Source organism: Phocoena phocoena, chromosome 3 (assembly GCF_963924675.1).
Source record: "Phocoena phocoena chromosome 3, mPhoPho1.1, whole genome shotgun sequence".
NCBI classification, from domain to species: Eukaryota; Metazoa; Chordata; class Mammalia; order Artiodactyla; family Phocoenidae; genus Phocoena; species Phocoena phocoena.
In genome coordinates this window covers 111,179,847-111,251,935 of record NC_089221.1, presented here as the reverse complement: position 1 = coordinate 111,251,935, position 72,089 = coordinate 111,179,847, and the positions used below count along the sequence as shown (strand labels likewise).

The window sequence follows — 72,089 nt, the reverse complement described above, 5'->3', positions numbered from 1 at the left end:
AAACTTCTCAAATCTAAAGAAGGAAACAGATATCCAGGTACAGGAAGCACAAAAGGTCCCAAACAAGATAAACCCAAACAGACCTACACTAAGACATGTTATAATAAAAATGGCAAAAGTTAAAGATAAAGAGAGGATTCTAAAGGCAGCAAGAGAAAAACAAAGAGTTAATTATACGGGAACCTCCATAAGGCTATCAGCTGATTTCTCTACAGAAACATTGCAGGCCAGAAGGGAGTGGCAAAATATATTCAAAGTCCTGAAAGGGGAAGATCTGCAACCCAGGATACCCAGAAAGATTATCATTTAGAATAGAAGGAGAAATAAAGAACTTCTCAGACAAGCAAAAACTAAAAGAATACAATATTAAATCTATCGTAAAAGAAATATTGAAAGTTCTTCTCTGAATAGAAAAGAAGAATCTATAGGAAAGAGAAAATCACAATCAGAAAGTAAATCATTAAATAAGCCAGTACACAGATTAAAAGAATAAATCAACAAAATTCTGTGGAAGTGATGATAATGAACAGCTAAAGGATGAACATGAAGATGTAAAAGAGGACATCAAAATCATAAAATGTGGGGGAGGAGAGTAAGAAAATGTAGGGGTTTTTTTCCTAGAATCCATTTGAGCCTATATGACTCCCAGTCTAAGGCAAGTAGAGATAGGAAGGAGTGAGCATACTTGAAAAACAGAGTAACCACAAAACAAAAACATACAACAGATTCACAAAAACCAAAAAGAAGAGAACATAAGTATAATACAAAAGAAAATCAGGACTTCCCTGGTGGCGCAGTGGTTGAGAGTCCGCCTGCTGATGCAGGGGACACAGGTTCGTGCCCCGGTCCGGGAAGATCCCACATGCCGCGGAGTGGCTGGGCCCATGAGCCATAGCCGCTGAACCTGCACATCTGGAGCCTGTGCTCTGCAATGGGAGAGGCCACAACAGTGAGAGGCCCACGTACCGCAAAAAAAAAAAAAAGAAAAAGAAAGGAAAATCATCAAACAACAAAAGGAAAAAGAAAAAGGTACAAAGAAGAAATACAAAATCAATGGGAAAACAAGGTTGAAAACAGTAATAAATACACATCTATCAATAATTATCTTTCGGACTTCCCTGGTGGTCCAGTGGTAAAGAATCTGCCTTTCAATGCAGGGGACACGGGTTCAATCCCTGGTCAGGGAACTAAGATCCCACATGCCGTGCAGTGCAGCCAAAATAAATAAATAACTAAAAAATAATTACCTTAAATGTCAATGGACTAGGGACTTCCCTGGTGGTGCAGTGGTTAAGAATCCGCCTGCCGGAAAAAAAAGCCTGGGAGAGTGGGAAGATGGCAGAAGAGTAAGACACGGAGATCACCTTCCTCCCCAAAGATACATCAGAAATACATCTACACGTGGAACTGCTCCTACAGAACACCCACTGAACGCTGGCAGAAAACCTCAGACCTCCCAAAAGGCAAGAAACTCCCCACGTTCCTGGGTAGGGCAAAAGAAAAAAACAGACAAAAGAATAGGGACGGAACCTGCACCAGTGGGAGGGAGCTGTGAAGGAGGAAAAGTTTCCACACACTACAAGCCCCTTCACGGGCGGAGACTGCGGGTGGCGGAGGGGGGAGCTTCGGGGCCACGGAGGAGAGCGCAGCAACAGGGGTGCGGAGGGCAAAGCGGAGAGATTCCCGCACAGAGGATCGATGCCGACCGGCACTCACCAGCCCCAGAGGCCTGTCAGCTCACCCGCTAGGGCGGGCGGGGCTGGGAGCTGAGGCTCCGGCTTCAGTCGCAGGGAGAGGACTGGGGTTGGCAGCGTGAACACAGCCTGAAGGGGTTAGTGCGCCATGGCTAGCCGGGAGGGGGTCCGGAAAAAAGTCTGGAGCTGCCGAGGAGGCAAGAGACTTTTTCTTCCCTCTTTGCTTCCTGGTGCGCGAGGAGAGGGGATGAAGAGCACCGCTTAAGGGCTTCCCTGGTGGTGCAGTGGTGGAGAGTCCGCCTGCCGATGCAGGGGACACGGGCTCGTGCCCCGGTCTCGGAGGATCCCACATGGCACAGAGCGGCTAGGCCCGTGAGCCATGGCCACTGAGCCTGCGTGTCCGGAGCCTGTGCTCCGAAACGGGAGAGGCCGCAGCAGTGAGACGCCCGTGTACCACAAAAAAAAAAAAAAAAAACAGAGCACTGCTTAAAGGAGCTCCAGAGACGGGCGCAAGCCGCAGCTATCAGCGAGGACCCCAGAGACGTGCATGAGACGCTAAGGCTACTACTGCCGCCACCAAGAAGCCTATGTGCGAGCACAGGTCACTATCCACACCCCCCTTCCGGGGAGCCTGTGCAGACCGCCAATGCCAGGGTCCCGTGATCCAGGGACAACTTCCCCAGGAGAACGCATGGCGCGCCTCAGGCTGATGCAACATCACGCTGGCCTCTGCCACCGCAGGCTCGCCCCGCACTACGTGCCCCTCCCTCCCCCCAGGCCTGAGTGAGCCAGAGGCCCCGAGTCACCTGCTCCTTTAACCCCGTCCTGTCTGAGCGAAGAACAGAAGCCCTCCGGCGACCTACACGCAGAGGCGGGCCAAATCCAAAGCTGAATCCCGGGCGCTGTGCCAACAAAGAAGAGAAAAGGGAAATCTCTCCTAGTAGCCTCAGGAGCAGCGGATTAAATCTCCACAATCAATTTGATGTACCCTGCATCTGTGGAATACATGAATAGACAACGAATCATCCCAACTGAGGAGGTGGACTTTGAGAGCAAGATTTATTATTTTTTCCCCTTTTCCTCTTTTTGCTCTTGGTGCTGCAGCCAGGAGTCAGTGCTGTGCCTCTGAGGTGAGAGAGCCAACTTCAGGACACTGGGCCACAAGAGACCTCCCAGCTCCACATAATATCACACAGCAAAAATCTCCCAGAGATCTCTATCTCAACACCAACACCCAGCTTCACTCAACGACCAGCAAGCTACAGTGCTGGACATCCTATGCCAAACAACTAGCAAGAAAGGAACACAATCCCACCCATTAGCAGAGAGGCTGCCTAAAATCATAATAAGGCCACAGACACCCCAACACACACCACCAGACGTGGACCTGCCCACCAGAAAGACAAGATCCAGCCTCATCCACCAGAACACAGGCACTGGTCCCCTCCACCAGGAAGCCTACACAACCCACTGAACCAACCTTAGACACTGGGGACAGACACCAAAAACAACAGGAACTATGAACCTGCAGCCTGCAAAAAGGAGACCCCAAACACAGTAAGATAAGCAAAATGAGAAGATAGAAAAACACACAGCAGATGAAGGAGCAAGATAAAAACCCACCAGACCTAACAAATGAAGAGGAAATAGGCAGTCTATGTGAAAAAGAATTCAGAATAACAATAGTAAAGATGATCCAAAATCTTGGAAATAGAATAGAGAAAATGCAAGAAACATTTAACAAGGACCTAGAAAAACTAAAGATGAAACAAGCAACAATGAACAAAACAATAAGCGAAATTAAAAATACTATAGAAGGGATCAGTAGCAGAATAACTGAGGCAGAAGAATGGATAAGTGACCTGGAAGATAAAATAGTGGAAATAACTACTGCAGAGCAGAATAAAGAAAAAAGAATGAAAACAACTGAGGACAGTCTCAGAGACCTCTGGGACAACATTAAACACACCAACATTCGAATTACAGGGGTCCCAGAAGAAAAAGAGAAAAAAAAAGGGACTGAGAAAATATTTGAAGAGATTATAGTTGAAAACTTCCCTAGTATGGGAAAAGAAATAGCTAATCAAGTCCAGGAAGCACAGAGAGTTGCATACAGGATAAATCCAAGGAGAAACACGCCAAGACACATATTAATCAAACTGTTCAAAAATTAAATATAAAGAAAATATATTAAAAGCAGCAAGGGAAAAGCAAAAAATAACACACAAGGTAATCCCCATAAGGTTAAAAGGTGATCTTTCAGCAGAAACTCTGCAAGCCAGAAGGGAGTGGCAGGACATATTTAAAGTGATGAAGGAGAAAAACCTACAACCAAGATTACTCTACCCACTAAGGATCTCATTCAGATTTCATGGAGAAATTAAAACCTTTACAGACAAGCAAAAGCTGAGAGAGTTCAGCACCACCAAACCAGCTTTACAACAAATGCTAAAGGGACTTCTCTATGCAAGAAACACAAGAGAAGGAAAAGACCTACAATAATGAACCCAAAACAATTAAGAAAATGGGAATACGAAAGTACATATCAATAATTACCTTAAATGTAAATGGATTAAATGCTCCAACCAAAAGACACAGACTGGCTAAATGGAAACAAAAACAAGACACATATATTTGCTGTCTACAAGAGACCCACTTCAGACCTAGGGACACACACAGACTGAAAGTGAGGGGATGGAAAAAGATATTCCATGCAAATGGAAATCAAAAGAAAGCTGGAGTAGCAATTCTCATATCAGACAAAATAGACTTTAAAATAAATACTATTACAAGGGACAATGAAGGACACCACATAATGATCAAGGGATCAATCCAAGAAGAAGATATAGCAATTGTAAATATTTATGCAGCCAACATAGGAGCACCTCAATACATAAGGCAAATACTAACAGCCATAAAAGGGGAAATCAACAGTAACACATTCATAGTAGGGGACTTTAACACCCCACTTTCACCAATGGACAGATCATCCAAAATGAAAATAAATGAGGAAACACAAGCTTTAAAGGATACATTAAACAAGATGGACTTAATTGATATTTATAGGACATTCCATCCAAAAACAACAGAATATACATTTTTCTCAAATGCTCATGGAACATTGTCCAGGGTAGATCAAATCTTCGGTCACAAATCAAGCCTTGCTAAATTTAAGAAAATTGAAATTGTATCAAGTATCTTTTCCGACCACAACTCTAAGAGACTAGATATCAATTACAGGAAAAGATCTGTAAAACATACAAACACATGGAGGCTAAACAATACACTACTTAATAACGAAGTGATCACTGAAGAAATCAAAGAGGAAATCAAAAAATACCTAGAAACAAATGACAATGGAGACACGATGACCCAAAACCTATGGGATGCAGCAAAAGCAGTTCTAAGAGGGAAGTTTATAGAAATACAATCCTACCTTAAGAAACAGGAAACATCTCGAATAAACAACCTAACCTTGCACCTGAAGTGATTAGAGAAAGAACAAAAAAACCCCAAAGTTAGCAGAAGGAAAGAAATCATGAAGATCAGATCAGAAATATGAAAAAGAAATGAAGGAAATGATAGCAAAGATCAATAAAACTAAAAGCTGGTTCTTTGAGAAGATAAACAAAATGGATAAACCATTAGCCAGACTCATCAAGGAAAAAAGGGAGAAGACTCAAATCAATAGAATTAGAAATGAAAAAGGAGAAGTAACAACTGACACAGCAGAAATACAAAAGATCATGAGAGATTACTACAAGCAACTCTATGCCAATAAAATGGACAACCTGGAAGAAATGGACAAATTCTTAGAAATGCACAACCTGCCAAGACTGAATCAGGAAGAAATAGAAAATATGAACAGACCAATCACAAGCACTGAAATTGAAACTATGATTAAAAATCTTCCAGCAGGGCTTCCCTGGTGGCGCAGTGGTTGAGAGTCCACCTGCTGATGCAGGGGACACGCATTCATGCCCCGATCCAGGAAGATCCCACATGCCGCGGAGCAGCTGGGCCTGTGGACCATGGCCGCTGACCTGCACGTCCAGAGCCTGTGCTCCTCAACGGGAGAGGCCGCAGTACTGAGAGGCCTGCGTACCGCAAAAAAAAAAATCAACAAACAAAAGCCCAGGACCAGATGGCTTCACAGGCCAATTCTATCAAACATTTAGAGAAGCGTTAACACCTATCCTTCTCAAACTCTTCCAAAATACAGCAGAGGGAGCAACACTCCCAAACTCATTCTACGAGGCCACCATCACCCTCATACCAAAACCAAACAAAGACGTCACAAAGAAAGAAAACTACAGGCCGATATCACTGATGAACATAGATGCAAAAATCCTCAACAAAATACTAGAAAACAGAATACAACAGCACATTAAAAGGATCATACACCATGATCAAGTGGGGTTTATTCCAGGAAGGCAAGGATTCTTCAATATACCCAAATCAGTCAACGTCATACACCATATTAACAAATTGAAGGAGAAAAACCATGATCATCTCAATAGATGCAGAGAAAGCTTTTGACAAAATCAGCACCCATTTATGATAAAAACCCTGCAGAAGGTAGTCATAGAGGGAACTTTCTTCAACATAATAAAGGCCATATATGACAACCCCACAGCCAACATCATCCTCAATGGTGAAAAACTGAAAGCATTGCCACTAAGATCAGGAACAAGACAAGGTTGCCCACTCTCACCACTCTTATTCAACATAGTTTTGGCAGTTTTAGCCACAGCAATCAGAGAAGAAAAGGAAATAAAAGGAATCCGAATCGGAAAAGAAGAAGTAAAGCTGTCACTGTTTGCAGATGACATGATACTATACATAGAGAATCCTAAAGATGCTACCAGAAAACTACTAGAGCTAATCAATGAATTTGGTAAAGTAGCAGGATACAAAATTAATGCACAGATATCTCTGGCATTCCAATACACTAATGATGAAAAATCTGAAAGTGAAATTAAGAAAACACTCCCATTTACCATTACAACAAAAAGAATAAAATATCTAGGAATAAACCCACCTAAGGAGACAAAAGACCTGTATGCAGAAAATTATAAGACACTGATGAAAGAAATTAAAGATGATACAAATAGATGGAGAGATATACCATGTTCTTGGATTGGAAGAATCAACATTGTGAAAATGACTCTACTACCCAAAGCAATATACAGATTCAATGCAATCCCTATCAAACTACCACTGGCATTTTTCACAGAACTGGAACAAAAAATTTCACAGTTTCTATGGAAACACAAAAGACCCTGAATAGCCAAAGCAATCTTGAGAACAAAAAATGGAGCTGGAGGAATCAGGCTCCCTGACTTCAGACTATACTACAAAGCTACAGTAATCAAGACAGTATGGTACTGGCACAAAAACACAAAGATAGATCAATGGAACAGGATAGAAAGCCCAGAGATAAACCCACGCACATATGGTCACCTTATCTTTGATAAAGGAGGCAGGAATGTACAGTGGAAAAAGGACAGCCTCTTCAATAAGTGGTGCTGGGAAAACTGGACAGCCACATGTAAAAGAATGAAATTAGAACACTCCTTAACACCATACACAAAAATAAACTCAAAATGGATTAAAGATCTAAATGTAAGGCCAGACACCATCAAACTCTTAGAGGAAAACATAGGCAGAACACTCTATGATATAAATCACAGCAAGATCCTTTTTGACCCACCTCCTAGAGAAATGGAAATAAAAACAAAAATAAACAAATGGGACCTAATGAAACTTCAAAGCTTTTGCACAGCAAAGGAAACCATAAACGAGACCAAAAGACAACCCTCAGAATGGGAGAAAATATTTACAAATGAAGCAACTGACAAAGGATTAATTTCCAAAATTTACAAGCAGCTCATGCAGCTCAACAACAAAAAAAACAAACCACCCAATCCAGAAATGGGCAGAAGACCTAAATAGACATTTCTCCAAAGAAGATATACAGACTGCCAACAAACACATGAAAGAATGCTCAACATCATTAATCATTAGAGAAAAGCAAATCAAAACTACAATGAGATATCATTTCACACCAGTCAGAATGGCCATCATCAAAAAATCTAGAAACAATAAACGCTGGAGAGGGTGTGGAGAAAAGGGAACACTCTTGCACTGCTGGTGGGAATGTGAATTGGTACAGCCACTATGGAGAACAGTATGGAGGTTCCTTATAAAACTACAAATAGAACTACCATATGACCCAGCAATCCCACTACTGGGCATATACCCTGAGAAAACCATAATTCAAAAAGAGTCATGTACCAAAATGTTCATTGCAGCACTATTTACAATAGCCAGGAGATGGAAACAACCTAAGTGCCCATCATCGGATGAATGGATAAAGAAGATGTGGCACATATATACAATGGAATATTACTCAGCCATAAAAAGAAATGAAATTGAGCTATTTGTAATCAGGTGGATAGACCTAGAGTCTGTCATACAGAGTGAAGTAAGTCAGAAAGAGAAAGACAAATACCGTATGCTAACACATATATATGGAATTTAAGGGGGAAAAAATGTCATGAAGAACCTAGGGGTAAGACAGGAATAAAGACACAGACCTACTAGAGAATGGACTTGAGGATATGGGGAGGGGGAAGAGTAAGCTGTGACAAAGCGAGAGAGAGGCATGGACATATATACACTACCAAACGTAAGGTAGATAGCTAGTGGGAAGCAGCCGCATTGCACAGGGAGATCAGCTCGGTGCTTTGTTACCGCCTGGGAGGGTGGGATAGTGGGGTGGGAGGGAGGGAGAAGCAAGAGGGAAGAGATACGGGAACATATGTATATGTATAACTGATTCACTTTGTTATAAAGCAGAAACTAACACACCATTGTAAAGCAATTATACCCCAGTAAAGATGTTAAAAAAAAAAAAGAAAATTATAGGCCAATATCCTTGATGTATATAGATGTGAAAATTCTCAACAAAATATTAGCAAACCGAATCCAACAATACATAAAAAAGATCATACACCATGACCAACTTCACAAGGATGCTTCAACATACACAAATCAATCAATGTGATACACCACATAAACAAAAGACAAAAACCACATGATCATCTCAATAGATGCAGAAAAAGCATTTGACAAAATTCAACATCCATTCAAGGGCTTCCCTGGTGGCACCCATTCAAGACAAAACATTTACTAAAGTTGGTATAAAGGGAACATATCTCAACATCATAAAAGCTATTTATGACGAACCCACAGCCAGTATAATACTCAATGGTGAAAAGCTGAACGCCTTCCTGCTAAGATCTGGAGCAAGTTAGGGATGCTCACTGTCACCTCTTCTATTCAACACAGTACTGGAAATCCTAGTCACAGCAATCAGACAAGAAAAAGAAGTAAAATGTGTCCAAATTGGCAGGGAAGAGGTAAAATTATCATTATATGCAGATGATATGATACTATATATAGAAAACCCTAAAGACTCCACACAAAAACTACTAGAACTGATTTAAAAATTCAGCAAGGTAGAAGGATACAAGATTAACATACAGAAATCAGTCACATTTCTTTATACCAACAATGAAATATCAGAAAGGGAATGTAAAAAACAATACCTTTTAAAATCATACCAAATAAAAAAATAAAATACTTAGGAATAAACCAGACCAAGGAGATGAAAGAATTATATGCTGAGAACTATAAAACATTAATAAAGGAAACTGAAAATGATTCAAAGGAATGGAAAGATATCCCATACTCTTGGATTGGAAGAATTAATATTGTTAAAATGGCCATACTAACCACGCAGTCTACAGATTTAACGCTATCCCTATCAAATTACCATGACATTTTTTACAGAACTAAAACAAATAATCCTAAAATTCATTTGGAGACATAAAAGACCCAGAATTGCCAAAGCAATCCTGAAGAAAAAAAACAAAGCAGGAGGCATAACCCTCCCATATTTCCGACAATACTACAAAGCTACAGTAATCAAAACACTGTGGTATTGGCACAAAAACAGACATATGTATAATGGAACAGAATAGAGAGCCCAGAAATAAACCCACACACCTATAGTCAATTCATCTTCTACAAAGGAGGCAAGAATATACAATGGGGAAAAGTCTCTTCAGCAGGTGGTGTTGAGAAATTTGGAAACCACATGTGAATCAGTGAAGCTAGAACACACCCTTTCACCATACACAAAAATAAACTCAAAATGGCTTAAAGATTCAAACATAAGACATGACACCATAAAACACCTAGAAGAGAACATAGGCAAAACATTCCCTGACATAAATTGTACCAATGTGTTCTTAGGTCGGTCTCCCAAGGCAGTAGAAATAAAAGCAAAAATAAACAAATGAGACCTAATCAAACTTACAAGCTTTTGCACAGCAAAGGAAACCATAAATAAAACAAAAAGACAACCTAAAGAATGGGAGATAAACCCACACACATATGGGCACCTAATTTATGACAAAGAATGCAAGAACATGCAGTGAAGAAAATACAGCCTCTTCAATAAGTGGTGCTGGGTAAACTGGACAGTTACATGGAAAAGAATGAAATTAGAACACTCCCTAACACCATACACAAAAATAGACTCAAAATTGATTAAAGACCTAAATGTAAGGCCAGACACTATTAAACTTTTAGAGGAAAACATAGGCAGAACACTCTATGACATAAATCACAGCAAGATCCTTTTTGACCCACCTCCTAGAGAAATGAAAATAAAAACAAAAATAAACAAATGGTACCTAATGAAACTTCAAAACTTTTGCACAGCAAAAGAAACCATAAACCAGATGAAAAGACAACCCTCAGAATGGGAGAAAAGGTTTGCAAACGAAGCAACCGACAAAGGATTAATCTCCAAAATTTACAAGCAGCTCATGCAGCCCAATATCAAAAAAAAAAAAACAATCCAGTTAAAAAATGGGCAGAAGACCTAAACAGACATTTCACCAAGGAAGACATACAGATGGCCAAGAGGCACATGAAAAGATGCTCAACATCACTAATCATTAGAGAAATGCAAATCAAAACTACAATGAGGTATCACCTCACGCCAGTCAGAATGGCCATTATCAAAAAAGCTAGAAACAATAAATGCTGGAAAGGGTGTCATGAAAAGGGAACCCTCCTACAGTGTTGGTGGGAATGTAAATTGATATAACCATTATGGAAAACAGTATGGAGGTTCCTTAAAAAACTAAAAATAGAATTACCATATGACCCAGCAATCCCACTACTGGGCATATACCCTGAGAAAACCATAATTCAAAAAGAGACATGCACCCCAATGTTCATTGCAGCACTAGTTACAATAGCCAGGTCATGGAAGCAACCTAAATGCCCATCGACAGATGAATGGATAAAGAAGATGTGGCACATATATACAATGGAATATTACTCAGCCATAAAAAGAAACGAAACTGAGTTATTTGTAGTGAGGTGGATGCACCTGTCATACAGAGTGAAGTCAGAAAGAGAAAAACAAATACCGTATGCTAATGCATATATATGGAATCTAAAAAAAAAAAAATGGTACTGATGAACCTAGTTTCAGGGCAAGAATAAAGAGGTAGACATAGAGAATGCACTTGATGACATGGGATGGGAGGGTGAAGCTGGGGCAAAGTGAGAGTAGCATCGATGTATATACACGACCGAATGTAAAATAGTTGGCTGGTGGGAAGCAGCAGCGTAGCACAGGGAGATCGGCTCGGTGTTTTGCAATGACCTAGAGGGGTGGGATAGGGAGGGTGGGAGGGAGGCTCAAGGGGGAGGGTATATGGGGACATGTGTATGCATATGGCTTATTCACTTTGTTGTGCAACAGAAACTAACATGGTATTGTGAAGCAATTATAGTCCAATAAAGATGTATTAAAAAAAGAATGGAAGAAAATATTTGCAAATGATGCAACAGACAGGGGCTTAATTTACAAAATATTAAGCTCATACAACTCAACAACAACAAAAAAAAAACAAACAACCTTATCCAAAAATGGGTAGAAGACCAAAATAGACATTTCTCCAAAGAAGACATACAAGATGGCCACAGGCACATGAAAGATGCTCAGCATCGCAAATTATCAGAGAAATGCAAATCAAAACTATGATGAGTTACCACCTCACACCAGTCAGAACACCATGTGATCTAGCAACACCACTCCTGGGCATATATGTGGACAAAACTATAACTCAAAAAGATACATGCACCCCTATGTTCATAGCAGCACTATTCACAATAGCCAAGACATGGAAACAACCTAAATGTCCATCAATGGACAGATAAAGATGTGGTACATATATCCAATGGAATACTACTCAGCCATAAAAAAGAACAAAATAGTGGCATTTGCAGCAACACAGATGCAACTAGAGATTGTCATACTAAGTGAAGTAAGTCAAAAAGAGAAAGACAAATACCATATGGTATCACTTACATGTGGAATCTAAAATATGACACAAATGTACCTATCTATGAAACAGAATCACAGACATAGAGAACAGACTGGTGGTTACCAAGGTCAGGGGTGGGGGGGTTGGGGGAAGGATGGAGTGGGAGGTTGGGGTTAGCAGATATAAGCTTTTATATATAGAATGGATAACAACAAGTTCCTACTATATTCAATATCCTGTGATTATCCATATGGAAAAGAATATTTTTAGAAAGGAATGTGTGTGTGTATATACATATATATATATATATATATATACATACACACACACAGATATAGTTGTGTATATGTATATGTATAACCGAATCACTTTACTGTACAGCAGTGATTAACACAACACTGTAAATCAACTATACCTCAATTAAAAAAATAAAGTAAAAAATAAATAAAATAAAAACCATCAGCCCTTCCCAAAATTAATTAATTAATTTAAATCTAAAAAGAAGCAGCAATAGGCTTCTCTCTCAGAAATTTAGGGTCCACTAAACTGGAACTACCTACTCCCTCACGGGCAGTTCCATCCGCCCTTGTCTGTCCCCACTCCGCATGCAGCCCTCATCTTGTAGGCCTCTCAACATCCTTCAGAGAAAAACATCATCCCTAAACAATCCCCAGGAAAAACCATGAGTATGGGGAGACACTTCAGGCTAAGCCGGGCTGGGCTCATGACCAGCAAGCTTGACAACAGAGTAAAATGAGCTTCCTGGGTGTCCATCTGCTAAGACATTGAAGCATCTCCCAGGAGAGGACTTGTCCTGAGAGAAAAATGACCAAGTCTGACGAACTTAACCCAGAGACCAAGCCTGATGATGTGACCAGCTCTGTCCCTGATGATTCAACCTGGGTGTAAGAGAGAAGAGGGCTATAAATTAAAACCAACAGCCCCTCTCCTACAAACACTGCAGTGCTGCAGAATGTCAGCAGTCTGGCTACACTACACTCCCTCCAGCTGAAGAAACATGAAAGAGAAAGATGTACCTTCTCTTCACTTCTGCATAAGCTCAGGGCTATATGCACGAACCTGAAATACCCAAGAAACAGGCTCCAGGGAGAGACAGCAGCACCTTCAGAACCAGGAGGACCTAGCCAGAGTCAGGAGGGCCCAAGTGACCTACCAGAGACCAGCTGATGGACCTGGAGCAAATAAGGAGAACACAACCCAGACACACCACCATGAACCCGGACTCAACCTGTTCGAGGACATAAAGGGCAATCACAAAATACATGGGGAGAACATGATGGAAAACGGTTCCCGATGAGCTGAGAGTCAAAGAAATGTGTGTGAAGGTGGGCCAGCCAGGAGAGAGTTTAAATCCCCCAGTTACTTTACAAAATGTATAAAATCAAAATGGTCCCCAGAGACTCAGACCTTCCAAATCTAAGTCCAGGGAGACAGGTTTATGGATCATTATTAAACTGATGAGAACCAGGAGACTATTAGACATAAATCAGACAAATAAGCCTGCAGCCCCATCTGTAATGAGACATGGACACGGGCCAGCAGCACCTAAATCTCAGGGACACTGGTTCAGAGCAGGTGGGGGACAGGGAAGGGTCAAGGCCTGAGCTTCACTCCCCTCACCCCAACCAGACCCGCCTCAATCCTTTGCCCTTGGATTTCAGGCTCGGGGGGCAGAAACAATCTGGTTCCTAGTGGGTGCTGAGTAAAGAGTAAGGTCTGATGCAATAGGCAGTTCTCATAGCTGCCAACTATGATGAAGGCGCCCAGCCAGGCCCGGAGAGAGGGAGGATCAAGCCCCAGAAAGAGTTGTTCCTGGAGCAGGCCGATCTCCTGGGGAAGAGGAGAACATTCTGTCGATGGGATTTTCCCAGGTTGGAGTTTGGATTGAGCCGCAAAGCTCAGGACACCAAGAAGAAAGCCCCACACATTTCAAAGAGAACAGCTCTGCCCACTTACTAAGACATGGCCAAGTAGGCCCTTATGCACCCTGTCACCCCTCCTGCCCAGAAACTGTGGAGGGTCCCCTCCCAGAGGAGGAGCAGAGAGGATGCTCGGCCCCCAAGTCTGTGTGGAAACTTCGGGAGAGGAGGGAGATTCTCCCTCCTCCTCCAGGAGGGAGATTCCAGCTCATCCCCCTAGATGTTTCCTGAACTGTGGAATCACAAGTCCTGGTGGCACTACAGCCCTAGAAGTGTGGCCTAGGGGAGGGGAAGAAGAAGACAGAATTCCTATATCCACTTTACACACTGAGGCTCCCAGAAGTTACGTGAATAATCCAAGATGAGGCATCTGGGTCAGCTCAACCGCCTGTCTCTCCTCCTGCCTAGGTGGCAGATGCCAACATCTCCCCTAACGTCCCTCTACGTGGACCAAGCACACCGTGAGGGCAACTGGACATGGGACCACTCCGCAAAGTCCGCTCCATCCTTGCCCAAGCACCTTCTCCCCACTGTTCTTCCCCTTCCCCACTGCTCTTCCCAGACTCAAGCGCCAGGCTGGGCTGCAGTGGACACCAGAAAAAGGCCAGGCCTTTTACAGACCCCCATGGGAATCCTAGCACCAGAGAGGTGAGGACAAGGCAGACAACACCCCACGCTCCCACCCCAGCATCACTGTGGGTCTTTTGTTGGGACAGATGACCGTTGTGATGAACGAAGGGAAGGGAAGGGAAGGGAAGGCAAGGACAAGCCTGCCCCCTGCTCTCATCTCACCCACACCACTGTGACCGAGCCACTCTCCTGCTACAGCACAGTTCCAGCCGGCAATGAAGGACACCCTTTTATTTTCCTTTACAAATTACTTTCCTGAGGGAAGGCATAAAACTGAACCAAAAGAGTTGAGTTTAAATAATTTAGAATGTTTTTACCTAGGAATGTCAGTGTAGGGTAAACAAAGGGAACAAAGTTCAGGCCCTCTCTCACCTGAGGCCCGTTCCAGGGCCTGAACTCTGCCATCCACTGAGACGGCCTTGGTACTGTTGGTTTATTCAACGAGCATTTATGGATCACCCATGACATCCTGGGTGTGTCATAGGCACTGGAACACAGCAATGAACAGGTGAGACGTGGTTCCTGCCTTCGCCTGAAGACTATGGCTCAGTGGTTCCTCCAGTGACCTTACAGTCTAGTGGCTATGACACCAGCAAACGGGACAAGTACAGACTGTAATCATAATCATAGAAGCCTATACTCCCTAAGCCTGACTCTACTGGCAGGCACTATTTTCAGTATTTTACATGTATTAACTCATCTAATCCTATGGGGAAAGTTCTATTATTATCTCCATTTTACACAGGAGGCACAAAGGGATTAAATAACTCATCCAAGGTCACACAGGCCCAGAAATGGAGGGTCACGAACCACAAACATAGATGTGTCTGGTTCTAAGCCCTCTCTCTCAACCCCCTCACTCTGCGTCTCTTGTGATAAGACCATAAAGGAGACAAACAGGGTAACGGGAAAGAGCAACTCGGGGGAGACATTTTTACTTACAGGAACCCAGGACGGTCTCTCTGAGGAGGGATGGAGACCTGAGGAAGCAAGGAACGGTGGGGGCACCTGGGGAGCAGCCTGCCAAGCAGCAGAAACTGTACCACAAACTCCAGATGCAAAACCAAGTGTGGGCGCGATCAGGGAACGAAAGGAGGGCTGCTGAGGCTGGATGCAGAGCAGGAGGAGGGCAGTGGGTGCCGATGGGGCTACAGAGGAGACCAGACCCAGATCTCCTTGAGAAAGAGGGAGGCTCTGATTCAAAGCACACGAAAAGCCAGTCCATGGCGAGCACACGCTGAACCAGTGGAGTGAGGGCTCTGATTCCCACTGGATGGCGGGGGCGCGGGGCAGGGCCCTGACACTGAGTTCCATTTCCTCATCTGCCAGGGGGCCCTGCACGTTCTGGGGCCTTTGGGGAGATAACATAAGATAAAGTCTTATTGTTGATAGAAAGCAGAGATCTCATGCACTCCCCTGGGGATCCAAACTTCCGGAGGGGAGCATGGAGCCGCCCCAGGGTGAGGGATGGGAAGGGCAGGATCCTGTCCTGGGTGAGGCCAGAGCCCCAGCTGCCCATGAGGGCACCTCAGAATCCAGCTGGCAGACAATGTGGCATGAGTTCCCTGCCAAGCTGGCCTCTCCTGCCACTCATTTCCCATCTGGGGCAAAAACAGTCTTTTTATTCCCTCCCAGATCTGCAAGTACCTGAAAACTAATTACAACCACAGTCGTGTGCCATGAGATCCAAGGTTTTCTTTGATAGTTTAGAGTTCGGGTGAGAAAAATACGGATGCATGCTGAACATGGAGAGAAGCGGGGTGAATTTTTGGGCCCCAGCCCATCCTCACCGTCTGTGCCACATGCTGACAGGGTTTCTCCCCTCTGTCACCACCTCCCTGTACATCAGAGCCCTGAACCAGGGTGACGTGAGGAGGAAGAGCACGGCTCAGAAAAAAAACTGTTCCCTTAATGTGAATAAACACGTTCATAACAATGAAACCAACATTCACTGAGCCAGACACTTAATGAGCATGTTTCATCTAATCCTCACAAAGAGTCAATGAGGTAGGCAATGTTCTTATGCCCATTTTGTAGATGAGGAAGTGGAGCCTCAGAGAGGATAGTAACGTTCCCAAGGTCACACAGGTGACAGAGACAGGATTTGAACTGGGCCCTGCCCGACTCCAGAGTCTCTATTGTTTATGCCTCATCAAGAGGATTACTTTCACAACCGAGATCCAGGTGGGCTTATCTCACACTGAATGCCTATATGATTCGTGTACCCTGAGGAATAAGATGAGTTAGCGTTTATTTAGGACTTACTAGGTGCCAGGTGCAGCGCTAAGCACTGACACACAGTATCTTGTTTAATCCCCGCAGACAGATTCTGTCCTTACCCCATTTCACAAGTCAGGAAGCTAACTGCAGGCTCCAGGGCTGGGTGGCAGGGGCATGGCTTCGGGCTCAGGGCTGTGTGAGCTACATGACCAGTCATGGGTTCGTTGCTGGGAACCCGTCACCCTGGAGTGCTCTGGAGCAGACTGAGTCAGGGATCTGTCACCATCACTGCCATCCCCCGGCCCGCCGCGAAAGAGGCCAGACTGGGGTTTGCAGGGAAGGGAAGCCTGTCTGCGGCCAGGCTGGGAGCAGCTATCCTGGGCTATGTCCTCCCCAGAGAAATTGCCCAGCTCCAGCTCTTCCAGGCAGGTCAGCCAGACGAGCTGTGTCAAGGCCATCGGGTCAAAAGAGAAGCCCCAAGCCAGCCAGTCCCTCTGCCCTACGGCACCTCAAACCCTGGAGTGCAGGTCTGCAGACCTGTTAGGTCCCCATCATCCCTGTGTCCTGGGAATGCCCCACCACATGGACACAGAGAGGAAGTTAAGCCAGAACCCACCCCCAGGCAAAGGACATTGAGGACCACCCCACCTCAGGTCCCCTACACCCAACCACAACTCCTACTTGGCCTTGCTCGGCACCTCTGCTCCCATAGGAGCTGAGGCAGGGTGGGTGGACCCATAGGTAGATGAAGGGTCTGGCCAAAAGACTAGGAGAACAACATGACAGCTAGGATGGAGGCCCAGATGAGCCAGGAAAGACCTTGCAATACAGAGACGCTGCCCACTCTCCCAGCCAGGCGGTAGTATGCAGTCAGCACCTCCTCCCTCTCCTGCACAGGCCCACACCTGCCATAAGGAAGGCAGCCATACAGAACCCACCAAACCCAGCGCCCTCAACTGTTCCTGTGGACAGCCAGCTGCCCACCCCTCCCAGCTCTTTGGTTTAGCCCTCTCCCTTCACTGCCCAGTACTAATATCCCACTTTGTGGGATCTCTGTGTGCCCAGAATGGTGCTGAGCCCTCACACGCAGTCTTGTTACTCCTCCTCATCATCCTCGCAGGCGGGACTATAGCATCATCTCCATTTTACAGATGAGGAAACTTAAATGCCTTGCCAGGGTCACCCAGCTGGTGCATGGTAGAGCTGGGACTGAAGCCAGGCCTGTCCAATTCCAAAGCCTTCCACCTTTTCCCTCAGCCTCCAGCCCTATCAGATCTCTCTGCACCCAAATCTCCAATGCACCAGACCCCAGAGTGCATCAGGCGGTGGGAACCACCACCACCCCTGCCCGTGCTTGCACGGCCTCTTTCCCAGGGAGCTGTACCTTCTAACTTCTCTCCCCACCTCCTGTCCTGGGGTTCCCCAGGTTAGAAGCTCTTGGGCTACCCAGGAAAGCACTGACTGGCAGGCCCATGCTCAGATGCTTCAAACTCCCTGGCTGCAGTGTGGCAGCATCAGACTCCCTAAATGTTGTTTACTAATAAATCCCTGAGAATGTATAACGAAGTTGATGGGGCTTGACTGATGGGTCCAGGGCCAAAGGGAGCCAATTACCCGACACTCTCCGCTATGATCTTAAAACAGATGTTGGAGTGTGTAAAATTATGGCTTGTGGTTGAGAACTGCAGATACAATTCCAACCTTCCCTTTTATTGCCACACATAAATGTTAAATGCGGCAAGATCTACATCTGAAATTCAGTTGTTGCCATTTTGTCCCATGTTTCTGAAGCCAAGGCTCCATTTGGAGTTGGTGTCCTGGTAATTACTCTGAAACCCCAGGAACGACATACAGAAACAAACTGGCAGAGGACAGGCCCCCAGGGCTCACCTCTGATGACCCCAGAGTACAGGTCAAAGGGGTCACCAGCCCCTGCCCTCTGGAGTTTATACTTTAGGTGACCCAAACCTGGTCCAGCAGACCACCCTTCCAGAACCCAAATCAGCCTGATTCTCAGCACATTCATACGGGCCAAATAGGAAGGTGAGTTCTTGCACATTTGCATGTGATTAGCATTTAAGGTTATACCTGGTCCTCTGGGACTTCCCTAGGCCACCCACAGCAGGGACTCCAGGAAGCCAGCGCTGCAACCAGCACTGCTTGCATCACGTGCCTCCTCACGCAACTGCCCACAGAGGAAGTGGGAGGAGTGGATGCAGGATGGACACAGAAAAAGGAGTGTGCGAAAGTGGAACTCCCTGCACAGAATTCTCAATAGCAAAGTTTCTTGACATTTTGCTCAAACCCGGAGGCCCTTCCTGACAGACCAGCCCCTGGACCTGCTCACAGGGCAATCCCAGCAACTCAGCCGACCCACCCTCGTCTCTGAGCACGTGTGCCCTGAAGTCTCTGAGAAACCCACACATAAAGGGGCCAGTTATGGGTTGATTGTTTCCCCCACAATAAGATAGGGTGAAGTCTTAAACCCTGGTACCTCAGAATGGGACCTTATTTGGAAATAGGGTCTTCACAGTGTTAATCAAGGTGAAATGAGCTCATAGGGTAAACCCTAACTCAATGTGACTGGTGTCCTTATGAAAAGGAGAAATTTGGACACAGAGACAGACCCACACAGAAGGAAGCCGATGAGAAGACACAGGAAGAACGCCATCCACGGGTAAGGAATGCCTGAAGCCATCAGAAGCCAGGAGAGAGTCATGGGCAGATTCTCCATCACAGCCTCAGAAGGAATCAACCCTGCCCACACCTTGATTTCAGGCTTCTGGCCCTCAGAACTGTGAGAGAATCATTCAGTTGTGTAAGTCCCTGGTGTGAGGGACTTGGTTACAGCAGCCCCAGCAAACAAACACCCCACTGTCACTGGGATGCTGACAGGGCAGAGGCGGGCCCCCCCTAACATGAGCCTCCTCCAGGCCCCGTGAAAGGCCCTACTAAGGTGCTCACGTGGTCCCATGTTTTTGGTGAAGTTGTTAACTGGGCCATTTTAACACAAATAGGGCTGAAAAGAAAGGAATTTTCATCAACACCAGTGGGCCTATGAAATAAGAAGAAAAAGGCTCAAAAATGGCATGAAGGGGGCATCACCAGAACCTCCACGGAAGCTCCCTCAAATACCACCCAGCTTGTTCCCCAAGAGCCCAGTATGAAAAGAAGGCAGGAACATCCATCTACCTTTTCTCCAGGAGACAAAAACCGCCACTGATAGTCAATCACATAGGTCACTACGTGAGAGAGAGAGGGCCAAACAGAAAAGACACAAATGGGGGCTTCCCTGGTGGCACAGTGGTTGAGAGTCCACCTGCCGATGCAGGGGACACAGGTCTGTGCCCCGGTCCGGGAAGATCCCACATGCCGCGGAGCGGCTGAGCCCGTGAGCCACGGCCGCTGAGCCTGAGCGTCCAGAGCCTGTGCTCCACAACGGGAGAGGCCACAACAGTGTGAGGCCCGCGTACCACAAAAAAAAAGACACAAATGACTGTCCCGAAAGATGACTTACACGTGTCCTCCAACCGGGAATGGCAATTGTGATGCCCGACACCCACACGCTGGGCCGTTTTCTCTGAGATCCAGGGCAGGTGTTCCTCTTTCCCCCTCCCTTGCAAGAAAAGATGAGGTCACCCAGCTGTCAGGGAGCTGAGGAATGACCTTGATCACTGCAATTATGAGTGGGGGGAGAAACCTTAGCCAAGTCCATTTTAAACGTTGGAAATTCAGGAGCCGGGTTGAACAAGGACAGCAAACGGCCAGTGTGTCCTTGAGTGAGCACTTCCAGAGACCCCTGGGGCCTGCCCATTTTCACCAGGCCACCTGCATCCTCACCAAGGCCTCTCCTCCTGCAGAGCCCCCCAGCCTTCACCCTCAACTCCCCCTGCCAAAGGGCCAGGAGCTGGAGGAAGTGGTGGCTGGAGAGAAGACACATCCCAAACAGATTGTCCTGCTTGTGCTCACGGGATCCCCACTCTGAACACGTGCCGTGCCTTTCTTAACGTATGGAAACTGTGTGCTTCCTAAAAAGCAGATTGATTCCCTCTGATTCTGCTCATAGCAAACGTGAGCCCCCGCCTAATCACAGAAACCTGGCCAGATCTCTGGCCACCCTCCACCACAGTGAACCACCCAGCCGTAGGATCACTATCTCCCAGAGATACAGGCCCTCTGCCATGACCCCACAGCCAACCACTCGGCCTCACACAGCTCCTCACCAGCCTCCCTGCTGCCAGTCCGTCCCCTCCTCCCCCCACCCCCAAACGGCCGGACCTCTCTACAATACAAATCCCAGGAACTGTGTGTCCTTGCTTAGAAACTTACCAGGGCTCTTCAACACCCTCAGGAGAAAATCAAGGCCGTTTTTGTCTCTTATGAAATATATAAGGATCCAAGCCCCAGGAATTCCCTCCCCAAGTACTTCGGACTTCCCAGGACGCTGCTTGCAAGGGTGACTTACCTGCCTCGTCCTACAAGGGGTGCCAGGCATCAGCACAGGCCCAGAGGCTGTGCTTGTAGCCACAGACAGTCCCCAGACGAGAGACACCTACTAAACCACCTACCCATTTGTCCTTCCTGTTCAAGAGAGCCACACTCAGGCAAAGGTGCCTGGGGCTGAGGCACTGCAGGCTTGGGGGCCAGCTGTCTCCACGCACACACCCAGGTGTCCTCAAGCTGCAGCGGGCAGGGTGAGGATGTGCTTCTCCTCCCTCCTCTATCACCAGGCCGGATTCCTGGTTGCTTTATAGACCCTCTCATGGGTCCCTGTGGCCTTTCCTAGAATCTGACCTTGCTCACCACCACCCCCGTCTCTGATGGTGTATATCATCTTCAATTTCAAAAGGCCCCGAATCCCCATATAAAATAATGGCTGCAAAAAGCGTTTGTGGGGAGGGGTGTTTTATGTGATTCCACCCAGTGGCCCCCCACCTCTCATCTTTGACCACTCCCTGCCCTGTCCACACTTTCCACCCAGAGCTGTTTGTCGATCCCTGCACACCTTTGGTCACTCTTTCTCCTCTGTCTAGGGCTCCTGCACCAACCGCTTTCTTTTTACGTGCTTATATAGCTGCCGCCCACTCACCCTTTACCTCTCAGCTCCAATCCCACCCTGGGATTGATGGTCAATTATCTGTTTATTTGTAGGCCCCAGCAAAGCAAGGGCTACAGCAAGACAGCTCTGGGCCCTGTTGTATTTACATCCCTGGGACAGGGCAGAGCCCCAGGGCTACTCAGAGAATGTTTGTGGAAAGGACCAGTGAGCCAACAAATGAAGTCCAGGCTCCCCATTTGTTGCAACCTCCAGGTTTCCTGCGGCAGTTGCCATGGCTCCCAGGTGCTGTCCTCTGGTGGCCACTGCCGGCAGCCTAGTCTGAGAGGTGGGCGCCATCACAGCAATGCCAGATTGTCGGGAACCATTTATTTTGTAAACTCAAATTAACAGGAAGCAATTTCATTAACAGATAGTGCTGCTTGATGAGTTCATTCCAATTCAGGGCTTATTTTTAAAGTGTCCTTAAAAGCTGTGTGGAGCAGGCTGAAGAGCTGAGTCTGATTTAATGGAAATCGCGTGATATTATGTCTCAGCTGAGAATATCGAAATGCCGAGGCTTTTCCCTTGAACTGTGACGACCCCTCCAAGCTACAGATATCTCCTCCAGTTTGAGGAGGGGGTGGACAGGGGTGTGCATACATGAAGCTAGGCTCTGGAGCCTGTGGGCCCAATTCGAGAAGGGAACTCAACCCAGCAAATGCTTCTCCACCCTGGAGAAGCTCTTAGCACAGCCAGGAGAAAGATACACACAGAGTAAGAAATCACAAGACTTACCTACCCTGTGAGGGCCAGGGAAGTAAGATACACTGAGGGGATAGGCCGAAGGCCACTGGTCCTGGAGAAGAGAAGCCCCACACACTAGTGCCCCAGTCACACCAGGGCAAGTGTAAACTAAATGTTGTGTCCAAAGAGACGCATCGCCCTGCCATCGCAAGTAGTCTCAAAGAAATTCCAAACTTGACTTGGCATTTCCAGAGGAACGCTGCACCTTCCTCGCCTCCTGCTTCCCACGGCTCTCCTCCAGTCTCTCCCTTTCCACCTCCAGCCCACAACCACCTTCACCCTCAGCTGTGGATTCTGTCAATCAACAGCCTCATTCACTTCCCCTTCACCCATTACCCAGGTTCTCTAGTCCCAGAACAAAAGCATCAGCATCACCTGGAACTTGTTAGAAATGCAGATCTTCGGACCCCACAGCAGTCCTTCTGACTCAAAAACTCTGAGTGTAGGGCCCAGTAACCTGGGTTTTAACAGGCTCCCCAAGGCTTTCAGAGGCACAGTTGAGCCACTGCTTTACCTCAGAGGAGAGCCCAGGAGCTGATCCACAGGGAGGATCCTCCCCACCATTCTGCCCTGCTGCTTCAGTTCAATCTCTTGTACCTGTTCTCCTGATTTGGCATTAAAGAAATCTGGAAAACAAGTAGCCAAGACAGAACTCACAGAGGGTGGGCAATGGCAGGAGATAATCCTCTTTAAATGGTTGGGGGTGGAGGAGAAGGCCTGGGGACCCTCATACACCAGGGAACCTTGTGTCTCTCATATCACTCAAACGGGGATACCTACCACGAGGCAAGGAGGGGACACTAAACTAGGTGTCTGGAGGCTCAAATTTACCCCAGTTCTTCTGAAGCTGGTCTTAATCCTCTGCAGCAGAGCCCAGGATTCAGAGAGTCATACAGCTGATTCCTGGGAAGCTCTATGCACACCTGGAGACCCTAACCTCTACAGAGGTCAGGAGCCGCCCCCTTCTGGGGCGACCAGTGGGATCACACCGAGTCAACAGGATAGGCTCAAGTCACAAGTAGTGTCCTCTGGCACGAGGTAGGATGGAGTCACGTGCAGCTCAGGGGCAGGAAGCAACACTCCTTCTCCAACCCAGGGGCTAGTGACCACGCCCCCCAGAAGGAGGTCAGTGCCTCTCAGCTCCCTAGGCTGCCCGTCGACAACGTTCCTTAGGAATCTGGGCTACTGGCAGGACAAGGGCAAGAAAGGAGTTTCCTCCACAGCCCTGGGACTGCTTATACCTGGGTCAGCTGCTCCTTGCACTGCTAATAGGGCATAAAAAGGCAAATTACATGCCTGGTGCTCACAATACCTTTATCCCTCTTGTCTGTCTAGAATGTCTTCCACATCCATCATTTCATGTGATGGGCAGAACTGGTGTGATCACAATTACACAGATGAAGAAACTAAGGCTCCTAGAGGTCTTTTTCCAAGTTAAAATATGGTCCATGATCAGCATCACCTGGGAGCTTGTTAGAACTGTAGTCTCCCAAGCCCCTACCGAATCAGGATCTGCCTTTTAGCAAGAGCCCCACCTGAATTTGAGAAGCACTGGGCTGGGTACTTACTCAAGATCTGGGGCCAGTCCCATATTCTTTTTTTTTAATATATAAATTTATTTATTTACTTACTTAGGCTGTGTTGGGTCTTCGTTGCTGTGCGCAGGCTTTCTCTAGTTGCAGCGAGCCGGGGCTACTCTTCATTGCAGCGTGCGGGTTTCTCATTGCAGTGGCTTTTCTTGTTGCGGAACATGGGCTCTAGGGCCTGCAGGCTTCAGTAGTTGTGGCAGGTGGGCTTAGTAGTTGTGGCTTGCGGGCTCTAGGGTACACAGGCTTAGGTAGTTGTGGCATGTGTGCTCACTAATTGTGGCTTGCGGGCTCTAGAGTGCAGGCTCAGTAGTTGTGGCACACGGGCTTAGTTGCTCCGCGGCATGTGGGATCTTCCTGGACCAGGGCTCGAACCCGTGTCCCCTGCATTGGCAGGCAGACTCTTAAACACTGGGCCACCAGGGAAGTCCCCAATATTCTTTTACAACAAGTGATGCCACACTTTGAGTGATAAGGACCTTTTACTAGCAAAAGTCCATAAAAGTTCTCTGCTTTCTCGCCTGGGGGCTCTGTTAAACCACACTTGTTTTGCTCTTAGCTACCCTGGAGAGGAGATGGAGGTCTGCATTCTTTGAACTCTGGGACTCCTCAAGGAATAAAGCCTTTACTGGTGTCACCCCAGGCAAACGAAGAGCGATGCCGCCCTCAAGTGGCAGCTTCAACACTGCAGCTCACACAACACCAAATCAGAACTGACTGGAGGAAGGCCATCGGATTTTCAGGGAGCCAGATGATGTAATATGCAGAGCAATTGTTTTGGGGGGCAAAAGCCCCATATTCTAGGCACACACCTTTCCAGAAGATAAACGTTTTTCAAAATAGCTGGAATAGGGATTCCTGGCTCTGCCATCCACCTGCTCTGTCAGCTTCGCCTGCTTTGGCTTTTTCCTCATCCACAAAGCAAAGTTGAATATGTTTTCAAGAATAGTTCTCATGTTCTGAGTTTTTTATTCACTGAAAATACTGCACGTGTGTATTCAAGTATCCCGTGCTTCATGCTGGCTGCAGGGGGCAGTTGTGAACTAGGCAGAGTCCATCCTTCAGTTGAAGGATATAGAATAAACACAGACAGGACCCGTCACAGAGGAAAGGCCCCTCACCCAGCCTGGGGCTTTGTTTATGACTGCATGGGCCCTCTCAATTTTCTGAGTTCTATTACACACAACCCTCCTGGTCTTCATGGCAGTCTCACATGAGTTCTAGAAGACTGCCTACCGGCATTGCTGAAAGGTACCCTATCATTTGGGTCATCCTTTTCTGGAACATCTACTGATCCTGCTCATCCTCAGAAATGCTCTGCTGGGATTTACATCTTGGAAGCTGAGGCATTGAGGCGGTTTTCCAAGTGTTTCTAGCTTTCTCTCCCCCGAGCATTTAGCCAAGTCTTGACCAAATAGTAGACCAGTCTATTTTAAATTTTAAAGTGCATGTAGAGGGAGATTCCCCTGGTGGTGCAGTGGTTAAGAATCCGTCTGCTAATGCAGGGAACACAGGTTCGATCCCTGGGCCAGGAAGATCCCACATGCCGTGGAGCGACTAAACCCGTGAGCCACAACTACTGAGCCTGCGCTTAGAGCCCTCAAGCCACAGCTACTGAAGCCCGTGCGCCTAGAGCCCAGGCGCCCGTGCGCCGCAACAAGAGAAGCCACCGCAACGAGAAGCCCGTGCGCCACAACGAAGAGTAGCCCCCGCTCATCGCAACTAGAGAAAGCCCGCGCACAGCAACGAAGACCTAACACAGCCAAAACTAAATTAATTAATTAAAATAAATAATGTGCAGGTAGAAAAAACAATGTATACGGTGGGTAAGGGCCTGCTTACTTGTGATAAGAATTTTAAGCGCTCTCTCTCCCTCCATTGATCCAGGACTCCAAATCTTACCAGTCTACCTGGACTTTGAAGGATGTACACACGGACACAACTAATGGAAATGGCCCCAAACATAGCTCCATTTTTTTTTTCTGCTTGTTGTCCTTGAACCTGGCAAATCCCAGGTTAGAAGTATTTCCCCTTTTCTCCCTCCCTGCCCTTACAGCATGTGTCAAAACTGGAGTGACAATGTCAGGATTAGCATGGCACTTGCTCATGGTTATTGGACGGATCTAGAAACCAGTCTGTATTTTCACATCCTCTGAGATCTTCCCTTCCCTGATCCCCCAGAAATGTATTCCCTCCGTTACCATCCTGGAAATGTTGCTCCTATCCCAACAACATGGCTGTTTTTCCATTTTGCCTCCTACCCTGCTGCTTAAGAGGTCACCTCCTTGATTTCTACAGTTACGGCACCTGCTCCAAATTGCAGTAATCCAGCTCAGAGGACCAGGGCATTGAGAGTCATATCCCAGGGCTGCTCCAGCCAGAGGCAAGGGAGCACCACCCAGGAAAGGAATGCCATGGTCTCCGGGTAACTGGAGGAAACTATCCCCTTTTGCACACAAGACAGCGGGCCTAGGATGCTGCCCACCTCCTTCCTCCCCAAGTAGATCCCTCATTTCAACTAGGCCAGATACTCTCCTCCACCTGAGGCCTCACTGCACGCCCACAAAGCCCAGCTACCCCCCTTCTAAAGCATCCTCTCAGCATCTAACCCCACTGGCCACTGCCACCTCTCATTTCTCAAATCTCCCTCCTCCCTAACATGCCTCATGGATGATCATTCCCCTCTGGCAGCTGCTTGTTTCCTTCAAAGCTTCCCCTTCCTCTTCCTGACACAGCCAAACACCATCCTTTACTCTCTGAAGCAGGAAGAACACACCCTGACGCCCAAAGCTTCCTTCCACATCCAACTGTAGCTTCAGGATCTCTCGATTCCATGTCTGTACAATTTCCTAATCTTATCCAGACTCTCACAAACATCTGCACTGACTCCTGCAGACTGGAAGCTCCACATGTCTATTATGTCTTTTATTCCAGGTTTGAAACCTTGGAGCCATTCTTTTTGAAATATATTTTTAATTTAACATTATAAAATTCCAAAATGCTTATTACAGAAATCTTAGAAAATACAAACAAGCAAAAACTTACAAACAGAAATCACTCACAATCCCACAACTGGGAGAAAACCATTTCATTTTGAAACACCTATCCAGTTTTGATATTTATGCAAACACCTTCCATGTTCTTTCCAAACATGGGAAGCTGTGCGTATTGTTTTATAACCTGTATTATAATTTTACATACAAAATGATCTGTTAAGCTACTTAAAGAAGAATGATTGAAATCAATCAAGTATACAAAGTGTACTACCAAAAGCCAGCTCAATATAAAATGTCAGTAGGCCCCTGAAGCCTAGCCTGAGTTGCCTTGTCATTACCCCATAAAGGTTAACTACTTCCTCTACTTCTAACAGCATGGTTGTTTTAAAGTCACTTTTCCATCTTCCCCCTTCCTCCTGTACCAAGACCTACCACTTCCCCCTTCATTTGGCTCATCCCCCTAAAACGTGGATTATTTTAAAAGTTCCACTACCTCCAACTTCCCCCAGGCCCCACTCACCCTGCACATATCACATGAGCATCCCTAAAACACTGTCACTCTCAGGTCAGGCTAAAAGCCCCAGTGCTCCACACCAGGACTCCAGTCTCTCAGCCCTACCACCTCTGACAGCGCCCCAACAAAAACCCCTCAAGATGTTTGATAGGCATCTCAAAGGCCACTAGTCTAAAGCCTCTGTGAATTCTCATCAACCCGACGGGAGCCACAGAAGTTCTTCACGTTAAGCTGAAGCTGCCCCACTGCAAAACCGTCCCAACAGCCCTGGCTTGCCTCCAACACCCTCTTCCCCAGTGACACCGGGGATGCTGGTATCTCTCCTGGGTAAACAGGTATGCTACTCTTTCCAGGTGATTCCAACAGCCCTATAAAATGGCTACACTCTGGATGATCACTAGCTAGCTGGCTTCCCACTCATATTACCAGGTGTCCACTCTTCTCCCTAAGACAGAGGCCCAGAAAAAAAAAGACTTTACTCCAGACACTTCTTGAAGGTGGCAGGCACAGGCCCTGTTGGTAGGCCTGGCACCGGGACTATTAAGTAGCAGGACTACAGAGAGGAAGGCCCCAGACCCCTCCCCATCTAGGCCCTACGCTTTGTATAGTTAGTGTCTCTTCTGGTGGCTTCACCCCCTTTCAACACTCAACACCACCCCACATACACACCAAGACACACATACATGCACACACTGTTGGAACTGTCACTGGTAACAACTGTTACTAGCACATTCTGGGCCATGTCCTGTTCTTTGAAGGGGCACTCATCAGTCCTGGCACTGGCCTTTATAGGGCCGTAACCCACCTCCTGCTAATATCAAAACCCTCAAAGGTCCAGTCACAGGAGCAAGGTAAGGATTTCTAAGAGAACTGGGCCAAGACTCAGCATGGGAGAATAAGTATGGAAAGAGCTACTTCTTACCACCCAGTGTGCTAAGCCTCAAATGTTCTTCAGAATGGAGGTCTCTGACAAATGTTAACTACTTGGAATTTAGCTTAGAGGACTCTTACCTCTAGAGAAGAGTTTTTATTTAAAACACAAAAACATACAAACACACACATACACACCCTTCATTATGAAATTAAGAAAACCATTCCTTTGAGTGTAAGACAGGTTTCTTTTTATTAAGTTTTCCTAAAACTTGTCTCATGTTTACTGAATGTTTTTCTTTGTGTAAGAACATAACCTGGAGCTTTAACAAACCAATTGGGACAATGCAACCTGGATAAATGCTTGTCTGCACACAAGTCATTGATTACGATTCTCTGGCCTGGCCTCCATGTAAATCCAATTGGTCTTAAAGCCTATCTAAACAGAGAGCAAGCAGACCACATCATCTTATTTCTAGTTTAAACTTTAAACCTTAACCTCACCCCCATCCCAAAACCCACACCCTCCCCCACACACAAAAGAAAATTTTTAGAAGAAATGGCCATTAGGAACTGAGTCAGTTGCCTAAGAATTGGCTTAATCCTTCAGCCAGCACTCCTAAGTAGCTCTTAGCCTCACAGCAGGCCAGCTGGAACTCTTGAAGCAGGACAGGTAGAGAATGGATAGAGGAGGCTCTAAGAACAGGGCCAAAGTCCTGGTGCTGCAAGGCTTCCACACATGCTTACACTCCAACATAAACACACTTCCACCTTCCTCCTCTAAGTGATGTTTCTCTATAGCACTTTAGAGCTTGTAACACTCTAAATATTTTAGTGCATGAGATGGACAGAAACATATTCTAGATATGCAAGGTATAATCTTATTTCTAACAACATAGGCCAAAATCAACAGAGCAGCTCTCTGTTATAGATTAACAATTACAAAGGTCCAAAAAGTAACCGACAAAGATTGTAACGGTTTCTAGGGCAGGTACCAGCTCTGGCCTCTAATACTACAGGTTTCCCTTAGTTTCCAAAATGCCTCACTCTTATCAGCACTGCCCAAAGGGCAGTCACAGGGAATGCTTTGGTGCTCCTGACACTGGCTGCACAGTAAGAATGAGGTGTTGCTAAAGTCAGCACCACACTTCTTTTAACACTTATTTCAGACTCATCCAGTACAATCCAGTGCATCTTAGTTTTCTGTATGATCTGTCCACTGTTTAACACATACAAATTGGCAGATTCATGACAGATATTAACACAACACATAAGTGATTGTGAATGAGCAAAAAAGAACTTTTAACTCTTGTCGTAAGACTTCAAGCTATACCTCAAATTTACACAGAACATCTCACCTGAATAAGCAGGCCAGGATACAAATCTTCACACCATAATTAACAAGAATCAGTCCCTCAGTTAAATTTACCAGGCCTATATCCAACAGTACATCTACCCAATTCTAACCTTCTGAAGAGAAAATTATTTAGACTTTGATACCTGGGATATTAGTGGACATACTTTCAGGAACATACATTCTTAGGAAGAGCCTGCAGGTCTAAAATCCTCAGTTAACAACTTGCTCCAGGTGAAAGGATCTATTTTTCCAGGAGCAACACATGGCATTTGTAATAGGAGCTCCTTTAACTGGGGGAAGATGGGAAGATAGGAAGACGGGGTGGCAGTCCCAGGGGAGCTGACTGACACGTGATGAAGCTCAGAGCATACGTTTTAGTTGTTCTGTTAATCCATGCCATGCTCTCTAGTCCTCAGAAACAGAGGGAGACCCCTCCTCCATCCCCACACCAAGTGGGGAGCCTTTGTGGCAATCTCCACAGCAGATCTGTGAAGCACAATTAGAGTTCCTGCCATATATGTCATAACAAAAAGTCTGCTTGATAGCTAGGTATAGCTTGTGCTATAGCTCAACTTTCTAAAACAAACTTCTCTTTGTATAAGCATGATTAAACATAAAAGGAGTGAAGCATAAGCTCAGTAAGACTAACTGGGCTTCTAAATAGTACCATTATGAAAAAGATACAATGCACTTCATTTCTGTATCTAACTATTTCGAAGTCAAAATGCTCCATACATTACCTATATCTCCCGCCACCCAAATCCCCTAAAAACTAAGAAATCTCCAGTATTTAATTGCTCTAGTTGATATTTAGAACAAAGTTGACAACTTAAAGCTTTATAATAGTCTGTTTTAATATAAACAATTGTTGGAATCAATCAATGTCCATTTCAGGAAGCTTCTTGTCTGAATCCGAAGGCAGAGCTGTGTCTGTACCCTGCTCAGCAGCCTGAGGGCCTGGGCTGTCTCCTTGTCCATCCACTGGTCCATTCTGCTCTGCATTTTTTTGCTCCTCTTTTGGAGGTTCCACTTTGGGTTTCGGCTTTGAAATTATAGGGCTACAGATACTCATCAGCTCCTAGAACAATTGGAGAGAAAACTGTGGTTTCTTGTAACAAATTTTACATGGCATACTAAAATCCAAGTCCACCCTCTCCTACCCTATCCCCAAGCCAGAAGCAAAGATGCAATAATGAAATTCTCTCCTATTAATAATAAATAATGAGACTGACTAGAAAAGACTATTAAATCTTTAAAATCATACATTACTTTAATTTTAGCTTCAATCTCTTTTGCCTTGACAACTGGATCCATGGTCAGACTCTGCTTGTTCTGCAGATTCAGCTTGTTATTCATCCACTCCATGGCCTCATTTGTGCTTTTTTCAACCTTCACCATGTCAGCAGCATCCAAATGGTCATACTGGTCCTCCTGCAACCAGCAGCCAACCAGACAAGTGTCAAAGGATGATACTGTCCCTACTCAAACATTGCCTAGTTCTTCACTATCTTTCAAAAAGTGACAATCTTTCCCAAAATGAAGCCCACCTAGCCTCACAAACTACATAGACATTCAATTCCCAAAGAATTCAGAAAAGTAACCCCAATTTTTAAAACACAGAGGAAATACATTTAAAGGCCAAAATTACACAAGGTAGTAATTAAAATGCTTCAGCAGTATACATAGCACATGCTTTACACAAAATTTTATACAATGCAAAAAAAAATGACATGTCATTAGGTATGAGACCTGAGATTTAGGCATCCTTGTTAGGAGCCAAAATAATAATGAGTACAGTTTTTTAAAAGAGGCCTTTCAGGGCTTCCCTGGTGGCACGGTGGTTGAGAGTCCGCCTGCCAATGCAGGGGACACGGGTTCGTGCCCTGGTCCGGGAGGATCCTGCATGCCGCAGAGCGGCTGGGCCCGTGAGCCATGGACGCTGAGCCTGCTCGTCCAGAGCCTGTGCTCCACAACAGGAGAGGTCATAGCAGTGAGAGGCCCACGTACCGCAAAAAAAAAAAAAGAGGTCTTTTGAAAGAAGCACAATTTTTTAATTAAAAGTAATTTTTTTAGAAAGCTCAATTTATCTGTCTTAAAGTTTCTTACACTGACAATACATCAAGAACCTTGAGTATAATAGTGGACTTAACCAAACTATTTACCAAAGTTTGGGAGCCATCCAAACTTTGGAATCAGACCTCAGGCCAAATCCCAGCTCCCCCAATAGTAACCTTGGGTGAGGATTAAAGATGTTAGAAATTATCTATAAATGTTGATGCTACCACCTACTTCATAAGGGTACTGTGCAAATTTAATCAGATAATATATTTATGGAGTATATATCATATAGTGCTCAAAAATAGTGACAGTAGTTTATTGTTTATTTATATTTTATTTATATGTATTTAGTTTATTTATATGCAGTCCTACATCTGCATAACAAACCAAATTATTTGCCTAATGTGTTCTAACACCAAAATAGAGCAAGTTAAGTCAATGATCAAACATTTCAAAACAAGAAAAGGAAGCTGAATAATATTGCTCAATTCCATAGTCCCCTTCCTTATTAAAGAGAAGCAGCAAATCCCAGGGTTCTTAGTAAGATTAGATAAAATATTATACATTACATTAATATCCAAAAAGAAAATACTATCATTAAACAACAGTTAAAAAGAAGACAAAAAACTGCTACGTAAATGTCTCAATACTTAACTCTACCGAAACAATAGTAGGGAAGAGGAGAAGAAAGAAAAAAAAAAAGATACCTTGTTTTTGAAAGAGCTGATTACTTTCATATACTGTTGGATTTGTTTCCCTAGTTCGTCAAATAATTTTGGTCTTTCTTCAGATTCCTGGAATCGTATCTTAATAGGCTGACCTAGATTCTTAACAGAAGAGGGAATATACAAATTCTTCACAGGGGAGTTTAAACTTTAAGCGTAGTATCTTTCTACTAAGACTGATTATGAATTAAAATACGTTTAATCACCATGTTCTATATATAAGAAGTTGAATATTTTTCCCCAGCCAATTGAAATATATCCTCAGTCTACATGAGAATATACCTCAATACTGTTCCAAGTGGAGCCACTTCAACTTGTCACTTGAACCCTAGTTCTCAAAATACATTAGGGAGACAACCAAAAATTAGGTGCCTCCAGACAGTGATATGGTGTACTTCACCATATATGAAGTACACTTGAAAAAATAAATTTTCTTTTAAACCTGTATCTGACAAAGCCTCCAGCTGTAACCATCAATTTACCAGATAAGATTAAACACCAGAGTTGAAAAGGAGTAAAATCCAGACCAGGAATAAATCCTCGAGCACGAATGATCAAGTTTTTTCATCAACTAAGTAAGGGAGGAGAAATGATGGAAGGAGAAGTACAGACACAGATTTAAGAGACATTATCAACAGAATGTATGGACCCTGTTTGGATCCTGAGTCAAACAAACTAAAAAATAATTTATGAAGCAACTGGAACCTGAAAACAGACTGAATATATGGTGATATTAATGGTGACATTAAGAAATTTTTATGCATGTGATAATGGTACAGCTTAAGGCTACATTTTCTTTTAAATACACACTGAAATATTTTTGGATTAAATATAACCTGAGAGACTTGCTTAAAATAACTGGGAGTGGAAACGAGCAGAAATGAAACAAAACCAGACATAAGTTGACAACAGTTGAAGCTATTATTCTGTCTACTTTCACGTGTTGGACATCTCCCATAATAAAAAGTAAATCAAAAACCTCAATGGTAAGGATCTCACTGGAGACTCTTTATATTCTTGCCAGAATGACAGGAAACTGCAGGCACTGTCCTTCAGCAATTCCATTCCAGAGGTTAGTCACAATGGCCCAGTTTGACAAGAAACTAAGTAATCCAGAGAAATGCAAAAAGTTCTTCTTGTGTATTTGCATCTTTTTCCAAACAAAAGGCCTCGGGCTTCCCTGGTGGTGCAGTGGTTGGGGGTCCGCCTGCCGATGCAGGGGGCGCAGGTTCGTGCCCCGGTCCGGGAGGATCCCGCGGGCCGCGGAGCAGCTGGGCCCGTAGGCCATGGCCGCTGGGCCTGTGCGTCCGGAGCCTGTGCTCCGCAGTGGGAGAGGCCGCAACAGTGAGAGGCCCGCGGACCACAAAAAAAAAAAAAAAAAAAAAAAAAAAAAAAGCCTCAACTTTAAATAATTCTTTGTACTTTTAACTCTAAGGTGTAACTATCAGCTTCTTTAAATACAAAACCAGACTCTTCTGCTCTATTGAGAATCAAAGCTGTATACACACGGCCCTGCTCCAACTGCATTGCAAGTACCTTTAGGACAGGGATGCATCTTGCTAGTCTTTCAATCTCTTGACACCAAGAACATAGTCAAGCTCCAATTCAGTGAAACAGTTTAGGTCTAAACTCAATTTTCAGAAAAATTCTTTTGCTGTTACAAAGTTCTGAAAGAAAGTGAACCTAAGTGATAAAAAGTATAGCTCTTCAGTCACTTTCAATCTGCCTTCAATTACTTAACATGAGAATTACTCTCAATTTTGAGATACTCTCCATGGAAACTACAGCATTTCTGCTTTCAAGAGTCACTCACTTTTAATTCAGCCAATTTATCAACATAAACTTGCTTTGGCTGGTCTTCTCCATCTTCATACAACCAATTTTCAGTATCTTCTAGTTTTAAGGTAAAATTGTTACGGTCCTAAAGGTGAAGGAAACATTGCAATTTAGTCAGTCAAAAATCAGTAGATTCACAAATGAAGAAACAGGCACAAACTATGATATATATGGATTTTCTTTAAAATACGGGGGAGTGGAGAGATGGGGATATGGAAAACAAGACTGACAAAATGTTATTTTGCTTTATAGGTACAAAGGGGTTTATTACACTATTTTCTCTGCTGTAGGGGACAGATGGATATGTTTGAAAATTTCAGAATTAAAAACTACATTTAAAACTGAGTTACATAGTTAATAATACTGTAGTGCATATATGAAAGTTACTAAGAGAATAAGTCTTAAAAGTTCTCATCACAAGAAAAAAAATTTTTTAAGTACGTGTAGTGACGGATGTTTAACTAGACTTATTGTGGTAATCATTTAACAATGTATACGAACATCGAATCATTATGCTGTACACCTGAAACTAATATAAAGTTATATGTCAATTATACTGAATTATTTTTAAGAAGTGAGTTAAAATAAACATCAGGGAAAAGTGAGCTGATTTAAAGAAAAATACTAGGTAAATAATAGCATGCAAAAATGTATCAAAAAGTGACACACCAAAAAAAGAGTGATGCACAACATCTAACCTTTGGGAAACACTCCATCAACAGAAAATAAAACGATATAAAACTTTTCCCCAAAAAAGTGCATTTTTAATCATTTTTCTGTATACCTACAGATACAAACTTCCCTTGTTAACTACATTTAAGGATCCTGCCGGAAGACGCACACTAAGTAGACACACTGCGGCACATACTTACATCTTCACTCACAAACTTCTCATATTCACCACTAAGCTTGTCTCTCATTTCGTACACGTATTCTTCTACTGCATTCTTAGCATCATTCCTCTCCTTCTCTAGTTTATCCTGCATGATCATCTTACCCTGTGAACAGTACAGTTAGACCTTCAGAAAACTGAGACAATTTCCCCTTAACTATTAAGTAATATAAAAGTAGAAAAGCCTTCTTCCTCAAATCCTTTTAGTTCTGCGAATCATTCACGGAAAGAGAGCTAGAAGCATCAGTCCTTAGTAAATTATGAAGATCAAGTGAGAGTTCTGTGGGTGTACTTAGAAAAAAAGAGCAATAGAAGAAATATCAAGATGTTGAACTCAAAAGCAAAAATAAGGAAAAGAATTTAAGACAAGAGAACTTTAAGAAACTATTAGCTCAATGTCACAAGGTGAGTATACTCTGCTTGTATTACATACCCAGGAAAATCAAATTATTCATATAGTATAGATGCTAAAGGGTCTATGAAACAAAACTCTTCTAAGATCCAATGTATAGATGATAAGAAATCTCACAGACAATAATTGAATAACTGTGCTCCAGGGTCCCAAACCTTGCATCGCTCACCATAACTAGAGTTACATATTGACTGGCAACAGGGAAAGGAACTAATAAACAAAATATTAAGGCTAATGTGATTTCTCCTGCTGATCAATTTCCCTGACCCTGGCCTCAAACATCCCCATCGCTAGTGAACAATCAAATTCACACACCCAAACATGAATGATACCTCCCCTAAATGTCAAAGATCTCAAAACAGAGTTTTTAGCAATAAAGACATAATATCACCATAAAAGAATTTTGATGTTATGTCTTGGGATCTATTAAACTTGTCCTCCACTACCCCAAAACCTAAAACTGTTCTCAAACCCCACACAACCTAAAATACATGAAGGTCACTAGACACAGAGTTTGAACGTTACGGTCAAGTTAACTTTTTAGCTTATTGTTCTAAAAGACTTAAAATAACCACCTCATTTTCAATGTACAAGTTGAGCATCTCTCTGTCTATCTGCCATAACAGCTGATTCTCAATTGGCAGGTCCACAGTACTGGTCTTCACTTTTGCCTTCTTGGCTTGAGGGGGCTGGTCCATCTTTTTGTCTTTTGACCCAGCTTGAGAGGTCTAAAATAACAGAAATCATTAAGAACACTTATACAGACTCTTAAACTTCCAAATGAGTCATGTTTCAAAAGCTGGTTTTGCTCTTTTATTAACTTAGTTTGTGTTCTTACAATATCTGGAAAGTTAAAAATATAAATATTTTTGACTATAAATAGTCAAATCCATAGAGAGAGAAAGTAATGGTGGTTGCCAGGGGACAGGGGGAGGAGGGATAGAGGAATGGGAAATTGTTGCTTAATAGGTAGTTTTAGTTTGGCGAAATGAAAAAGACTGTAGCACAATGTGATTATACTTAACACTACTGATCTGTACACACACATACACTTATTTACATACATACACACAAAAACAACCTGCCATAATTCCACTATCAACATATAATCACTATTAAATATTCTCTAATTTTCTTCCACTCTTAGCTAAACATATGAACGTGCATAGGAAATTAGTGGGGAGAGGGTATGAAATTTTTAAGGATCAGAAATCCAGTACTAATATGACTTCCAGAGTATCTGCACCTATTTACATTCTCACAAGGAGTAAAAGAATCCATTCCACTGTACCCCGGCCAAAAAAAGGAATTCATTTACCATGATCTATTATTCTCGTTGGGTCAATAACCTTTTTTCACAAAGTTATAAGGCATACTTATTTCTTCAAATAGCCTAGTCATATTTCATCCAGCGTTCTCTTGGGATCTTTGTGATCCTTCCCCCCAAGTGATTGACTCTTCTAGCTTTTTTCTAATCTTCTATTATTTGTCTATGCAAGCTTTTATTGTTGAATCTATTCACCTTTTCCTTTGTGATTACTTTCATTGCTTTTACGCTTTGAAAGCTCTTGCTGATCCACAAATTGGCGGGGGGTGGGGGGGGGGAGGCAGGCGGGTCCACCTCTCTCCTTTCTCCTCCCCGACCTTCCCAAACACAGAAAAATACGTACTTCTCTTGCCCACTGCTGCCCCCAACCCAGGCAATAACAGGTCTTCCACCTTGGAAAAGGCCTACAGTACACTAAAGCATCTATGAGGATGATTTCCTCTGCATTTTTTTTTTTTACAATTATTTGCACAGCTAAAGGAATAAAATTTGTTAACTGACATGAAAATGGGTACCAGACTTAAGCCTCCTAAAGGCTCTGCCAAACTTTTTTAAATGCCACAATCAGAAATACATTAGAAGATGAAATTATACACTGCAATGTCAAATAATTTGAAAGAAATGCTGTTTTCAATGCTGATGACAAAATTTAAACATGAAAACTCAAAAGTTAAAGAACAGGTTGTAAAGGATCCAAAAATGCTACATATTCATTTAAATACTTGGGATAAATATTAACATTATTTACAAAATATATTTCAAAACATTATTATTGAAAACTGTATTTCAACAAAAAGACAAGTTTCAGAGAGTTGACAAAATTTGAAAGAAACACCTTTCATTGTTTATTAGTAAAGAATAAATTATGGGTAGGATGACTATTAGTAACAGCCATTCAGAAACCAGCATGAACCAATCACTAGCCTTCAGAAACCAGCATGAACCAATCACTAGCCTAGTAAAACTAGGGCTTCTGAGTGTTTCCGTCCCACAAACCATCCAGACTGAAGTTCAAAGACCATTTTGCCAAAGATACTTTCCAACCATACTACAAAATCTTGCTTTAAAGACTGTTCAGATAAATGAAGATTTCTAATATAATTCCCTTCCAAGACATAATATGTCAGCCAAAACCATCATGTAAAAAGATGGCAAATCATACTCTAAAACACAATTCATACCTCCATTTCTTCAGACTCTGCCTTATTTTCTGCTGGTGTCTGCTGCTGTTGCTCTTCAACATGTGGTTCCTCCTGATCCACTTGCATCTTCTGAAAAACAGGTCACATCAAATCCTGAAACTAGGAAATACTAGTGAAAGACTAAGCAACCTTCATGACACATTGGCAAAATCACATGATGTGGAATTCCTACTAATTACCAACAATCAGACAACCCAGACTCAAATTCCAGCTATAACACATATGTTACACTTAGAACATGAAAGTTTTCCTCTCTGGATCTCGGTTACTACATCTGTACAATGGAAATAACTCTTGCCTTGTCCTTATATAAATAGGAGCGGCTATAGAACTACATTGTAAAACCATAGCAGTACTTACAAGCACACAGCGTGGCAATATTTAACACAATAAAATCCAAAGAAAGCATGAGTTTCTCCTAGCTTCCTCATGAATACATTTCTCTCAAAAGTCTTAACTTTTTCTAGCAGTTTTTAAATCAGCCTTTTACATCCTCCCCTAATGTAACCACTGTGTACATTAGGGGAGGTGGACACCTTGAAAATTCTGTTAAAGGTGTTAAAAGAACAAAGGTTGACAGAAATGACAAAGAAGGGAGAAGTTTGTAGAGACCTTGAATCACACTGGCTTTCAATGCCTGCAGCACATTATAATGACCTTGGAGGCTTTTAAAACTGACACCTGGGCTCTAGCCCAGACCAAGTCAAACAAAATCTGTGGGGATGAGACCCCAAACATTTATAGTTTTATCAAGTCTTGATTTTTATACACAGTAAGTACAAGACCCAGTGCATAATTCCAACAAATGAGTGTGAATTCTACGCTACCTGTGGAAATAATCAACTGAGACTCAGCATTCCCCAGTAATCAGAAAGAACCAAGAATAAGTCAAATTGAGAGGTGCATGGTCTGAAGGAGGAAGCCAACTATGTTCCACTTCTATACAAATTCTGTATAAAGACTTTGTGCTAGCTCACATATGATGGGGTACGCATGCAAACCTACTCTCAGCAGCTCTGTCACCCAGTCTATTTGCTAGAATTTCTAGACAAGTGTCACCTCTGAGCCATTATGAATGGCCTAAAATGGTATAAGATTGTCTAGATTACCTCTTCCTCCTTTGCATTCTGATCTGTTTCCATCGGTTCCTCATTTTCTTCAAACTTGTGCACTTCCACTAGAGATGCACTGGACACACTGAAGATGCCATGGACATTTACTCGAACCTTGACTTTCACTTTTGAACTGGAGCCATCAGACTGAGGGGTGACTTTCTGAACTGAAAACTGAGCTAAGGACATAAGAAAGATAAAAGAGAACACATAACCTAAGAGGATGAATTCAAACACAAATACATGCCCATACTGCCAGGTTATGTCCATTTCTCAGTGAAAGGTCAGTAACATGATACTTCAAATAAGCAAAGTGGGCACTCTTAGAATCTTACTAAATCATCAGATTTCTCCTTCCTCTCTCACAAATAGTCAAACTCTTATTTATCTTGTCTCAATTAAGGACTCAAGTACCTCCTAACTCTTCAAACAGGTCCTTCCCTCCAGTGCCTTACTCCAATTCATCTTTATAGGCTACTGCCAGATAAATTCCTAGAATAGATTTGTCCCACTTTCCTCTACTGAAAACCCCAGTGATTCCATACTGCTTGTGACTTATCAAGAAACTGCCATTTCTAGATTCAGTTACTATATCAGGGTTTTGCTTATGTTTTTTAATTCGTAAAACTCTGTAAAGTATGAATTATCACACCTAGTCCTGTTTTACAAATGAGGAAAACAGAGTAGGTTAACTTTCCAAGCTTCTAAGTGCCGTTCAAGATATTCCTAATACTTTACCCATGTATTCTAGTTCCGTAATTATCATATTAACTCTGGTTTCTCTCTCCTCGACTGGTATTATATCCAGATTCTAAGTTTCTCAGAGTCAATGAAGACTCAAGCCAACATGGTTCCATAACCTGTGATACTGATTATCACAATTTTCTAATGATTTTCTGTGTACACCTAACTCTATGTTAGGGTCAGAATTGAATCTCCTCAACTCCTTTCAGTAACTAGCACCACATTATGCACAAGGTATAACAATAATGTGCATTAACCAAGAACTACAGCCCAGGGAATTCCCTGGCAGTCCAGTGGTTAGGACTCTGTGCTTTCACTGCCGAGGGCGTGGGTTCGATCCCTGGTCGGGGAACTAACTTCCCGCAAGCCGCACAGAGCATCAATCAATCAATCAATCAATCAATAAAAATAAAAACTAAACTAAAAAAATTTTAATTAAAAAAAAAGAAAACAAGAACTACAGCCCACAATAGGAAATCCAATTAAATGATGACCATCCTGCTGGTTCTAAACCTGGTAATACGACTGAAAGTGTTTTTTTTGTGCGTGTGATCTAAAATCCTAAATTTCAGCATATTCTACTTGCTTTGCTATTCCAGTTCTCCCAAGCACACATAATTTCTTTTTTTTTTAATTCCCAATTCTTTACTTACCTATAGCAGGATCTGGATAGGGCAAATCCTGAGGAGCGCTATAATAGGCCTCAAGAGTGAAAGGTTCCTTTCTATAAAATGTGAGTACTTTAGAGAAAGGAGCAGCATGATTTTTTGAAAAGACTTCACAGTCACTGAACAGAGAGAGGAAAAAGACAAAAACACAAATTTAGGACATTGCTAACACTTTTTACCCATGTATTCTAGATTTGTAATTACTGTATAGCTCTAGTTACTCTTCTCAACTGGCACTGTTTGCAGATTATAAGAGTTCCTAAGAAAAAAAATATGTATGTGTGTGTGTGTGTCTAGTGTCAGTTTTAAACATATATATATACTTCAATCAGCACATAAAAGGCAGCAATTATTTCAGCAGGATCAAATAAAAGAAGCTAGTAAGGACACAAACTTATTCTGATGAATGACTAAATAATCATTTTGCTTCATGCACTACGGCAAAATATTACAGATGTGTATAACTTGAAATGGAGAGTATTTTCTAAGACTTAACACTTAAGTAAAAAATGATTAAAAAACATTATTACCTTGACCCTTCTTCAGCTGGAGAATTCCATCTCAGAGATACTGGATATGGTACTACATCAGTGATAGAAAACTCTCTGACTTTGAAAGCAGGCGATAAGATTGCACACTAGAATAATAATTTTTAAAAATTCCATTTGGCAAGTAGACATACGAACTAATTATTACAATACCTATAAAGAATGACTTCAGAAGACATCTACTTACATTAATAACCTAATAGTACCTAAATAAGTGGTTTTATAAATGTCTATCATTTGTCAAACCACCCATATAATCTAGCTATTCCTCATTACTTTTCCATTAACCTCAACCTTTATTTAACTGATGTATAACACTACTTCATGCAACAAATACGCCAAATTCTAGTGGTATTTCAGGCTTACGTATGTTTCTAGTAACTTATTTCATCTTATTACATGTTATATAGTACAAACAATTCCATTTATGAACACGACTTCTGATACCAATTTTAAAACAGAAGTTTTAGAATCTTAGACCTTAAGATCACTGAGCTGATCTCAGACTAGTTGGATACATAAAACCACTGCTGTATTTACAATGACCTATAAATGGCTACCTGTGAAAGAAAGCAAGCTCACCTGCAATGCACAGCCTCTAGTAACAGCTTCATCGGCATTTAGTGTTGTACTAAGTTCTTTACCAAAAAATTTGCTGATTTTCTCTTTCACTGCAGGGATTCGTGTTGCACCACCAACTATCTCCACTGCATAAATATCTTCTTTCTTTAACTCTATTTAAAAACAATTAGAATAGACATTTATATTAAAAGAATCTTTTAATTAGTATTTTACAGTGAAATAAAAAGAGCAATATAACATCTTATCACAACAAAATAATTCACAAATGTATAACAAAGCCCCACCACTCCTAATCCCCTCCACAGTAACACGTGAGCGTGCACACACACACAGGTGCGCGCTCCAAATAACAAGGGCAGAGTGGCACGACAATATTGGGACTTAAGAGGTGAGAGTCAGGAATACCTAATGTCCTACAGTATGCAAGTCCTACAATCTTGGAAACAGCCTCACAGAAATAAATGTTAAAACATCAATAATTAAGCTGGCCATAAGGAAAATAAAAGGGCCTCAAAATATTGGACTATCCCTGACATGGCATGCAAAAAAAAAAAAAGTATGCAGATGCATATCTAGTCACTCCAGCACTCCAGCCAGAGTATAAGCATAGGCCAGATTATAACACAGGTACAATCTCCTCATATCAGAAGGAGAGAAGGTACACACCAAGGCTCTGCTGTCACTCATAAAACACCTCTTAATACCACCTGGGTGGGAACTCCCTGGTGGCGCAGTGGTTAAGAATCCACCTGCCAATGCAGGGGACACAGGTTCAATCCCTGGTCCGGGAAGATCCCACATGCCGCAACTAAGCCCGTGCACCACAACTGCTAAAGCCTGCACGCGTAGAGCCCGTACTCTGCAATAAGAGAAGCCACCACAATGAGAAGCCCACTCACTGCAACTAAAGAGTAGCCCCCACTAGCCACAACTAGAGAAAGCCCACGCGCAGCAACAAAGACCCAACGCAGCCAAAAATAAAAATTAAAAAAAAAACAAAACTCACCTGATTTCCTGGTCACATTTTGTGCAACAAACACTGACTATTTGTTGAGAAGGGCTATTTAAAGAAATGGGCTGACCCAGTATGGAAAGAACATGCCCATCTGTGATAATCATTCTGATTTAAGAGCTGAGCCTGTGTCAAGATTAGAGTACATCTCAACACCATGAAATAGCAACCAACACAAGAGTGGACTCTAGGAAAAGGTTTGTCAAAGGTTTGCGGAACATTAGTAATGCATTCCTAAATCAAACTTCCACCTTTTAGCCCAAGATAAAATTAAAGCATCCTGTTAAGTATGTGATTATCATATCCTCCCTTTACTTATTTTTCAACAAAAGATTCACTGACAAAAAAAACCTACAAGACTACCACAGCAACACTGCTAAAGACAGTTTTTACCACCATGAAATACCTGAGACTTTAAATCCATCTTTGAATCTGAATTACCTTTCCTGGGAAAACTATCAGATTTCCCTAGACACTACTGGAGGTCCTCCGGGGGACGATATTGATAAAAAGAAGTTTCATATTGCACTGAAGTAGTTCATACAATGAAAATTTGTTAAAACTGGAAAAAAAAAAGTAATTAACATTTTCCAAAGAGCCCAAGATGAACAGTCACAATAATACTTACTGGCCTGTTCCAAAATACTACGGAGTGGTGGCTCCACTCTAGCTAAGAGATCATCACACATCTCCAGAAATTTGCCTCTATGGAAAAGAACAATAATAGGTTAAATCACATTCCATTTTTATGTAAAATAAATCTCTATAATCAAAAAGACAGATAAAAGTACTGGCAAGGATGGAGAGAAACTGGATCTCACATACATTCCTGGTGGGAATGTAAAATTGGTGTAGCCACTTTGCAAGAGTTTGGCAATTGCTCAGCATGTTATACATAGTGCTCCCATATGACCCAGCAATTCCACTCTAGGTATCTATCCAAGACAATTGAAAACACATGACCACACAAAATTTGCACATGAATGTTCACATCAGCATTATTCACAGGCAAAATAGTGTGAGAAACCCTATTATCCATCAAGTGTATTCAGCAAAAAGGAACAAAAACAATAAAAGTGACTGATACATGCTGGAACATGGATGAACTTTGAAAACAATATGCTAGGTGAAATAAGCCGATCACAAAGAACACGTTATATATGACTGACCCCATTTATATGCAATGTTCAGAACTGCCAACTCCAAAGAGACAGAAAGTAGATTAACCACTGCCTAGGACTTGGGGGAGGAAGAACAGATGGGGAAAGACAGCTAATGGGTACAGATATTTTTTTCTCTTTAATTAATACACTTTATTTTTTAAGACTGGTTTTAGGTTTACAGAGAAATAAACAAAATGTACAGAGAATTCCCATACACCTCTTACCCCCACACCCAGTTCCCCTGTTACATCTTGCATTAGTAAGATACATTTCTAACAACTGATGAGCCAATATTGATACATGATAGTGTAAATTAGGGTTCTACATAACTTGACAAATGGTGTAAGTATTCACCATTACAGCATCATACTGAATAGTTTCACTACCCTAAAAATCCTCTGTACTCTACCTATTCATCCCTCCCTTCCACTGAACCCTGGCTAACCACTGATCTTTTTACTGTCTCCATAGTTTTGCCTTTTCTAGAAGGTCATATAGTTGTCATATAGAATGTCACATAGTTCTAGAATGTCATATAGTTGGAATCATACAGCCTCTTCAGGTTGACTTCTTTTGCTTAGAAATATACATTTAAGGTTCCTCCACGTCTCTTCACAGAATGATAGCTCATTTAGAGTTTCTTTATGAGGTGATGAAAATATTCTTAAATTGGGTTGTGGTAATGGCTGCACACTTCCATGAATATATTAAAACCCAGTGAATTATATACTTTAAATGCGTGACTTTTATGAATTACATCTCAAAAAAAAAAAATAGTGGAGGTATAGAATGCACCCACCAGAATGGCAAAAATTCAAGATCACTAATACCAATATTTGGTGAGGATGTGTAGCAACTGAAACAGTTTAAAATGACGGTTTGGTGGTCCAGTGTTTAAGACTCCACGCTCCCAATGCACGGGGCCTGGGTTCAATCCCTGGTGGGGAAACTAGATCCCACATACCGCAACTAAGACCTGGAGCAGAATGCATGAATGAATGAATGAATGATTATTTTTTTAAACTCTTAGCTTTGTCTAAATAAATAAATAAATTGATGGGTAGATGAAAGGATGGATAGATGAACAGATCAATAGGTATGTGGTAAAAACAAGTACAGTTAATATTAACAGTAGACCCTAAGTGGCAGGATAAGGATGTTCACTGTAAAATTCTTTCAGTTTTGCTGCATATTTGAAAATGTCCAAAATAAAAACATGAAAAGCAAAGGTAGAGAGCATTCTAGAAAGATGGCAGCAGCAACAGTAGAAGTTGTTCCTTTTTTTTAAGTTTTATTGAAATTTAATTCACATACCATAGAATTGACACATTTAAAGTGTACAATTCAATGGCTTTTAGTATATTCAGAATTGTGCAAACATCACCACTATCAATTTTAAAGCCTTTTCATCACCCTAAAAAAGAGTATTTTCATCACCATTAACATTATTCTCCCAACTCCCCCACCAACCCTCCAGCCCTAGGCAACCACTCATTCTGGACATTTCATATAAACAGAATTAGACAAAATGTAATCCAGTTTAACTTATTTCTTTCATCTAGCATAAACTTTTCAAGGTTCATCCATGCTACAGTACGCATCTGTACAACATTTTTTTAATTGTCAAATAATATTCCATTGTATGGACATATCACATTTTGTTTATTTTATCAGTTGATGGGCATTTGGGTCATTTCCATTTTGGGGGTATTGTAAGTAGTGCTGCTAAGAACATTTAAATATAAATTTTTGTGTAAATGTGCTTTCATTTCTCTTGGGTATGGAGTGGAACTGCTGAATCATATGGTAACTATATTTTACTCATTTTTATGTGAAATAAGTATTTGAGCTTTTATTTTTTTAATGAATTTATTTATTTATTTTTTATTTTTGGCTGCATTGGGTCTTCGTTGTTGCACACAGGCTTTCTCTAGTTGCAGGGAGCGGGGGGCTACCCTTTCGTTGCGGTGCGTGGGCTTCTCATTGCAGTGGCTTCTCTTGTTGTGGAGCACGGGCTCTAGGCACACAGCCTTCAGTAGCTGTGGCATGAGGGCTCAGTTGTGGCTCATAGGCTCTAGGGTGCAGGCTCAATAGTTGTGGTACATGGGCTTAGTTGCTCCACGGCATGTGAGATTTTCCTGGACCAGGGCTCGAACCCTCGTCCCCTGCATTGGCAGGCGGATTCTTAACCACTGCATCACCAGGGAAGTCCCTTCTGAGCTTTTAGAAGAGAAGTGTGCACTGCCACTAGAGATGCACTGGACACATTGAAAATAGCTTGGTGATTCCTCAAAAAGCTAAACATATGATTACCACATGACCCAGCAATTCCCCTCCTAGCTATGTACCCAAAAGAACTGAAAACAAGATACTCAAACAACTTGTTCATGAATGTTCATAGAAACACTCATCACAATAGCTAAAAGGTGGAAACCCAAATGTCCATCAACTGATGAATGGAAAAATAAAATGTGATATACCCACACAAATGTAGTATTATTTGCCATAAAAAGCAATGAGGTACTAATACATGAATCTAGGAAACATTAAGTTAAAGAAGCCAGACACAAAAGAAGCCAAACACATACTGTATGATTCCCCCTAACACATCATAGATACACAAAAAGTTGCTGTTTAATAAAAATGAAAACCATCACTTTCAAGTAGAAGCGAAAGGTGACTACAAATCTGGTTACTAGGCACAGTAATCTCATTGTGGCAGATTAAAAGCAATTTTGACTCCATCACAATTTTCTGAAGATGGCTCAGGCCACCCTTCTCCAAACAAGCCATCAGTCTTGCCTGAATTCTACCAGTAGAGTTCACATACTAAAGAACATCCAAGCAACCTAACCAGATAACAGAAGCATTCTGGGTATTTCTGAGGATAGCCCTGAAATGTCAGTTACCCAGAATTCTTGTAGTATTATACAAAAAGACCCGTTGTCCTCAAGTGATACTGAACTACTCAAAAACACCAATTTCTGAATCAATGACTAAAGCAAATTCAGTTTAATCCTGCACTAAAGCACTTTGCCCTGAATTTATGAAGACTGGTAACTCACGTGTAATACATGCACATGTAAAGGAACTGCCAATTTCCTGGAAATAGTCTACGTTATTAGACTAACCAAACCCAGCCTTCACATCAAAGGCAATATCTGGACGTCCCTGGCGGTCCAGTGGTTAAGACTCTGCGCTTCCAATGCAGGAGGTGCGGGTTCGAACCCAAGTCAGGGAACTAAGATCCCATGTGCCATGCGGCACAGCCAAACATAAAAATAAATAAATAAAAATTTTTTTAAATAAAATAAAGGCAAGATCCTGAATGGCCTCTGATTTTTACCTATAGAACTGAAGTTACATAACATCCATATAATTTCAACAATTAGCTAATTAAGGCTAATATAAGTAGGGAAACATCACAGTTCACCATCAAAATATTAATATGATTACCTATTCATAGTTCCAGATACATCAACATCATTCATAAAACATTCGATGCTCAAAGGAAGGTCTGAAGCATTTGCACTCATCAATTTCTTGAGTTTCTCACACTCTTGAGACAGTCGTAATAATGCACGGATTTTGGACTTTATGTCTAGCTTGTATTTCTTCCCAAATTCCTCACAGAAGTGATTTACTAGCACCTCATCAAATTTTCTGCCTCCCAGTGTTGTGTCAAATGCAGTGGCCAGAACCTTTGAAAAAAAGATGGTAATTAATTCAAAAACTAACCAATTTAAAATTTTATCACGATATATATTTAACTGGTAAACTGTAATAAAAAGGCGAGAAGGGACATTAAGGTTGAAATAAGGCAATGCGCATGTGTCATTTAATCATGGTTACAACCACTATGGAAAGAGACATTGTAATCCCCAATTTACAGATGATACAAAGACCTAGACAGATCAGATAATATGCAGGTCACAAAGTTATTAAGTGGTAGAAATAGAATTCAAAACCCAACCTCAATTCCAAAACCTATGCCTTCTCCACTACACCAATCTGACTCCAAGCAACAATTATAATTCAAGGCCCAATACACTAACATGTCATGTACAGTTCTAGTCTTATTGCTACCACAAAACTGTGAATAATACCAAAGGCTTATTTAGTTCTATGCAATTTACTACCAGAAAATATGCTAAAGTCCAAAGTCACAGCTATCTGTTTCTATTCAACATAGAAGACTAATTAGGTTAGGTTATCCTTTTCCAAATCTCTGGCAGATTAGAAGCAAACTAGATCTAATCAGATCCAATAATAGAAGACTGGCTAAATAAGTGATGACCCACACCCTTAAAACAATCTCTTCAAAGAATGTTAAATGTCCTCAGGAAGTTTTTCTTAATAAGTGAACTCATAGGAGAGGAAAAAAAAAAAAAAAGACGAGACACAGTTCTGTGTAATTCCAATTTTGTTTTCATAAAAGACTAGAATGAAATACACCAAACTGTAGTAAGATCATGAATGTCTTTTCTTTATATATAAATGTTCCAAAATTTGATTTTATAATAAGTATTTTGATAATTTTTAATTATAATTGGAAAAGTGACAAGTAACAGCTGATAATGAAGCAGAAACTAATACACATCACTTTGACTCAAAGACAAGGCTAAATTATGCCCAGTATCTTCTGTCGAAAAAGGTGAGAGGGTTTCCCTGGTGGCGCAGTGGTTAAGAATCCACCTGCCAATGCAGGGGAGCAACAATGCCAATGTTGCTCCCACACGCTGCAGAGCAACTAAGCCCACATGCCGCGCAACTACTGAAGCCCGCGCACCTAGAGCCCTGGCTCTGTAACAAAAGAAGCCACCACAATGAGAAGCCCGTGCACTGCAACGAACAGTAGGCCCCACTCACCGCAACCAGAGAAAAGCCCGCGCACAGCAACGAAGACCCAATGCAGCCAAAAATAAATAAATAAAATTAAAAATAAATAATTAAATTAAAGTTTAAAAATGAGAGTACAAAATGGAATTTAGAAATAATCCTATTATGGATAAAAGTAAAGCTTAAACAGTGAGAATAACACTTGGTCCATCATTCATATCTGTAAAAATCGTGAACCTCTTATTTCCCAACCATCCCAAAGATTTATTTGTATTAAAAAAAAAAAAACATAAACCATAGAAACAAATCAGAATATAAAGCAGAGGCAAGTCCAGTTTTCAAAGAAGCAGGATTGTAACAAAGAGAAACTCAAAATGCCCTCCAAACCTAACAAGTACTTATTCTGGGATAGGTAGTCCACTCGACCAACTCCTAAATTGGAAGCAGAAAACCAGTTTAGACCTGGCACTAAGAACCTTGATACAGAACCCAAATAATTAAATACTCAAAATACCCTTGGCTCTTAAGCAAATTCTAGATAAAATCACCAAGCCAGAGAACTGATTTTATATCCCACTGAGGAACTAGCATATACCATCAAATTTGACTGTGACTCACAGACATAGAAAACAAACTTATGGTTACCAAAGGGGAAGGGCAGGGGGATAAATTAGGAGGATGGGATTAACACTGCTATAAATAAAACAGATAACCAACAAGGACCTACTGCATAGCACAGGGAACTATACTCAATATTTTGTAAAAACCTATAAGGGAAAAAGAATCTGAAAAAGAATATATATGTATAACTGAATCACTGTGCTACATACCTGAAACTAACACACTGTAAATCAACTATACTTAATAAATTTTAAAAAAACCCTCACTGAACACCTAAAATCTATACCTTTTACTCTATATAAATTTGACCTTAATAAAGAGACTAATACAGGAAATGTGTATACATATTTTTAAAAAATTTTTTCAACTGTGACCATGATCACCCTCTGGTCCCTCTCTGCCATTAACACTGCTAGACTTCTCTGTGTACAAAACTGCTTTCTCCAGAGCTCTAACGTCTCCAGACATCTACAATATCACTCCTAGTCTGGTTTCTTTCAGCCACCCAAGTTCTAGTCACTCCGTCCTGTTCCCAGACCACTCAAAACCTTAAGAGAATACGTGTATCATCTCCTCAATCCTCAGTGTAAGATATATGAAGGGACTACATGTTAAAGATTCCTCCTAAAAAAAAAAAAAAAAAGATTCCTCCTAGTAAGCTTGCAAGGCAAGCATTATTTTCCCCACATTATAGGTAAGAAAAATAGGCTCAGGACTCTAAGAGTTTCTTCCTCAACGTCTATGCTCTTTGCTTCATACCATGTCAACTCCTGATAAATTATTTTGGGCTTACAACTTCCACCCAACCCCTACCTACCTAATTTCAGGTTCAGATGGCTCATACCAAGTTTCCACTAGTGAAACAAAATTCTTTAACCAATTATTTTAAGTTGTCTCTCATAAATTCCTAATTAACATACACTTGTAATACAGTCTTCTGGAAAAAATATACTTACTTTAAGTTTTCCTCTATTAAACGCACATACAGAAACTTGATAAGAAGAATGCCCCATGTCTACAAAAACTACATTTCTTGGTTTCTCTTCTAAGGCAGGAAGATCTTGTTTATAGATTCCATATGCAAGAGCAACTACACAATAAGAAAAAAATTCAACATAATGTTATCATTTAAGTACTAAACTTAAAATTCATTTAAGTAGGAAAAAACAGACTCTGTATACAGATCCATGAAAGACTCAAAATATTTATAAGCTCTGCATGATTTATTCATGAAGAACACTAATTCAAAGAGTTAAATGCCGACATTCACTTAGGCTTCCTTACGTTTCCAATTTCCAATTCCAACAACTTTGACAATTTTTCCCAAAACCACTCCCTCCACTTCTCCAAACATTTCTTCCCATGTTTCTACTATCCTTGTGCCATCTCAACATTCCCATATATTCTACCCCCTGAGATGATGCTTTATACCCCACCCCTGTAACTCCACCAATCCACAAGTTGGAGAAAAACCCAATATTTAAACCAAAGCAATACTCCAAACACACAATAAATGAATTCCTTCCCAAACAAGCATGCAATTAAATACCAAAGTAAGTGCTATGAGGATACAGAAAAAGCACTTCTCAGATGAACTCTTCACAGAATGTGACAGAGTATCCAAAAATACTATGACATACAGGTGGTAAGTGCTCCAAGCAAAACAGGGAACAAGAAACCCTAGGGCTTTAAGATTTCACAACCTTCAAGATGGAGCAAGTCAAGAATTTCAGTTAATAATCTCTTACCTGCAGTAGTTTCATTCATTAATCGAAGGCAATTGAGACCAGCAATCTGTGTTGCATCCATCACTGACCGTCTTTCTGCATCAGTATAGAAACAAGGAACCTATAAAAAAATTTGAAAGTTTACTGTATTATGGAGATCCTTCATTTAAAATATACCTGTCAAACAACAGTAAAATCCAGAAACGCCCTCAAATACTTACAGCAATTTATTCTGTATATGACCAAGGAAGTATTTCAAACCAGTAGGAGAAAGTTGGACTATTCAGTAGTCTTGGGACAAATGGACAGCCATACAGAAAAAATAATAAAGTTGTATCCTTACTATACACCTAATACCAAAATATATTTCAAATCAAAAATTTTTATGTTTTTTAAAAATCATGAGTACCATAATAAAAGGGAATCTTTACCGTCAAAGAAAAGATGGAATTTTCTAAATATAACACAAAACCCAAAAGAACCGGCAGGTCAAGGTGGGAGTCCGCCAGTGGCCAGTGCTGGGTCCCAAGCTGGGGCCGGGAGATCAGTGGCACACCTGAGCCAAGGGCTGCAGCGGGCAGGGCTGCTCGCTGCCTCTCGCTCGCCTGGCAACAACGGCAGACATCAGTGAGGCCCGTGGGGACTGAAGGCGCAGCCCGGTGGGTGGGACGTATAGCTGTCCCTGGCTCACTCAACATGCGTGATGCTTTTCTCGCCAACAGTGGCTGGGTTTCACTACCTTCAAGATCTTCGTGCACCTGGCTGGCCCTGTTGGTGTTCTCTGTGCTACTGACCCTGCGTGTGGACAGCCTGGCTCCAAGCCTCTCCTGGTGAAACGTGTCTGTACCCTTCTTCGCCGTTAACAGGCTCAGCACCTACTTCCCCACTATCATCTCCGTGCATCTCTTCCAGGACGGAGAGAAGCAGCTGGCCATGCTCAGCCTTTTCTGGGTCCTTAGAGTTCTTAGCCTCAAGTTCATTTTCAAGATGTTGTTATGCCAGAAGCTGGTGGAGCAGACTCGGGAGCTCTCCTTTGACCTGATCAAGTCTCTCGTCTTCATTCTCCTGAAGCTGCTCTTGATCTGCACCTGCTGGGTCAACCAGCCTTGCAGAGGATAAGCTATTGATAGAATGCCCAAGCTGAAGTCCCTCTTCAACCACACCACTGAAGAAGTCTGGGTCTGAAAGCCAGCTGTGCCCTGCTGAGTACCCACTTTTCTCTGTACTGATCATGTCTGAAATAGTTGCCTCAACAGGGCTACAAAGAGCAGCCTTGATCCTTAAAATGTATTCCCTCTTGGACTTCCCTGGTGGTCCAGTGGTTAAGACTCCGCAGGGGGCACAGGTTCGATCCCTGGTCGGGGAAGTTCCACATGCCACGTGGTATGGCAAAAAAAAAAAATAAGTATTCCCCTTTATTTCATGCTTTGAATAACTAATCCTAAAATGAGATCCTGATAAGAGTCCCAGGCCAGACAGTCCTGAACTCCTCTGCATATAAGTAAAATGTTCTGATGAGCTCTGAATATTTTCATGGATCCTGGGAAAGTACCCATTGTGCAAAGGCTGCCAAGCTGGACTTGGGGTTTCCCTTGGGTAGCAGCACTGACCTGGAAGTGCACTGCTCCAGCCCCCAAGACAAGACTTCCTTAGATGCTTGAGCTCTAAAAAGTGTAAACCAGCTTGTGAATCCTCCCTTGTGCCACTGGGGAAAATGGTCCTTTCTTCATTCCAGCCCAGGCAGACAAGAGTATGTTGAATAAGCATAATTGGGACTCTATCTGGAGACCTGAAAAGAACTTGCTTTCAAGGCGCAGCTTGGGTTCCTATCCCAGCAGATGGCAGCGCCACGACTTTTCCACCACCCTGTGGCCAGCACTGTTAGCACACCTGAGACAGATTTAGGCATCCCTAAGGGATCAGAGGGAGGGCAGGTGCTCTGATGCTCATAGGCACTGAGACCTACAAACACTAAGTTTACAAATGGTCTCAGCCCACCGAACTAAGGTCTTTGGTTTGATGTCAGGTGCTAAATGAGAACATCTGCTGAGATAAAAATAAGAGAATGTTTTGCTGGGGAAGAAAAGAAAAGAAAAAGGCGGGGAGGGGGGTTGATACATTTGACTCATTAAAAAATTCTAATGACCAAATGGGGAAAAATATTTGCAACTCACATCATAAAACAGCAAAGAGTTAATCTCTCTAATATTCGAAGAACTACAAATCAAAATAAATACCATACACTCAAAATAAAATGAGGAAAGGATAGGAACATTTCACAAAAAGCAAAATACAAAATGGTTCATAAATTTTAAAATGTTCTAGTTTACCTAAAGAGTAAAATATCAGCATTAAAATCACACACACTTTGCTATGATTATTTATCTATCAGAATTATTTAATATACCAATAAGCTGTGCTGGTGAGGCTGTGGTCAAACAAGCCCTCTGAGGCATTGCTGATATAAGTGTAAATCAGCACAAATTCTCTAAAGGGCAATTAAACAACCTCTGTTAAAGTTTAAAATACACATATCCTTTGTCCCAGCAATTGCACTTCTAGGAATTTAGCCTATAACCTACAAACTTACCACATAAGAGCAAAATGATACTTGTTAAAGTTTACTTGTTGTAGTATTCTTTGCAATTAAAAAAAAAAAAAAATCTGGAAGCAACCTGGATGTCCAACAAAAAGAGACTAGTTAAACAGATTATGGTACACATAATCTGCGACACTCTGCTCCACTAAAAGGAACAAAGCACCTCTTTACTGCTATGGAACATATATAAGGTAAATTGTCCAAAATATACTAAAAGAAAAATGAAAGTAAAAAAGGACCTATACATATTTGCCTGGGTACATAAAAACCTCTGGAAAGATCTGTAACAGGGTGGTAAAACTGGTAACCTCTAGGAAGGAAAATCTACTTACTAGGTAACAGATGTGCTAAAGCTTCCCATATACCCTTTTACACATTTGATTTGATTTGAACACGAGGGCTACTATTACCTTCCCCAAAAAATAAAGCTTATATTTTAACAACAATCAGTTTATAAATAAAGCAAAATCCACCCAGGCCTTATTTACATAGCAATCAGATATACCATAGTACCAAAATCTAGAGCAGTGACTATGCAGAGAAGACTGTGCAGAAAAGAGTTCACACAGAGGCCAGAGACCACTAGCCTTAGGCCCGATGGCAAGGTTGGCCCTTTTCTGCATCTAGGAATTTGAATGATATATAGTTCCCTAAATCAACAGAAAAATTTCCCTAAATTATAAGAGTGGTTCACTGTGCCTAAACTGTACAATGTAGTTTATGCTTTACACTTAATTTGCTTCTGGAAGTCTGGAATTTCGGTACATGCAAGGCATAACATGCCTATGTGAATGACCTCCAATAGAAATCCTGGACTCCAAGGCTCAGGCAGAACTTCGCTGGTGTATGACATTTCATACGTGCTGTCACAACTTGCTGCTGGAGGAATTAAGCACTTCTGGTCTGACTCCAATGGAAGGTGACTCTTGGAAGCTTGTATCTGGTTTCCTCCAGACATTGTCCATGTACGTTTCCCCTTTACTGATTTTGCTTTGCATCCTTTCACTATAATAAATCTTAGCCACGAATATGGCTTTATTCTGAGTCCTGTAAATTCTCCTATCAAATCACCAAAACTCTTGAGGACCCCCAACACATAACTTAATTCATCACCTTTCAACTTGATCCCAAAAGCTGGAAAAGCCACTCAGGCAGTCTTGCCATTTTACATAAATTTTACTTCTAGGGCTTCCCTGGTGGCGCAGTGGTTGAGAGTCCGCCTGCCGATGCAGGGGACACTGGTTTGTGCCCCGGTCTGGGAAGATCCCACATGCCGCAGAGCGGCTAGGCCCGTGAGCCATGGCCGCTGAGCCTGCGCGTCCAGAGCCTGTGCTCCGCCAACGGGAGAGGCCATAGCAGTGAGAGGCCCGTGTTCCGGGGAGGAAAAAAAAATTTTTTTAATTTTTTACTTCTACATGGAGCAAAATTCAGAATCAAAGTTAGGGCGGTAGATGGGGGGAAATGGGGACAAATCTCGAAGTCCAACAGAGATTTGGGGGAAGGCAGAAACCATCTAAGAAATACAGTGCCTGTATTGAATCTGAGCTCTTTAAGGGAAGTAGCATTCTTATTCTTTGCATCCCCAAAATGTGGGTTATGAGCCATAAGCCAATTCTTCCTGACAAATGTCAGTACTACTTTACTAGATGGCCAAGAACCAAGGAATCCATCAGTCAAAAAACTGTGAGGTGAAATAAGCCACCTAACAGTCCTTGCTTTGACAACCAATGCACCAAAATTAAGACAAACGATGCCAGTAAACAACAAGGTCCTACTGTACAGCACAGGGAACTATATCCAATATCCTGTGACAAACCATAATGGCAAAGAACATACATATGTGTAACTGAATCACTTTGCTGTAGAGAAGAAATTAACACAACACTGTAAATCAACTATACTTCAAAAAAAATTTTTTTAAATAAATAAAAATTTTAAAAGGCAAAGGAGGCCAAAGAGCTAAAATATCAGATAACAACGGCAGAATGAGGAGATTCATTGGAAAGGCCAACACAACCACCCAAATTTCAACAGTCCCTATGGACTTCACCATACTACAAGCACAAAGCTACAAACAGCCAGGCTTCCATCTAAATAGGGAAATGGAAAAGACAAGATAAAGTCTAGTGCTGCCTTGCCTTTAGCGCTGGATACAAAAACAGCAAAGATACAGAGATAGAAATAAAGGAAAAAACAGCATTTCTAATTGAGAGTATTCAACTAATTCAACATGTGGCTACCATGTGCCAGGCACTATGCTAGGTGCTAGAAGGAATCCAGGAAGAAGTGGGCTGAGATAAGCCTTTAAACAGACAGAATAACAGAATCATGAGCAAAAACTAGGGGGCAGAAAAAAATATTCAAGAATATGAGAACTAGTTTGATGAATTCTTAAAATAACCATTACCACCTAAGACAAAAAGCAATTTTATTTTCAATTAATAGCTTTCTTCTTTCTGCTTCTTCATGCAAGACCCCAATAATGTGTAGGGATCAAACTCACCGAAACAACACAGTCCACGACAGGCTTCTTAAGAACACTTTCTGCTGTCTCCTTCAGTTTGGACAAAAGCATGGCAGTCACTTGCTCCGTGGTAAAATTTCGCTCTTCCTCCATGTATTTCACCTGCAATAAAAAACCAAAAGGATCTAAACTTAATACTTCTTCATGTCCTAAAAACCTAAAATGAATAATCTCTAAATCATCAATGGAACATTAACTCAGGAAGGAATTGAGAAAGCTAGTTTTAGAAGCGAAAATAACTTGAAGGTCACTTTTAGCTTTTTAACATGCTTGTCAAGCATGATACCTGGAGATGAGGACCACTATGTAAATGGCACGTTGTGACCACCAACAAAACTTGTAGACAATTACCTGGGCAGAAGCAAATTGGTATAGCTCACTATGACCCACACTGTCCCTCCATAAAGGGATCTGGTGGTGGAAACTATTTTACCATCTGACGTACTGTGTGTATTTTACTTGTTTACTGTGTTGACTTTATGATCATCGTCCCAATTAGGATCCAATATAACGCAATGGTTTTTGTCAGATTTGTTCACTGTCATAGCCCCAACACGGAGGACAAACTTGACACAATAAATACGTGTTGAATTAAAGAATAAACGACAAACAAAGCTTCAAGATATCCTAAACCTGGATAAAGGTATGCAACTTTGACAACAGTTACAAACTTTAAATGTTGAAAAGACTGCCTAAGTAAGATAAGGTCCTATTCCACATGCCCATACTCCCCAAGTACAACCCAGACCAGAAAATGTCACTTTCTTCTTTTAGCTCCTGCTCCAACTCAACTTGAACACCACCTTCTCACTCCCCAGTCCAACCATAATTTATTCTGGTTTAGAATTTAAGTGTCTCACTTTATTGCATGATAAAGATCGGAAAATAACCCTCCCAGTGAGCCTCTTTCAAAGCTACCTCTTCTTCCCTCATTTAAGTCTTTGTCAATTCCTCCAAGCTCATACTTGGATCCACTTGTTCCCAGGTCTTCTCCCTAGTCTCTTTCTCCTTTGGCACTTGTAACGCTTCTGACTAAATCTGCCAATACGCATCCTATTTCTTTCTTGACTGTAAGTATCCCCCATTTCCTCAGCTCCCTTTCCTTTTTTCCTCCTCTGCACTCCATATTTATCCATTAGTAGGCCCATTCAAACTGTACTAAAATTATTGCTGAAAATACCATAAGTAAACCCGTGATCATTTTTCAGTTATCAAAATTCTTCACTTCCAAATTCAACTGAATTCTCAGCTACAATGGCACAATTAACTACCATTTCCCCACAATTCTCATCATCTCTTGGATTTTGAACCTGTTCCCATGATCCTTATTTCTCCAAATGGGGTGTCTCAAACACCACATTTCCTCTCTCTAAACTCAGTTGCCTGAAAAGCTCAAACACCCTTCTGGATTCCTCTTACCACCTGAGTGCAAGAGAGACAAATGTGTTCACCGTACCCATCCCTCAGCCTCTAATCTTTTTTGTATGGTCAGTTCACTGCATGCTTCACAAAGAGACTCTCCTAGATGTTGCAGAGATAGCAAAGACTAAACTCCCTTTTCCCCAAAAGAACAACACCTTTCCAATCCTACTGTCAAGAGTATGACCACATATCTGGCAGTGACTTTAAAGTGTTGATTTCTTTGCCTGCTCCTCCGGAAGTCATTCACTAAAATCATACCAGCAAGACTGCTGCATTAGTCAACAAGACAAGTAGCAATGGCAGTTAACTTCACATCATTACCACCTATCTGTCCAACCCCTATTAACAGTGCCACCTATGGCTCCCAAATAAAATCCAGATTATTCAAAAAATGCCAATGGTCTTTACTAGCAAAAGACTTTCCAAAGCATTTGTAACCATTTTCATTACAACTTGAAAGTAGAATGGTATAACATACAATGACCTGATAACATAAAATACTGTATTTCAATCATTAAGGTATTATCTTGAAAACCTTACCTTTATACCTGTTAACCCAGTGGGCAACTGCACAATATCATATGCAAGTTTAGATTTTTCTGCCTCCACAAATGGATCAGAGAATGCTCGGCCATGGAATCTTTTAAATCCTTGGACTGTGTTCTTTGCATTGGATATTACCTAAGAAAAAGTGTATCAGAGTCAAAGAGTGGAAAGACTAATAGCAATTAAATTATGAAAAAAAAAATTCAACAATCTCAGGATTAAATTAGAATCATTTTCCTTCTGAGTTAGTTTTCTTTAGCACTAAACCTTTCTGAACGATGCCTGCTAGCTTGTGAAGTGAGGAGTGAGGGACCTGTACAGGTCACATGCAGGGCTAGGACCGGAGCCCAGATTGCCTTACTTCCTCATGAAGACAGGTCATTACGCTTATAAAAGCATTCTCTGTTCTTAAACTTCTAACAAACATTTACATAAAATAATTTTTATCTTTTAAAAATTACCCGTAGTTTGTTATTCGAACTTTCCAGGGGCCAATCTGGCAGTATGTATCAATTCAGTTATTCTAGTGAAGAAAACTTACCATAAAGGAAAAAAAGATGACACTAACCCCACAAAGATAATGCAAATAAACTGATAGAGCATTATTTATCACAGCAGAAAACTGCAAAGAGCCTAGAGGGTAAATGACAGGAGAATGGGTAAATAAATTATGGCATATCCATACAATGGTTAATATTATTTTAGAAGTCTGGAGACAAGTATCTATATTATATGATGTCACTTTCTTGGGGTGGGGATAAAAACATTTATATGCTTAGAAAGAGTACAAAAGGTTACACACTAAGATATTAACAGTGATTTTTGGATAATGGTAGTATGCTAACTTCTAAATTCCTCACACTTTTACATCTATATTTTCTAATTTCTCTAGAATAAAGTATTATAATTTATGGGAAAAAATGCTGGCAAAGGACATTCAAAAAATTTAAGAATGAACTTCTGCTTAAGACTTATAGGCTCCTCTTCCCAATGCAGAAGTAAGTGCAACAAGTCCCAAGGAAAAACAGCAGAGCTCCTCTGCATCAGCAATGTCAAAAGGCACAAACAGAAGTTCTTTTGTAAAACAATATAAGGGCTCCAAAGTCAGGCCCTGTTTCAGTAAGCTGCCAAGTAGAAACTCAGTATCACAATAACTATGTCAACCTAGAACTAGGCAGCCAGTTTAGTACAATAACTGTTCTCAATAATGAAAGCAAGTTTAAAAACAGGAAGAATTCACTGGACTTTTAGAAGGAAAGACATTTCAAAACAGTTCTGTACTTGCTATCTACTGTCTCCTAAAACATGTTGAACTTTCTGAAAATGAGATTATAAAACACCCAATTTAATTAAATTGGCCAAGCACCATTTTCTTGGGCTTATAAATCTTAGGCGCTGCCCGGTCCAGAAAGAGACAGTTATTCATTCTATACGTTGCTCCAGATTGAACTATTAAAACATCTAACATGCAACTCCTTAATTTTACAGCAACCTCAGACACTCAGGGAAATAGAACTCTTCAGGTTCTTTTGCTCTGGTTACAGAGGAACCAGCAAATATGTCAGGTTCCTGGTTTAAAAGTAAACTAATGGTAAGTGTGCTTCTACAAGTATGTTTTCCTTCCTTGAGAACCTTGATCAACACTGACCTTAAATATGAGTAAGATGGAGACAGAACAAGACACTTTAACGAGCATTTAAAATACCCAGGAAAGGGCTTCCCTGGTGGCGCAGTGGTTGAGGGTCCGCCTGCCAATGCAGGGGACATGGGTTCGTGCGCCGGTCCGGGAGGATCCCGCATGCCACGGAGTGGCTAGGCCCGTGAGCCATGGCCGCTGAGCCTGCGCGTCCAGAGCCTGTGCTCCGCAACAGGAGAGGCCACAGCAGTGAGAGGCCCACGTACCGCAAAAAAATAAAATAAAATAAAATAAAATAAAAAATAAAATACCCAGGAAAAAATTTAAAAAGTAAAATACCCAGGAATAATCAAACATCCTAGCACTTTGCATTAAACAGATTATATATGTTCATGCTATTTTAAAAAGCTATTTGCTTCTCACTCAAGTACGTAAGAAAGATCAGGTTCATCTCTCAGTTGTACACCCAGGGGCTCACAGTGGTGGGCACACAATGGGCACTGAAATACTTGCTGAATGGGAAGGATGGACAAACCACAGAAGAAAGTCACTTTAGGGAAAAACAAAATTCTACCTGGCTTTTAGCTGCTGCTCCAATTGAACGATTCTTAGGACCAAAAGAAATGCAAGCCCTAGAAGACAAAACAAACATTTAAACATCAAACCTTACTGTAATTATTACATCCAAAACCAAAGCAGGCAAGGACTTCTCCGGTGGTCCAGTGGTTAAGACTCCGCGCTCCCACTGCAGTGGGGGGGAAGGTTCGATCCCTGTTTACGGAACTAAGATCCCACAAGCCTTGCAGCACAGCAAAAAAAATCTGCTTAGCCGAAAAGCCCTATTTTTGTTAACTGCACACAGTCAGTCTATGATTTTGACCTTTCTACTGAGTAAAGTGTCCATGGAATGCGCTGCTTCTTAGAATAATGGGAGTTCATCACTTAGATGTTGAAGTACAAGTTTGGTATGACCATCTGTCTGAAATACTGGAGAGAGGTGGACTAACCAGTCTCCACTGTCCTCTAATTCTTCAAGTCTGGTGTTCAAAATTCCAATATAAAATAGTATACCCTCATATCAATACATCAATAAAATGTTCTTTGTGTTTAGAACAGCTCATAACTTCACCAAGAGAATAGTCTATAAACCCTGAAAACAACGCTTGTCCTATTGTGAATACTGAATACATAAAAAGTTATTTTTCTAGAACTAGTTTCCAAGGACTCAATTTCTTTTTTTTTTAAAGACTCAATTTCTGACAAGGAACTTCATTCCCACTTCTGAACATTCTTCCAAATCAATTCATACACTGCCTGCTGGTTTGATGTATATGCTGCTTGTTTTAGAAAGCAAAATTGAAACTTGCTTAAAGGTATAAACACTTTAAAACACTGTGTTTAAGCTTAAAAAGTCAGTTATTTTGGAGTTGATGTTTTTGCTATCATGGCCTCCATGCTTCCCCCTGTTTTTCACTCTGGAACCTTGCATATATTTGTCACCTCCTTTTCCAGTAGCTGATTTCTCTCAAGCTAAAATAAGATCAAATTCACCCATGCCACCCCCAAAAAATCCAAAAGACAAAGCTCCTCCCAGAGTCCATTTCTCCCTCAGGTTAGTAAAGCCTTCTCTTCCTCCTACTTAATAATAATGACTGCATAAATTGCCTATATGCACCATCTCATTTAATCCTCATAAGCACCCTATCTTATTCCCTCTTTATAGGAGAGGAAACTGAGTCCAAAAAGGTATTAATAAGTAAATTTGTCCAGAGTCATACAATCTGAAAGCAATGGGAGTCAGGACTATAGATCGTTTCTCCATACTTCACACTCTAGCTAGCTTTGACCCTCTCTCTATCCCCCCTGTACCCCTAATTCTTCAAATTTAGTGGAACGAGTAAGAATAAGAGCTCTGCAGCCATACTCCCTTGGTCCAAATCTGACCACACTAGATGACCTACTAATTAAGTAGAACTGTTTTACTTAAACTTACCAGCCCTGTACAAACTGGCAGAATGCTCAGCCTCTCTGTGCTTGAGTGGTCCTTTCCAAACAATGGTGCAAGAATCCCTGTAAGCCAATCTCCCAGAAAAGTTACAAGCAGCTATGCCCTGAATCAATATGACACAGCCTGGAATTTCATCAAATTTCCTATGAGCCCTAAGCTCTATGGGCCTAGAACATGCTGGGGGGTAGCCCCTCTACAGCACAGGTATCAAGCTCAGCCTTTCTGCAAATATACCACCTATCACTTAAAAAAAAAAAAAAAAAAATCCCTGAGTACCACTTAAATGTCTCCCCTACTACAGCGCATACAGCCCTTTAGGAAATTGCCCACCGTAATCTTACCTACTCCATTCACCCTGTCCACTCCTTCTAGCCTATGCATGCAAACCTACATCTTTCTAAAAGCCACCAGATCTGAGTTTCTAAGATGCATCCCACCAATAACTCAATCCCAACATAACTAAAAGCCAACATTATTTATCTTCCATTGTTTCCTGCAGCCCTGTTTTCAAGCCTTCATCTCCTCAAAACAACACTAGCTCTAAGAATGAAAAAATTAATGTTCCCAACTTTATTGTATGTCTGTTGAAGGGTTAATTTCCTATTCTACCTTGGTAACTCTGAATCTGTCTTGCTTCTAATTACCTTCCAAACAAAAACATTACCAGCAAATAGGGTCCAGGTTCCTTAATGTAGAACCTAAGGCCTCTCACAATCCCAACCCCACCCCCATTTTCCAGGTGCAATCTCAAGCACACAGTACCCCAACACAAGTCAAATAGTCTTCCAATCCTCCTGCTTTGCTCTACCACTTTTGCCACCTGAAATGCCCTGGTCCTTCTAAATCTCACTCATTCTCCAGAGATATCACACACTTGTGATGCCTTCCCAATCCCTCTCAAGTAAAAATTGTTACTACCTCTTAAAACTTATTAGACTTGGCTTAAAACTTACTGGACTTTGGGCAATGTGAATGTAGAACATTTCCATCATCACACAATGTTCTACTGTACAGAGCTGCTCTAGGTAATATTCTCTTTGAAGTCAGTTAACATTTTTACTTACTCTTAAAATCTACATCTGCCTTAGAAGTAATAGATAGGAAATGGTTCGTATATCTTGAAAAGCTAAATAAAAGTTTGTCTCAGTTCAAATTATTCATCCTTTTATTCATCTATATATGCACACACTACAAACAGTTCCCAACTTCTTACAAAGCAATCAAATGTCACTAATGGAACATCAATCTTTACCACATAATATGGCAATTACACCTCAAACAAGGCATAACTCTTGCAAAGTATGGGCAGAATTCACACTTTTCTTATCATATTATAGAAAATCATTAATATATTATTACATAATTCTTACATTCTAAAAAAAGTTCTATAACAAGCCAACTAGTACATTAAAGAAAGGAATCCTTAGCTTTTCCACTTTATGGTCAATTTGATTGAGTTGAACACATGTACAGTAAAAAGAGCTCAGGCTCTAGAATTAGACAGTATGGGTCTATCTGAATCCCTTCTCTACCTTTCTAGCTGTTAATTAACTGCTCTGAAATTCAATTTGCTCATCTCTAAAATGGGGGAAATTACCACACCTACCTAATATGGTTGCTATAAGGATTAAATTTGTTGATCCACTTTTAAAGGACATTTATCAGAGGCTGGCACATCATAAATAACATTATATATTACTAAACCTCCAATGAAACCTTGGTCTGAGTTTCATACAAAAAAAATATACCGGGACTTCCCTGGTGGCGCAGTGGTTGAGAGTCCACCTGCCGATGCAGGGGACGCAGGTTCGTGCCCCGGTCCAGGAAGATCCCACATGCCGCGGAGCGGCTGGGCCCGTGAGCCATGGCCACTGAGCCTGAAGCCTGAAGCCTGTACTCCGCAACAGGAGAGGCCATGGCAGTGAGAGGCCCACGTACCGCAAAAAAAAATAATAATAATATATATATATATATACACACACTAACTAGGGAGTTCCCTGGTGGCCTAGTGGTTAGGATTCTAGGCTTTCACTGCCATAGCCTGGGTCTAATCCCTGGTTGGGGAACTGAGATCCCACAAGACACATGGCACAGACAAAAAAAAGAAAAAAAAAAAAAAACCAGAACCAAAAATATACCAACTAGTTTGCTATGTAAATTGTGCTTCACCTTCTCAAACTATCCACTAAAACCCACTCAGCCACCTTTAAAATCATGAGGAATAAAAAGTCCTACCATTTCCTTTTCAAAAGGACAACTGAGGGCTTCCCTGGTGGCGCAGTGGTTGAGAGTCCGCCTGCCGATGCATGGGACGCGGGTTCATGCCCCGGTCCGGGAAGATCCCACATGCCGCGGAGCGGCTGGGCCCGTGAGCCATGGCCGCTGAGCCTGCGCGTCTGGAGCCTGTGCTCCGCAACGGGAGAGGCCACAACGGTGAGAGGCCCGCGTACCGCAAAAAAAAAAAACGACAACTGAATGAGGGTAGATATGTTAAACAGCACAAATTGAAAGGGTTTTTAAAGTAAAAGCTTACATAAAGAAATCTAATATTTAAATGTGAAAAAGGCCCAAAAAGATTACGTCAAATTTTAGGGCCAACGCTAGAACCTATTCCGTGCTTTCTAGTGCAAGCTCATCGTAGAAAATTAGAAAAGTGTAAAAAAGAACATAGGGATAATCAGTAACTCCACAACCAACACCCTCCTACCAGAGATGGCCATTACTATTTAGGTAAATACTGCTATGCAATCCTAATAAATTAAGCAATTCTTTTAAAAAGAGAAGCTAAATACCCCCATTAAGTTTGTTTCTCCTCAACAAACACTAAAAAATCTTCAGTGGCTGAATGATTCTGTCAGGATTTGGACAGGGAACAAGATATTTAACGGAAATATGTATTGATACTATTTCCCACTCACCAGGAAATTCCAAAATTTCACATAGCCTGCGTGCAATCCCTATCTATGGTAGGAAGCCTCTCTTTCATCCAAGCAGGTTAAGCTCCCTTGTCCCACGGCTTTCATTTTTGAGCCTTCATATGCCAGGCAGTGTGCTAAGCATTCTACACTTGATTCTCCCAAATACTCTAAGACAAGAACTATTACTGACCCAATTTTGTAAATGAAGAACTGAATAAAGGCAAGTTAATGTGCCCAGAAACATAACTAGTACTAGAGTTCAGGATTCAAAATCAGGACTACCAAACTCCAAGTCCCACACATACATACTTTTTTTTTTAACCTTTTTTTTTTTTTTTGGCTGCATCCTCCTTGCAGCACACAGGCTTCTCTCTAGTTGCAGCACGCAGGCTCCAGAGCACATGGGTTCTGTAGTTTGCAGCATGCAGGCTCTGTCGTTGAGGCACCCAAGCTCAGTAGTTGTGGCGTGTGGGCTTAGTTGTCCCACTGCACGTGGGATCTTAGTTCCATGACCAGGGATCGAACCCGCAACCCCTACACTGGAAGGCAGACTCTTTACCACTGGACCACCAGGGAAGTCCCCATAAATACTTTTGTACTGCCTACCAAACCCTCTAGATTTATTCCTACTTCTATATCTTCACCAGACTGTCCCAATCCTTTCTTCATGTATTCTAATCCTGTTTGCTCAAGTCCCACTCCCGCCTTTCCTTATCACTCCATCCCCCACAGATATGACTTGTCCTCTGAACTTGAACAATTAAGGTCTATATTTAATAACCTTGCCCATAATTGTACTCTCTATTCTTATTCTATTTACTGTTGCTTTACGTCATTCATATTTCCAACTAGAATGATTACATCTCCACAGCAGGACTCTATTTTACACTTCCTCTATACTTTACACAAGCCCAAGTTAATGCTGCTAAAAACGGCAGTACTCAAGACACTTGCTACTTGACTGATATTACCTTTCCTCCATTCCAAATTACAGGATGACATTACACAAAGTTAATTTAAATCAAGTTCAAGACTTTTCTGTTCTAATCTTTAAGTCCTAGAAATAATCATCTTTTTAAACCAGAGAATAGCCGTTGTTCTCTTTCCTGGGTAAAAGATACCACTGACCAAACATTTATGGATATTCTGATAGGATGTTATGAACAGCTGCAACCGGCAAAGATCCTTAAAAGGTACAGTTTCATGTTTATAAGTGTGTGTAGGACCGCTCTCAGGATATTCAGACAGCTGTTACTCTAATTCAATTTCTTAAACAATATAAGAAAATGAGTTTTTCAGAGAACCTACAATAGTATTTAGACTATCAAATAAGAGAAGCAGGCAAGACTGGCATGGAAATGGTTATTAGGTTAATCAGACTACCCCACAGTCACTGCCTTAGCCCAGAGCTAGAAAATACCCAAAACAGTTGATATTGAACAGATCAAACAACTCATACTAGCAAGATATGCAGTTCCTTAAGAATCACAAACTCCTGAGTCAGTAAGATTTACACATTAAAAGCTACATATTTGATAAACCCGAAAGGCAAACTTCCATAGATTTCATTTTACTGTCCCAATATATGGTCCATTAATAAACAGAATTAATAAAATATACAAAAAGGTAATAATAGCAATATGAGCAAATAATTGGGCAGTATTTACTATGTAACAGGCATTATGCTAAATATTTTATATAATTTTAACTCATAATCCTCACAAACCCCAGTGAAACAGAGAAATCACTTACGTTCCTGGTGTAAATTAATCCCTTAAATTTTTGTAAAGTACTCTGGCAATAGGTACTGAAATTTTAAGCATATATATCCTTTCACCAATTTCACATCTTGAAATCTATCCAACAAAAATAAAAGTATTAACATATAAACATAAATATAAAAGACTTGTTGAAGACTATTTCTAATTGCAAAAATATAGAAACAACCTGAACATCTGAGGAAAGCATGTTAAAGCCATAGTATGGACTATTATGTACTTAAGGAGGTAAATTCATATTTACGGACTCTGAAAGATGTCTAAAATATAAGTGAAAGAAAATAATTACAAAATATAGTATGATCCTATTTATTTATACGGGCACACACGTCCCCACATATATTTGTAGAAGTCTAGAAAAAGTTATGCAAGGATAGACAGCAAACAGCAAATAATTAGAGAGGAAACAATTTTACTTAGCACTTTATTTTTGTTGTTGTTGTTAAAGCAAACAAGTATTTTATTAAGTCAGAAAAAGTTTTAATTTAGGAAACCCAATTTAGAACCTGATGACATAAAGTTCCTGTAGATTACACCTACCAATTCTATATACAAAGTTGTATTTTAGTTCTTAAATGAGTCTAAGAAACTACTTTGATAACCTCAATTAGACATGAGAAGTGTTAGCAATCTGAAGCTTTAGTTAACCAATCAACTTTCCTATTCACTGAACCCAAAAGATCCAGTCATCCTGACGTGCTTAGATCTACAACGTGTAAAGATATTCACTCCATAGAGGAACACTTTTCTTGCACAAATAAGGTATCAGATATTAATCTGCCAGTTAGCCAGAACCCACCTTACTTTCAGCTTTTGCTCTCAAGGGCAGTTATTAACAGACAATTTCATCTCTTCAAATTCCTAATATACTGTTTTATGAGGAACTAAGTCCATGAAAATGATAACTATTCATACACAGAATTATCTTCTTAGGTAACTCATATCTACCCTGTAAATTTTGTACAGTACGGCCCAATTAACTCCTGTAATGTTTGGCAGTCCCTTAACATTTTTATTCCAAAGAAGCTTTAAGGTTGTACTCTTTCTACTGTAATAATCCAACTAAATATAAAAATAGGCTTTCCATCTTATTCCAAAGCCTATGGTCATGAAATATCAACACGACACTCGTAAGTTAAAACTCCAAAGTTTATCTCTATGCCGCCCACACTTTTCTCCCATGCTTCCACACTGGTGGAGAGCAACATAAACTCCCACGTGGACCAAATGATTGCAATATCCTCCTAAGCATCATCCGGCTTCTTCTCTTGCCCTTCTCAAATAAATCCGTTCTCCATAAAAAAGCCAATCACATCTTTAAAATATCAATTGGATCACCTCCCACAGCACCTAGATAAAAATCTTTAACATGATTTACAAAGCCCTGCCATAATCTAACCTGTCTTGCCTAACTTCTCTGCAGATTCAATTCACAGCATTTTTTCAACTGGCTATAATCCTCTCAGTCTGTCAAGTGTGCCTCAGTTCTTCCTCACTTGCTATTCCTTCTGCCTGGAACAACTCTTCCTCGCTCCCACCACGAACCTCCATGGTAAAACCCTACTCATCCTCTGTGTTTCATCTTAAATGACACTTCTTTAAGAAGCACCTTCCATCACCACCCCATATCCAATTTAAATTAGGTCCCCGTCATTGTTTTCCATACTTTCCCATCTGGACCTTTACCACAGTCAGTAATTACATATTTGTTTAGCATCTGGTTTTCTCCACTAGCCATGTCCATGATGGCAGGATCTTACTTGTTTATCAGAGTACCTTCAGTGCTTAGCACAACAGCTGGCATATTAGAAGCTACTCATTATCTGCTGAAATGAAAGGAAGCCTAAATTTGGTGGGAAAGCAAGGGTCTCTTCTAGGTAAGACTCAACTGGCTCCTCAAAAATGGAATTCAGGGCTTCCCTGGCGGCGCAGTGGTTGAGAGTCCGCCTGCCGATGCAGGGAACATGGGTTCGTGCCCCGGTCCGGGAAGATCCCACATGCCGTGGAGGGGCTGGGCCCGGAGCCATGGCCGCTGAGCCTGTGCATCCGGAGCCTGTGCTCCGCAATGGGAGAGGCCACAACAGTGAGAGGCCTGCGTACCGCAAAAAAAAAAAAAAAAAAAAAAAAAAAATGGAATTCAAATCCTGTTGCACCCACAATTTTAAATGAGTTACTTTCACTATACCCAGCCCTCCAGAACCTGCATCTCATTCCACTCTCACACTAAAACAAACCTATCACACATTCCCTGTGTACCTCTGAGGTATAAATCCATTCTTCCATAATCACTACTTTAAAAAAAAAAATCAACCTTTCTGCCCACCATGTTCTACTTAGCCAAAGACTCCAACACAGAAATCTAAGCTAATCGAGATCACAGTTCAAAAACTACTTGAGGGCTTCCCTGGTGGCGCAGTGGTTGAGAGTCCGCCTGCCGATGCAGGAGACACGGGTTCGTTCCCTGGTCCAGGAAGATCCCACATGCCGCGGAGTGGCTGGGCCCGTGAGCCATGGCCGATGAGCCTGCGCTTCCGGAGCCTGTGCTCCGCAACGGGAGAGGCCACAACAGTGAGAGGCCCGCGTACCGCAAAAAAAAAAAAAAAATACTTGAATGTATGGCATCCCTCTAAGTTCCTGGAAATATAGGAACATGTAAGGAAAATTACTTTTAAGTATTTAAACATATTCTTATCACAATTACATGGTGTATCTGGTCACCCATCAAATAGTCTTTGGGACAAATTTAACTGTGATCTGGGAAGATTAAATTCTTTTCTGAAACAACTCTTTCAGTTCCAAATAATGAGATTCATGGTAAAACTGCTGTAGTTACTATTTGTCTAAAGGAGAAAAGGGGTCATAAGAGTCTAAAAGGAAGGACAGGAACACTTCATTCCAATATTTGGAATTCTCTTACCTTTGGAGCTAAAGTATGTTCAATTCTAGCTGGGAAAAGACCAAAAAGTTACATGCCTAACTCAGTGCTCTAGCCCTCTTAATTTCTTGAGGAAAACTATCTCTACAGATGAAGCAAACTAGGATCCAGAGAGGAAAATAACAAATAGAAAATTAATGCTTAAATACTTAAAAACTTCATTGTACAATACACTTCCCTGGAAATACAAATTAGACCCACTGTTAAAAACTATGAAGATGGGAGGGTTGGGGATTGGGCTGTGACTGCTAATGAGTACAGGGTTGCTCTTGTGGGATGATGAAAATGTTTTAAAATTGTGTTGATGGTTGTACAATTTTGTGTCTACACTAAAAACAAACTGTACACTTTAAAAGGGTTAACTGCACGGTATGTGAATTATATCTCATTAGTTAAAAACTATAAATAAAATTGAGAAAGGAACATCAAACTGTGGTTTTGGATCTGGGATGGGTTTTGCGGGAAGCACATGGGTTACGTCTAAAATAAGGGATAGAAATTTGATAAGTTTAAGGGAAATGTTGTCAGCCTTCTGGGTAGCAAATATCAGTCTGGTATAGGGAGCAATCGAGTTGGCCAGAAATTGCTGAAGAAGTGTAACAAAAGGTAGGGTGAAAAACGAGCCTTAAAACAGAGGCCCTTAATGAGACACAATGAGAACCTAGCAAATAACAGAAACTTCTTAAAAAGATTCTGTCCAAGAGGAAGACAATGGATTGAAAGGTGTCTCTACGTACAAAAGACTCTTACCCTATCCAAGGAAAGACCTGGGTGAGTCATGATTTCTTAGCGCTGTGTCTATACTGGCTCCATAACTTACCATAGGTTCTAAAAGTCAAAGTGAGCCCCTGAGTCATTCATTAACAATTGCAGCCAACACCCTGGTTGGAATGTATTACAGTGAAAGTGGAACGCTGTTAGGGATAGGTGCGCAAAGAATGACAGCAGAGAATGACCCAACATTCAGTTCAATATACTGAAGCGACGTGAAAAACAAAAGCGAATGCAAAAGGTATCCAAAAGGCATCGATTTTATTAAATCCTTTTCTGATATCTTTCCGTGCCAACCCTATCTGGAGATCTCTGGTGCTCCGACTCCCTCTCTTCCGGGCGCCACCCCACCCCCCACTCACGTGGGACTCCGGTCTCTGCACTGTCTTACCGCCTGCCGGCAGACGCCAGACCTGTTCAATTAAACTTTTATTAAGCTCCTGCTGTGTGCAAAGCTCCCAACTCTGTGCTGGGCTTTAGAGACGTCAGTACGCCCTGGGCCTATTATGTGCCCTCTAAAAGAGAATCTCGGTCCACCCCACATCCCGGGCCTGCCTTCCTCCCAGCTCCTACCCACAGCCTCCGCTGGTCCAAGTACCCACTCGGAGCCCTCGCTCGGCCGGCGGGCCACAGAAAAAGGGCCTCGCCCCTAGCGCAGACCCACACGGGAGGTCGCGGGCCCTACTGACCTAAAACGCAGTGGGGGTCCACTACCCACCGGAGCCTCGGCTCGTAACGGAGATGACTGCCCGGCCCGCGTTCCCCAAGCCGCGAGGGTCACAGACCCGAGCAAGCGCTAGCTCCCCACCACCCCCCCAACCCCCAGTGCACGCGGCTACCCTGGCCCACACTCACGGCGTGCAGCGGTCGCTGTACTCATTAGCGATCGTTTCGATGCCGCCGGCGCGGGCTACAGCGACGTAGCAGCTCTGGAACCCCAGATCTATGCCCACCACCGACATGGCGCCGGCTACAGCTCAGGCTCGAGCCCGGGTCCGGCCGGCAAGACAAGACACGGACCCCGGCGGGGCTGGCGCGCGTAAAGCGGGCCGCGTGGGCCAGGGAACTGGGGCTAGTGGGAGACGTGCGGAGAGCCACGCAAGAGCCTAGGTTGTTAGAAGGAGGGCCGCAGCTGAGGACACTACTCAGGCCGGCTCCGGCTCAGCGGCCGCAGCCTGGGCGCCGGTAGCGGGGGCGGAGAAGATCTCGAAAGGTCTCGTCGCTACGAGAGTAAAGAAGCAGCGCGAGAACTGAGAGGGAATGTTCTCGCGAGACTCCGGCTCAGCCGCTTTTCTTCCTGAGGCCCCGCCCCCCATGTACGTACAAGTGTACGTCACTCCCAGGCCCAAGAACCTGGGAAGGGCCGGCGAAAGACAGTTGGGAGGCGGAGTTGGCCATTGAGCATGTACACGGACCCCGC

At 42.0% G+C, this 72,089-nt stretch overlaps 1 protein-coding gene across 2 annotated transcripts; it reads right to left on the bottom strand.

Annotated features, from left to right (window-relative positions):
- Positions 1-28,935: 28,935 nt before the first annotated feature.
- HSPA4 (heat shock protein family A (Hsp70) member 4) lies at positions 28,936-71,877 on the bottom strand. 2 transcript variants are annotated; one of them, XM_065874635.1, is made up of 19 exons: positions 71,525-71,877; positions 60,834-60,891; positions 58,618-58,758; positions 56,635-56,757; positions 51,554-51,653; positions 50,762-50,895; positions 47,802-48,046; positions 43,811-43,887; positions 42,171-42,322; positions 41,571-41,677; positions 41,026-41,159; positions 39,626-39,807; positions 38,496-38,585; positions 36,563-36,715; positions 35,556-35,681; positions 34,661-34,768; positions 32,830-32,949; positions 31,334-31,495; positions 28,936-31,142 (listed from the first exon to the last, which is right to left on the bottom strand). In XM_065874635.1, exons 1-19 carry the CDS (start codon positions 71,629-71,631, stop codon positions 30,939-30,941), a joined length of 2,523 nt encoding a protein of 840 aa, XP_065730707.1. In that variant the 5' UTR covers positions 71,632-71,877; the 3' UTR covers positions 28,936-30,938. The 2 variants fall into 2 exon arrangements, with proteins under 2 accessions (XP_065730707.1, XP_065730708.1); XM_065874636.1 differs by lacking the exon at positions 38,496-38,585 and having other exon boundaries at positions 71,525-71,631.
- Between the last annotated feature and the right edge of the window lie 212 nt (positions 71,878-72,089).

Coding starts and splice junctions, on each gene's coding strand:
- HSPA4 (XM_065874635.1), bottom strand. CDS start 71,631: ATGTCGGTGGTGGGCATAGATCTGGGGTTCCAGAGCTGCTACGTCGCT. Junction 50,896..51,553: donor AATGAATGAAACTACTGCAG/GTAAGAGATTAT, acceptor CTTATTGTGTAG/TTGCTCTTGCATATGGAATC. Junction 42,323..43,810: donor TAGTATTTTGGAACAGGCCA/GTAAGTATTATT, acceptor GTTTTTAAATAG/AGTTAAAGAAAGAAGATATT.